The sequence below is a fragment of the Lactuca sativa genome, chromosome 9 (assembly GCF_002870075.4).
Source record: "Lactuca sativa cultivar Salinas chromosome 9, Lsat_Salinas_v11, whole genome shotgun sequence".
NCBI classification, from domain to species: Eukaryota; Viridiplantae; Streptophyta; class Magnoliopsida; order Asterales; family Asteraceae; genus Lactuca; species Lactuca sativa.
This window is the reverse complement of record NC_056631.2, coordinates 166,410,044-166,480,428: the sequence shown is the minus strand read 5'-3', so window position 1 is coordinate 166,480,428 and position 70,385 is coordinate 166,410,044. Positions and strand designations below refer to the sequence as shown.

Sequence of the window (70,385 nt, the reverse complement as noted above, 5' to 3'; positions counted from 1 at the left end):
GTTTAAAATGCTTTTTAAATTTAAAAAGGACCAAAGTTGCAAAAATTTTCCAATTAGGGCCAAAATTGTCAAAATTGCGAAAAGGAGGGTTAAAACCGAGAAAAACTGCATTTTCAGGGACTTAAACTGTTTTCTATGAAAAATATGCTGAAAAATATTAATTTCAATAATTTTTGGTGTTAAAATGTCAAGAAAAATAGTTTAAGGACCAAACCGGGAAGTATTTAATAAAAGGGTTGGAAATGTAAATTTTACAAACAATGAGGGGCTGAAAAACAGAAATATTTCAAGGCTAATTCAATATGTACAATTTGATCAAATAATGGCACCGCGACTATCGACGAAATACAACTCATTACAATACCAAAAGTCGTTGTTAAACGAATTGGCTCGGTCTCGAGCCAATAGAAATCTACAACTACTAACTCTACGACACTACGATTCATACAAGTAACGTTTGGTAATACATATACATACGAGTGTGCACAGACGTCTACGCACCACCTTCGGGCCCCAAAAGTGTAAAATCTTGCTTGTCGGGCCTAGCTAGCCCAATGACCTGATCTTAAGGCCCGAAGACGCATATTTTTCTACGAAGTGTTGAGTTTCACCGACTTGGCACAACGTAGAGTGACTTTCAATGGCTTGTATACCACTGGTCCCCAAGGGTCCTTGGTATTGCTAGAAGAGTCTGCATATTTTACGAGGCGGGTCGGGGACCCCTCGCACGCATATTATCCCCAACCGATTAATGGAGTTATCGAGGCCTTCGTGTCCTCTTACTCTTCGGATGCGGGACGACACCTAGTCAGGGCGATTGGATAACGCGATTAGTACTGACGACGCCTTCGGGAATCGTTAGTATAACTATAAACTGGGCGTTTGTGTAACGCGGGTTTGTAGTAAATAATCCTGCTCGAGAACCTTCCAACGTCGCCTGGGACTGACACTATACGTTATGCAATGGTTTCAATGTAACTTCACGTGATTCAAGGATCTAGGAGAACATCGGGTTTTCCTAGGGTTTTCAATACATACAGATTTGAAATGCATACATCTTCAATGAACATTTTTTTTACAAGTATAGAAACAAACAAGCATACCTATGGATCTTCACAAACTTTTTCAAAAGCTTTTCTTTTCAGAAAATATCGGATTTTCTGGTGGTTTTTCAAACGATACAAACATTCGATTTCAAACACTACTTATGAACTCACCAACATTTCATATGTTGACGATTTTCAAAATACTTGTATTCTCAGGGAACCCGTGAATCAAAGGAAATCATATTCGGTGACGGTTGCAGTTTATTTATGTATGAATCAAACAATTTAATTTTGGGAATGTAATGTTTAAACAATGTATGACATGTAAACGCTACTGGTTGTACTATGTTAATGAATGGTGACGAATGTTGTTATGTTTCATATATATTCAATGTTATGGTATTCAATTGAGTCACGACAGCCCCCGGACGTTTCCGCCGTCTGGTTCGGGGGTGTGACAACCAAGGTCGGCCCTTTATCGGATTGAGATCCGGGTAGTTGTTGTTATGTTATTGCTTTGATATGTTTGCATCTTGGTAGCTAGGATGGTATATGTTAGAGACCTGGGTAAGGTCGGTTCCCTGATAGGTAGGGTGATGCTATGCTAGTGACCGGTTAGGTCGGTATCCTGGTTAGGATGATGATATGTTATGTGATCTGTTTGATCGGCTTGTTGACTATGAATGCTTATATGATTGTATGTTTATGTGCACATGGTTGTTTGGACTGGAGTTGGGTTGAGGCGGGTCCTGCTTTGTGCTGTAGGCCAAGATACCCAGGGCGGACCGGTTGTCCCGAAGGCCCAGCGAGCGGTCCGGATAGGTTGTAGGCCCCAAGAGGGCGGACCAGACGTGCCGAGGCTCGGAGAGTGGACCAGGCCAACTGAAGGCCCGGTGCGGGCGGACCAGTCATACTGTAGACTCAAAGAGTGGACCAGGTGGATTGAAGGCCCGGTGCGGGCGGACCAATCACACTGCAGACTCGATGTATGTGGTTAGATTCGGAGAGTGGACCAGGTGGATTGAAGGCCCGGTGCGGGCGGACCAATCACACTGTAGACTCGAGGTATATGGCTAGACTCGGAGGGTGGACCAGGTGGACTGTTGGCCGGTGCGGCGGACCAGTCACACAGTAGACCCAAAGTGCATGGTTGTTCTGTGATCGGATATGTTGGCATGTTATGCGTGGTTGGTATTTTGGGGATATCTCACTAAGCTTTCGGGCTTACAGTTGTGGTTTAATGTTTTTCAGGTTCTTCGGGAGACCGTGGCAAGGCGAAGGCGTGATCGTACCGGTCCTCGTGTTTATATGGTGATGAGATTCTGGGAATACTTAAAATAAATTGTATTGAAAACCTTTTTGTAATAACTTTAATGGAATCGGGTTGTTTTCGAAAATTTTAAATTGGTTGAAATTTTTGGTCGTTACATATGCAAAATCCCAATGGTGTATGTGATGCAGTCATCCTGAGCTCTTCCCTTTACAGTCGGAAGTACCTAAAACATAAACTAAAAACGGTAAGCACAAAGCTTAGTGAGTTCCTCCAAAATACCACATACCATACATACACATACAGAATGTCATATCCATGCATCCACAAAGCTTAACAATACAAAAATGGTGAAATTGCAATTTGTGAAAATGCAGATGATCACTAAACTAGCAGTAATGAGTGGTTGACACTCGAGATTGATCATACAATTGATCATGCTCATGAAGCTTCTACAACATTGATGCCTAATGAAGGATTGCGGCGAGGGAATGTTGTTGGGATGGAGGTGAGAAAGCTATTGGAGGTTGTTAAACACCAATACCTAGACACATTTCAAAGGATTCAAATTCGTGCAAAAGAAATTTAGATTTCCATTTTGAAAGAATTCCATGCGGTCATCAAAAGTTTTCAGGAAACATCTGTGGATGCACTGGCAAAGGAGCGGTTAGCTAACCTTTGAGAGGATCTCAAAGAATTTGAGAGGTTTGGATTTGATTTGTCGTGGGCCCACAAGAGGATAGAAATGGTTGAGAAGCTTAAGTTTGGAAACAAGCAATGTAAAGCATTGTAAAGTTTGTTGTTATTTCCTATTTTTTTAATAAAAGACTATGAAATACCCTCCAACCCCCGCAACTCCAACACCCGCAACGTGGGATTCTTCCCTAGTTTTAATTGTATTTTTATGTGTTATTTTTTACATATTACGTATTTATATCTATTTTTATGTATTATGTATTTTTTTAAGTTTATATATATATATATATATATATATATATATATATATATATATATATATATATGTGTGTGTGTGTGTGTGTGTGTGTGTGTGTGTTTACATTTTTTTATGTATTTTTTAAAAGTTTTGTATATAAATGTTTTTGTTTTTTATATATTTTAAATGTATTAACGTATTTCTTACGTGTGTGTGTGTGTGTGTGTATATATATATATATATATATATATATATATATATATTATGTATTTTTATATGTTTTTATGTATTACATATTTATATGTATTTCAAATATGTAACTGTATTCTTTTACGTATTTATGCATTTTTTTTACTTTAGGTCATCTAAACCATTTCATCCAATTCGTACAACTTTTTCAAGTATGGCTACATAGTTTTCCCACATACCTATATAGTTTAAGTTTTTCCAATTCACTTATCTTAAAATTAAACATCGAATAAGAAAAACTTAAATCATATAGGTATGTAGGAAAACAATCTAGACATAGTCGAAGAAGTTGTGCGAATTAGATGAAATATTGAAGACGACTTGAAATAAAAAATACAATACTTAAAAATAATACGACTATACATTTAAAATACATAAAAATAAATAAACATTTGTATAAAAAACTTCTAAAAAAATACATAAAGACGTAAAAATACATATAAATACGTAATACATAAAAAACACATAAAAATATGTAAAATACTTAAAAAATACATATAAATATGTAAAAAAAAATATGTTTATACATTTAAAATACATAAAAATATAGTAACATCTATATAAAAAAACTTATATAAATACATAAAAGATATGGTTATACATTTTAAAAAAATAAACATCTATATAAAAAACTTAAAAATATATAAATACGTAAAAATACATATAAATATGTTATACATAAAAAACAACACATAAAAACTCATAAAATATATGTAAAATTGTTAAAAATACATAAATACATAAAAATAGATATAAATACGTTTATACATTATATGGAAGTTTTGACGAAATATGCAAAAATTTGCTCATTATTTTGGAAAAATTAACGATTTACTCCTATGATCTACTGAACAGGTCAAAAAGAACTAAAGTGAATAAATTAACCGATTTATTGGATTTTCTATTCAAAAAGTTAAAAAATTGGGATTGTTTTGTTTAAAAAATCAAATTTAAGACTTTATTAAAAAAATTTCTCAAAATATTAATATTTTTTGAAGATTTTCCATTTCATCTGACACAGATTTATAAAATAAATCGATCATTTAACAAAGTTGTGGATATTAAGTTCTGAAATGAATAATTGAATCCCCAAACGACTCACAGTTACAAGTTTCATTTTCTTTTCTTTTCTTTTTATTTTTTTTATTTTAATAATAATAAAAATCAGGTCAACAAAACATTACAGGTCGCCCCTGCTTGGGATTGCTACTTCCAAGATCCAACCATTCAAATAGGAAACAAATGGTCAGATGTAACTCTATCAACAGCTCATCGAGCACCATATGGGACGGGGCGAGGGGATTGGATTGGGGTTAAGTTTTAGGGATGATTTGTGTTTGGAGTTAATGGTGGTTATGAAGGGGCAAAGTTCAGGCTTATTGGGACCAAATTTAGACCCACCAATCCTAAATTGAACGAATTGGTACAAATGAATTCAAAATGACAAATCGTTCATGCAAAGCATATCTGATGCTTACCTGTTCAACAACAGGTTGAATATTGCTATGGAAAAATGTTACATTGTCTGGTAGAAACAAGTAAGTTGCCCAATTTCCGATTTTATCCCTTATAGCAAATAATCTTATCCTCTTCTTTGACTAAACAAGTGGCTTTTGTTTCTCCTCATAATATTTACATAGATCTTATCCTCTTCTTTGATGACGTTCACATAACCACCAGTGCTAGAATCATATCTTCTATAAACTTACATCTTAGTTTCTTTAGCATTGTTTCATATAAATTTTCCCCATCAAGTAAATTGTCTTACAGCAGAATCCTTCAAGCATACCGTCAATGACGTCTTCTTCAACTTCACCCGTTGCAAAGAGCTTTAAGTATGATGTATTTTTGAGTTTTAGAGGTGAGGACACTCGTAAGAACTTCATCGATCATCTTTATTATGCTCTTCAGCAGAAAAGCATTTCCACTTACAAGGATGACGAGAGGATCAAAAAAGGGAATAGAATCAGTGATGAGCTCATGGAATCCATTGCAGACTCAAAATTCTTCATCATTGTTTTCTCCAAGAACTACGCATCTTCATCTTGGTGCTTGAATGAGCTTCTAAAGATAATGGAGTGTCACAAATCAACCCAGCAGACTGTTTACCCTGTCTTCTATGACGTGGAACCCTCTGAAGTCCGCAGTCAGATTGGGGCAGTTGGAGAAGCCTTTGCCAAACATGAAAATGAAGAGGCTGCTGGGAAATGGAGAAAGGCTTTAAAAGAAGCAGCTGATGTGGCCGGATGGGAGTTGAAGAACACTGCTGATGGGTAATTTCTTCATCATATCAGTACAACATTCTTTCATTTTGTTACTTTCTTATCTATATTTTTCTTGGATGTAAAAGGCTCGGACATGGCCTCTCATGTTGGATTGTCAAATCTTAACATATCTTGTTGAAAGATTAAATGTGAAATATGATTATGAGTATTACGATGTTATTACCTCATAAATTCTTAAGAGTTATAGATCTGAAAGTAATTTATTTATGTGGGAATTTTGAGTAACCTAATTGAATCTTCTCTATATACAGGCATGAAGCTAAATTCATCCGACAAATTGTTGAAAAGCTTTCACTAGAGTTACGTGCCATCAATGTCCGCATTGATAAAAATTTAGTAGGCATGGAGACTCGGATCAACGGTATTATATCATCTTTAGGAACTGCTTCAGATGATGTTCACATGATTGGGATCTGGGGGATAGGTGGTGGTGGGAAGACAACTTTGGCCAGAGCGATTTTTAATAAAATATCCTTTCAGTTCGAAGGCAAAAGCTTTATTGAGAATGTGAGGGAAGTTTCAAAAGCTTCATTGTCCGGATTGAATTCGTTGAAAAGTCAAATCCCTTTAAATGGTGGAAAGGTTCTTCTTGTTCTAGATGATGTGGATCATCTAAACCAGCTTGAGGTATTAACCGGTGACCCTAGTTGGTTTAAACCGGGAAGTATAATTATCATTACAACAAGAGATGAGCAAGTGCTAGTAGCACATGGAGTAAAGTTTATTCATAATGTCAATCTGTTATCAGATAAGGAGGCAATTTGGCTCTTTAGTAGGTATGCATTTGGGAAAGAGATTCCAGTTCAAGGATACGAAGAGCTCTCAAGACAAGTTGTATGTTATGCTGCTGGTCTTCCCCTGACAATCAAAGTTTTGGGTTCATTTCTCTGTGGTAAAAGTAAACCTGAATGGGTAGATGCCCTAGCCAGACTCAAAACAATTCCATTAGAGGAAACTCAGAAGAAGTTGGAACTAAGCTATATCAGTCTTGATGAAGAACATAAGGAAATATTCCTAGATGTTGCAACCATCTTAAAAGGTTGGCTGAAAAACTCGGCTATTGAAGCACTTGAAAGCTGTGGATTTTATGCTAGAATTGGTTTAAGAGTTCTTGAGCAAAAGTCTCTCATAACTATTGATGGTGATGAGTGTTTGGGCATGCATGACCATTTAAAAGAAATGGGCAGGAATATTGTTCGTCGTTCACACCCCAATATGCCCAACAAACATAGCCGGTTGTGGGTTGGCAAGGAAATTGAAGATATATTGGCTAATGACATGGTAAGATGGAGAAACTAACACATTTTCATTTGTTACAAACATGTTTCATGTTGATTGCTTTTTTGTTACAGGGTACTGAAGCAACAAGATGTATAAAATTCTACTATAGGGGACTGGATCCGCAAATCACAATGAAAGGTCTTAGAAAGATGAAAGAACTTCAGTTTCTTGATGTGACTGATAATAAAGTTTACCCAAATCCGAAAATTAATAAACTCATCCCAAACTGTCTAAATGGTTTAGAAGTTGTATGGCGTAATTGGAAATCTAATAAAGTTAGCCTGTACATTCCGGATGCGTTAAGATATTTGCGGTGGTACAATTATCCTTTTAGGTCTTTACCCAAATCATTTCAAGCAAATAATCTTGCTGCACTTGAGATGGCTGAAAGCGGTATCGTACAGCTCTGGAAAGGGGGAGAAAAAAAGGTAGAATTGTTTTGCATGATTCATTATAATATTGTTGTACATCCATTGGTTTGTTATTATACCAATAGTAATTCATTTTGTTATTTTGCTTATGTTAGGTTCTTAACAAGCTCAGATTCCTTCTCCTCAGTGGTCCAAAGTTGAGGTCCCTTGACCTTGGGTTGACTCCAAATCTTGAGACATTGACGCTTGTCAAACATGTACATGGACCTGGAGCTGGTGGTTTGGTAGAACTTCACATGCCCGGTGAATGTCTAAAACTCAGATTCCTTGAACTTGATCATGTAAAGTCGAGGATGTTTGACCTCGGGCTGACTCCAAATCTCGAAAAGTTGTATCTAAGACGTGATTTGGTAGAACTTCACATGCCAGATACATGTCCAAATCTCATATCCCTCCATTTCAGCTTTTCAAACTTGAGAACCCTTGACATTGGACGGACTCCGAATCTCGAGGATTTATATGTGTCCAGTTGTTATGATTTGGAAGAACTTCACATGGCCGATAAATGTTTAAAACTCAGATCCCTCTGCCTTGTTGGTTTAAAGCTGAGGACCCTTGACATTGGGTCGACTCCAAATCTTAAGAGGCTGGATCTTCAGGGATGCAATGATTTGGAAGAATTTCACATTGCCGAATCTCCAATGCTCACATTCATCAAGATTGAGTGTTTAAAGTTGAGGACCCTTGATCTCAGTTTGGTTCCTAATCTCAATAAGCTGTTTCTTTCTGAATGCAAAGATTTGGTAGAACTTCACTTGCCCGGTAGATCTATAAATCTCATCACCCTACAATGCACTAATTCAAAGTTAAGGACCCTTCACATTGGGCTGTCTCCCAATCTCACTGGATTATATCTTACAGATTGTTATGATCTGGAAGAACTTCAACTGGTCGATCAATGTCAAAAGCTTGTATCCCTCAAAATTAGTAATTCAAAGTTGAGGACCCTTGACCTTGGGTTGACTCCAAATCTCGAGAAGTTAAATCTTAGAAAATGTTATGACTTGGTAGAACTTCATGCTCCCATTGGATGTCTAAAAAATCTTGTCCACTTAGACTTAAGCGGATGTTTGGCGTTTAGATCTTTTTTGTTTTGCTTAACAGATAATACTGCTGGTCTAGTGAATGAATCACTTAAAGTTCGTCCTTTAGCTGAGTTATGTTTTACCCTAAAAATATGCCCATTTCACCCCGACAATCATTTGCTGAAGTTTGAGTTTAGATGTTTTCATGAAGAAGATCTACCCTCATTGACTAGAAGTCTTGAGAAGCTTATTTCTGCACGTCCATGTGCTTGCACAAAACTTGAGAAGTTTTCAAGAAGCATTTGTAGGTTACAACGTTAAATAAAGCTTAAACTCAATGGTAGTAATGCATGTGGGAAAATGTAAATTATTTTGTATTTATTGTAGGAAAGATGGTAGCTAATTATAATCTTAATTGTAGGTAATCCCTATAATCAAGGGATTCCATAGAATAGTTTCCTTTTCTTGAGTTGCCTTGTGTATTTATTTTGTACACTTCTCAATCAATAGATACAGAAAAAACCCTAAATCTGTTATGGTATCAGAGCATCCGAAGCTTGGGAAACCTTTTTAGCCTTCGTTCTTTTTTTTTTTTGGGCCTTCATTGCCTCTCCCCTTTGATTATTCAGCCTTTATCGCCAAGAATTTATAACCTAGTACCAAAAGAATGACGGAACCAAGTCAGAATCTGAGGCTCTACAACCCATGTTTCTCAACCAGGAGATTTACAGCACATCCATGCATCATACCGATTGGATGGAAAAAAAACTATCTCAAATGGCCCCAACTGATTCGAACCATCCTGAAAGGGAAGGGAAAAATCAGCCATCTCACTGGGACAGGACCAAAGCGAGAAGACCCCAAGTTTGAAGCATGGGATGAAGAAGATTCCATGATCATGGCGTGGTTATGGAGTTCTATGGTCCCTGAGATAAGTGATACAATGATGTTCATGGCTAACGCCAAGGATATCTAGGATGCAATTCAACAAACTTACTCCAAAGCCAGAGATGCAGCCCAAGTTTATGAAGTGAAAGTCAAAACTATGGCAGCAAAACAAGGAAGTAAAACAGTAACCGAGTATGACAATCAACTAAAATCTCTGTGGCAAGAACTCGATCATTATAGGGTAATCAAGACCAATTGCTCAGAAGATGCTGCAATACTCAAGGACTTCATTGAACAAGACAGAGTTTATGATTTTCTTGTAGGTTTAAACTCTGATTTTGATCAAGTAAGGATTCAAATCCTTGGAAAGCCTGAAGTTCCTTGCTTTAATGAAGTGGTGGCCATTGTTAGAAGTGAGGAGAGCAGGAGAACTTTAATGCTTGAAACCCTTCCAATGAATGGATCGGCAATGACAGCAGAACATGTCAAGATAGGAAGGGAAAATAGAACCAACTATGAGTCTGGATCTGGGAAAAATGATCAATTCAGAACTCAAAATTGAGATGGGCTATGGTGCACTCATTGGAAAAAGGCATGTCACACGAGGGATAAATGTTGGAAGTTACATGGCAAACCTCCAAGTCATGATTGGGGCCAAAAAAGTGCAACAATTAGAGACAAAGGACAAGCTCATATTGTAGTTGATCCAACCCCAGAAGAAGTCAAACAAGAGCAAATAAGCCTTAAACAAGAGGAATTGGAGAAGCTTAGATCATTTTTCAGCTCTCTTGAAAAACCTTCTGGTGGTGAACCTTCATTCCCACGTAAACAACCACTTTCATTTTACAGCTCTCTTGAAAAACCTTCTGGTGGTGAACCTTCATCCCCAGGTAAACAACCACTTTCATTTGGATTTAATGCCTCAGATTCAAACCTAAAATACTCTTGGGTCATTGATTCGGGAGCCACTGACCATATGGCTCACTCTTCCAAACACTACTCCACATACTCACCTTGTCCAAGTAATAAGAAAATTGTCACTGCTGATGGAACTCGAACCACTGTAGCTGGTAAAGGTGATATCCATATCAGTCCATCCATTCCTTTAAACAGTGTCCTTCATGTCCCAAAATTGTCCATTAATCTGATCTTTGTAAACAAACTAGCACGAGATTTACATTGTTATGTGATATTTTTCCGATAAATATTGTGTACTTTAGGAAAAGGATTCAGGGAAGATGATTGGACTTGCTAAGGAAAAGGTTGATTTATATCGTCTTGAGTTGCAAAAAACACCCAGATCATCTCACTCACTCATAACAGATTCTCGCTCACTCATATCAGAACTTGCTATCTCCAATAAAGAAAAAATCATACTTCATCATTGTCGTTTAGGTCATCCCTCATTTAGGATTATTAAAGTTCTTTTTCCTTCTCTGTTTAAAACAATTGATGTTGAAAGCCTTCATTGTGAAGTATGTGAGCTTGCTAAACACAAGCGTATCCCTTTTTCTATCAGTAATAAATAGGGATGAGCAAAAGAACCGAACCGGACCGGGGAACCGGCTTCGGCCAAAATGAAGAACCGAACCGGCCCAGCGGTTCTACCGGTTCCGGTTCCGGGTCCGGTTTTTGCCGGTTTTTCGAGTTTGGAACCGGCTAAATTTTGATGTATCCAACGACTAAATTACTTTGTGTTTTATTGGTTTTTCGGGTCCGATTTTTGCCGGTTTTTCGAGTAATTCCAACGACTAATTTACTTTGCGTTTTATTAGTTTTTTATGAAGAAGTGGATGTTTAAATACTAGTAAATAATCAACATTTTAATAATAAACATTTTAATAAACGATTCAACATTCAAGCAAATTAACCATGGATCTTTTATTTAAATTATTACAAGCAAATTAAACATGGATGTTGTCAAAGTTATGTTATTAAGTATCCAACATTCAAACATTCAACATTCAAAATACACTTTCGACATTCAAAATATACTTCCAAGTTTCACCAACAAAAAAAAAAACAAAGTCTAATATGTGGATTCCAACATTTCTTTGACATTTTGACTAATTTCCCGATCTCTTCCCCGTTAGCTTCAAGTTGTGTATAGCATCCACAATGTCTATATATAATACAAAAGAAAAATGTTATTACTTACTAAAATGTAACAAATACTAATAAGAAGTTAAAAATAAGATGTAACAAGTATTAGTGTATTACCGATAGCGAGGTCATCGTCAGCTAACACATCGTGCACTTCGTTGTAGTCATATATAGGCAAGCTACTCTTTCTTAGCCAATCTTGAGTGCATATCAATGCCTCCACAATCACAACGGACAAATTAGTACGGTAGTCGGTAATTACTCGATGACCATTACTGAATGTGGATTCGGATGCTACGGTGGAAATTTGCATCCCCAAAATATCTATTAATAAACAAATTAGTGTATAATACACGACACAAATTTATAAATTAAAATTTTAAATTAGAGTAAAAGAAGGTCGATACCTCTTGCCATTCGAGCAACGATCGGGAACCGCACCGCATTATTTTTCCACCATGTGAGGATATCATATCCTTTGTCAAATCCGATTGGGTCCTCGTTTAAGTATCATTGCAATTGACTTTCTGACGAAGTCGAGGGGAAACTTCCCGAAGTCATATAGCTTCCAAAGAATTCGTTTTCGTCATCAAAATTAACAACTTCTTCGGGAGTTTCTTGTTGAGACGATGAGGTCATGTTTGACCTTTCCAAGTATGTCTTGAAAAACTTGTCCAATTTGCATTCGATATCAATAACCTTTGCACGTGCTTTGGATTCTATCTCATCAGCGGACATCTTTTTATGTTTGTTCTTGGCTTTAAGCATTTGGTTAAAAACAACTTTCATAAACTTTGACTTGCATTGAGGATCTAACAATGTTGCAAAGAAGACATAATCACTTATAGTATCATAGTCACCCCAATATTTGTCATATTTATCTTTCATATCCGGTACCATAAACATAAAATCCGGGTTGGTTTCATGTTTCCTAAGATGTTGCTCTATATCTAGGATCTCCCGGGTATACGTATGGAAGATAGGCTTTGTTGAACACGAAACTTTTTCAGTTTTCTTCTTAAACTTCTCAAGGAACTCCATCATCTTTTTAATCATCTCAAAATCTGAATGTGATGGTACCCTTCCCACAGTTTTCTGAAACATTGGATCTACTAAAAAAACAACAAAATCAGATTACGTTTTATTGCTGTTAGAAAAAAAATAGATTTGACACCCTTCCTTGCGGGGCTTGTAACTCATTCAATTTTTAACCAAATCAAGCATTTTTATAGTCTAAATTCAACTACAAATCCTAATCTACATGTAGGAAAAAGATTCAGGTCAAAACAAGTTAAATTGAATGAGTTATGCACATTTGAACAACAAAATCACATCACGTTTTATTGCTGTTAGAAAAAAAATTTCAGATTTGACACCCTTCCTTGCGGGGCTTGTAACTCATTCAATTTTTAACCAAATGAAGCGTTTTTATAGTCTAAACTCAACTACAAATCCTAATATACATGTAGGAAAAAGATTCAGGTCAAAACAAGTTAAATTGAACTAGTTATGCACAATTTAATATTTGGACTGATTGCTAAAGAAATAAATATTGCTAATTTTAGTGCTGAAATATATTTGATTAATTGATTTTATTTACCTTGATGGCTATATTCGAGAAATGCGTCTTTCACATCGTACGCTGATCTTAGCAATTCAAAGGTAGAGTTCCACCTTGTTGGAGTTTAACCACACAAAAACTTTTGACTTTCTACAGCCGCATCCTTCATGGCTTGTTTAAACGTCTTGATCCGTTGCGAGGAGGCTCTAATGTATTTCACCGCATCTTGTAGGTTTTTTACATGATAAACTTCGTGTTTTAACCCCATTTTCACAACTAGGTTTATGATATCAGCCATACACCTAATGTGAAAATGTTTGTCATTCTCGTAAATACCCGGTAGTTCTTTCACAATGATGTTGATTGCCGCGTCATTTGTCTTGGCATTATCAACGGTCATCGTCATGACATTCTTCATCCCCCACTCATTTATGCAAATTAGCAACTCCCGGGCCATGTCTTCAGCTTTGTGAGTATCAACCTCTCTAAAGTTGACTACCCTTTTGTGCATGACAAAATCTTCGGTAATGAAGTGGGCCGTGACAACCATATAATTTATCTTTTGACACGAGGATGTCCACGTGTCGGTTGTCAAGTGAATGGCTGTTTTGGGGTTGCTCAAATGTTTGTACAACTTCTGCCTCTCCATTAAATAGAATGACACAACATCACGAGAAATTTTATGCCTTGAAGGCAATTTCACCCTACCATTGAGGGCGTTTACAAATTCTATGAATGTCTCGTTTTCAATGAATTTAAATGGTAGTTCCCCGATGGTGAAAAGTCCTAGCAAGGCAAGTTGGATCCTAGTATCATCATGTTTCCATGTGTATACATGACCCTCACCATTAGGAGCTTTCGTAAATGACAACTTTTGTTGTTTGTCATCAACTTGTTTCGGTATGTTGTCTGGATTTAACTTGCACCCATTAAAATGCTTGTTTATTGAAGTTGTACCATTCCGGTTTGGATCTGTGGCTAGTAAATGTAAACAATAATTACATTCGGCCCACTTTCTTTCAATTCCATCGTCCTCCTTTATCCATTCGATCTCGAAGTATTTCCAAACAGGAGCGGTACAATTATCTCTACCCTCACCTCGTCTGGTTGGGTTAATCCGGTCCCTTAACTCCTTTTGAGTCTTTTTTTTGTTTTTGGTTTTTGCTTTTGTTGGGTATTTTTCTTGTGTTCGTTTTTGTGGTGGTGGTGGTTTTTTTGTTTGTGTTGGTTTTTTTGGTTGTCTTTGTTTTTGTGTGGTTGCAAATTTTCGTTTTTTTGAAGGTTGTTGTTCTTGTGGCTCCTCTTCTTGGTTTGATTCATCACTTGGTATAACATTCCATGCCGGTGTTTCTTCTATATAATCTTCTTCTGAATCTTCTCCATAATCCTATATTCACAAAATAAAACATATAATAAGTCATATTACGTTTAAATGCTGAAAAATAAATATAAAAAAAAAATCAGATTTGACACTCTTCCTTGCGGGGCTTGTAACTCATTCAATTTTTAACCAAATCAAGCGTTTTTATAGTCTAAATTCAACTAAAAATCCTAATCTACAAGTAGGAAAAAGATTCAGGTCAAAACAAGTTAAATTGAATGAGTTATGCATATTTGAACAACAAAATCACATCACGTTTTATTGCTGTTAGAAAAAAAAAATCAGATTTGACACCTTTCCTTGCGGGGCTTGTAACTCATTCAATTTTTAACCAAATCAAGTGTTTTTATAGTCTAAATTCAACTACAAATCCTAATCTACATGTAGGAAAAAGATTCAGGTCAAAACAAGTTAAATTGAATGAGTTATGTATATTTGAACAACAAAATCACATCACGTTTTATTGTTGTTAGAAAAAAAAAATCATATTTGACACCCTTCCTTGCGGGGCTTGTAGCTCATTCAATTTTTAACCAAATCAAATGTTTTTATAGTCTAAACTCAACTACAAATCCTAATCTACATGTAGGAAAAAGATTCAGGTCAAAACAAGTTAAATTGAACTAGTTATGCACAATTTAATATTTGGACAGATTGCTAAAGAAATAAATATTGCTAATGAGCTAAATACTAATGTTACTTGGTCATCAAAGTCTTTTCCAATCCAATTAGCCGGATTACCATCTTCAATATTGGCATCATGAGCATCCGAGTTTCGGTATCTTGATGATGGTACATTTGGTAGCCCATCCAAATCCTACATTGTCAATTTTACACATTAATTATATAACAAAAGTAGTAAACAAATTCGTAGTTTTGACAATCTTACATAATTGCATTCATACTATAAAACAATAAACTAATCTAACAAAAATCTTGCATGTATGTCTACAAAGTACATTGTTAAATGGAGCTTAAAACATGAAACATATATTATATGTACAACCTTTCATCCGTAAAGGAGTACTCCACTATGAGACTATGATCAAGAATCAAGATCTTTTAATTAAGTAGGGATAACAATGCATATATTTGGAATGGAGACAACAAAAGCAAAGAAAAAAAACTTGCATGCATGCCATTATTTGGCGAATCATTGAAGCATTGAAGCAAATATTGAAATATATAATCTTAAAACATGAAATATAAATATATGCTCTTACTTGATCTTCATGAACATCCATAGTTTGAATCATTGAAGCAATTGAAGATGAAAATCAATGAATGATGATAAAGAATTGAAGATCGATTGAAACTTGGAGATGGAAACTTGTAATCGATGGAAACTTGGAGATGAAGAATTGAATGATGATGAAGTGATGCTGATTGCCGATTGTTGAAGAGAGTAGGGTTCGTGACTTGGGGAGTTGGGATCGTGGCCGTGACTCACAAGAACGATTGCTTTTTTTTTTGTTATGAGACTGATTGCGATTTGAGACTAGATGGGAAGAAGAAGTTTTTTTTTCTTGTGTGTATCGCAAGCAGGAGGTGGGATCGATCGTGAACGTCATTACGTGACAACGTTTTCTAGCCGGGCCGGTTCCCGGTTTTGGGCCGGTTCCAATAGCCGGTTCTTTCCGGGTCCCGGTTCCAAATAATCACAAATTTATAGTATAGGTCCCAGCCCGACCGGTTCCATCGGATGCCGGTTCCGAGACCGGTTCTGGTTCCAGGACCGGTTCCGGCCGGTTCCCCGGTCCTTTTGCTCATCCCTAGTAATAAAGAAGCAATTATCCTTTTTATCTTATTCATACTGATATATGGGGTCCATCTAATATTTTGTAATGTGTCGGGTGCACGATGGTTCGTGACATTCATTGATGATTGTACACGGGTTACTTGGGTGTTTCTGTTAAAGCATAAATCATATGTTAGCACTATTCTCCCTAATTTCATTTTAATGATAAAAAACCAATTTGGAGTCAAAATTCAAAGGATAAGATCTGATAATGCTCGAGATTATTTCAATCAAACTCTCACTTCTTATTTTCAAAAAGAGAGAATAATTCAAGAATCTTCATGTGTTAAAACGCCTCAACAGAACGGAGTGTCAAAGAGGAAAATGGGCATTTATTAGATCAAACTAGAGCATTATTATTCCAAAATATTTTTGGGGAGATGTTGTGCTCACAGCAACTTACCTTATAAATAGACTTCCTACCCGAGTTCTTGGATTCAAAAGTCCGATGGATGTAATTTCTTCCTTCTACCCGAATGTGTCCACTTCCAACAATCATGTTCCGCGCATCTTTGGATGTATTTCATTTGTTCACATCCATAGCCAAGAAAGAAACAAACTTGATCCCCGGGCTCTAAAGTGTGTTTTTTTGGGATATTCCTCAACCCAGAAAGCGTAAAAATGCTATCACCCTCCATCTAGAAGGTTCTTTGTTTCAAGGGATGTAGCCTTTAGCGAAAACAATCCCTACTTCACCCAACCTTATCTTCAGGGGGATAATTGTAAGGAAGATAATGGAAGCTTGGAAGATCTTTTCCATGACTTATCTACATCTTTGCCTACATCATCCCATTCTCACTCGAGTCATATCCCTGAACATGATCCAGAAACAGAAACAGTTACATCACATTCTCAATCCACATTTACTCCTTCATCATCCCATTCCACATCTATTCCTACATCATCCCAACCTAATCCCCCAAGTACTCCTACCCATGATTCTGTCTCTAATCCAGAAATAGTCTCAACGGTTCCAGTTAGTGAAACTATTCCAGAACCTGAATCCACACGGTTTAGAAAGAACCTGGTATACTCGAGACAAAAGAAGAACATTCCTAGACCCGAGCAAGTCCAAGTGTCCGATTCTAGTCCTTTTGATCCTTCAAATGGGGTAATAATCTCTGATTCTATACCCTTATAAAGTGAAATTGAATCTCAAACAGGCGATCAAAATCTGCCCATTGCCTTTAGAAAAGGAACAAGAGAATGCACAAAAAAACCATTGTATCCCTTATCACACTACACCTCTTTCAAAAGTTCTCTCCTACATACAAAGCATTTCTTGTCAATCTCAACTCCATTACCATTCCTACTAATTTGTCTGAGGCATTATCTAATGAAAAATGGAAGCAAGTCATGAATGTGGAAACGCCTTGTGGGGAATCTTATATATTTGTCTCATACCAGACCTGACATAGCTTATGCTGTAAGCATGGTCAGCCAATTTATGCATAATCCAAAGGAAACCCATTTGCGAGCAGCACATCGGATTTTACAGTATCTCAAAGGAGCACCAGGGAAAGGGATCATGTTTGAAAGAAATAATTGTGTGACACTTGAGGCATACACCGATTCAAGCTATGCTACGTCATCAGTTGACAGTAGATCTATAACAGGGTATTGCACTCTCTTAGGAGGAAACCTTGTGACATGGAGAAGCAAGAAGCAAAGCGTGGTGGCACGATCTAGTGCTGAAGCAGAATTTCGGGCAATGGCACACGGTATATGTGAGCTATTATGGCTGAAAATTATCCTTGAAGATCTAAGGATCAACTGGGAGGGACCTATGAAGCTCTATTGTGACAATAAGTCTGCAATAAACATAGCTCACAATCCAGTTCAGCATGATCGGACAAAGCATGTTTAAGTTGACAGACATTTTGTCAAGGAGAAGTTAGACAGTGGCTTAATTTGTACCCCATTTGTGCCTACTCATGAACAACTGGCAGATGTCTTCACCAAAGGGCTAAGTACACCAATGTTTGAAAGAATCTTATCCAAGCTGGGAATGGGAAACTCCCACTCACCAGCTTGAGGGGGAGTGTGGGAAAATGTAAATTATTCTGTATTTATTGTAGGAAAGATGGTAGCTAATTATAATCTTAATTGTAGGTAATCCCTATAATCAAGGGATTCCATAGAATAGTTTCCTTTTCTTGAGTTTCCTTGTGTATTTATTCTGTACACTTTTCAATCAATAGATACAGAAAAAACCCTAAATCTGTTAATGCAGAGGTACCCAAGAGGAGTTATGTTTGTTGTCTACATCTTCTACACATAAGTCTTATCGGCTTTTGAGAAGTTACCCAAGGACATATTGTGATTAGAGATGTCAGATTTTTAGAGCAGCAAGATTTGTTCCAGAAATACTTTTTTATATATGTTGGAACATGTAGAGAGGGCTTCTTTCGGTCGTGTGATTTTACATCCACAGCAAGCAGGAACTATTCTACAAGGTACTTTCTCAGTTTTCCATTAATCATGCATCTTACTTTCATCTGAATTTTGAAATGGATAGACAACATTAAAAAATTTCATCTAAAAATCAATAATTATACATACATACATACAGGAAGAACCCATGCCCGTGTTATAGTTTTAAGCTTGGCTTCAGAGAATAGCTTCTTTATCATTTGTGTTAAATTTGGAGCCTTATTCGAGTTTAAAATCAAATCCAAATGGTGAAGTAAGAATCAGATGTTGAAATTCTGACAACTCAGTGTTGATTTCATGTAAATTACCACACAGGTAAAAGTAGTATACTATATTCCATCTTCATTTTGCATCTTTTGCATATGAAAATGTATTCATGTTACTATTTGTCCTACTAACATCTGAACCATTTCCTGCAATTAGGAGTTCTGGGAAGTGGTCTACACTCTACACACAAGATGATTTGCCCAACTACTTTTGGAAACTATTTGGCTTACTTCAGTCTATGTAATCAAGTTTCTTTAACCATCATACTTTCCAATTAATTGTTGTTCTTGGAACAGAACCTGGGGATTTGGTAGAAATTGATGGACTAATTAAGTTGAAGCAGTACAAGGTATTTGATATTGGTATACTTATCCTTGTTATGGATATTTTCAAGCTAGTAACCATGTGTATGTATTGTTTATGTTAGCAGGTACTGAGTTTATGACCTTTGGTAAACTACAGGGACCATTTATGTAATTTCGTCTTATCAAAATAATCCATGCTCTTACTGAATTTAATTAATCACGACTGTGTTGTTTTTTGTTATTTTCTTGTTTCCAGATTTCATTTGACCCCACCTAGGGTTTAAGTTACGTTTGATTTGGTGGTGTGTGTTTAATGCATTGCTTGAAGTTGCTACATGTCTTAAAGATATATTCTGATTTGTTAGCTACATTCAATAAAGTTTTAACTCTCTATACAAGGTTATGTGCATTGATTGGTGTCTGCTAGACTGCTACGAAGACCTTCACTAAACTTGTTGCTAAAGTATATTAAGTAATATTTACGTGTGCTTAAACTGCTGCCGTGAATCTTTAATTAGGGTTGTAAATTTTCTTCTATAAGAAAAATAAAGAAGACTGGGGCAAAATTCATTTTAGTTGAACAAGTCTACAACATATAGGAATGATATTGGATTACAAAAGGATGAAACTACAACAGCTGTCAATGCGTTAAAAACGTATGATTTTCTTGTCTTCCTTTTATGTTTTAACAAATATGAGCATTTTGTGTCCTCACAAACAAATACATCGCTGTCACTGCTAGTTTTCATAGGTTAATTATTCGCTGTCACTGCTAGTTGTCTTTTCTTCTCTACCTAATTCCAAAGTTTCCAAACAAGAGCATCACCTTCACATCACATCACCAATTATCTTCTTAACATGCATTCTCTGGGTTATTCATTAGATCTCATCAAAGTTTCTTTGCAATTGTTTCTTATACATTTCCCACAGCAAAGATTTTAGTTTAATTATACATTACTTCAAGCATATACCTTCTAATCAATGGCCTTTTCCTCCACTTCATCCATTCACAAGAGCTTTAAGTATGATGTGTTTTTGAGCTTTAGGGGTGAAGATACCCGTAAGAACTTCATTGATCATCTTTATTCTGCTCTTCAGCAGAAGGGCATTGACACTTACAAGGACGACGAGAGAATCGATAAAGGGAAAAGGATCAGTGATGAGCTCATGGGATCCATCGAAGACTCAAAGTTCTTTATCATTGTCTTGTCCAAGAATTATGCATCTTCATCTTGGTGTTTGAATGAGCTTCTAAAGATAATGGAGTGTCACAAGACAACCACACATATTGTTTACCCCGTCTTCTATTATGTGGAACCCTCCGAAGTCCGCAATCAAATCGGGGAATTTGGAGAAGCCTTTGCCAAACATGAAAATGAAGAGGCTGCTGGGAAATGGAGAAAGGCTTTGAAAGAAGCAGCTGATGTGGCCGGTTGGGAGTTGAAGAACACTGCTGATGGGTAATTCCTTCATCATCTCTCTACGATATTGTTTCATTTAATTTCTTTCTTTCTAATCTGAGTTTACCTAGGATGTATAAGGCTCGGACATGGCCTATCATGTTGGATATCCAAATCTTAACTTTGTTCATGAGTCTTGCTGAAAGATTAAATATGAAATATTATTAAACATGAAATATAAGTTTGTATTTTAATTTATAGATTTGAAAGTAATTGTTTTGTAGGATTTGAGTAGGCTAACTAAATCTTCTCTAAAATGCAGGCATGAAGCTAAAGTCATTCAACAAATTGTTGAAAAGCTTTCACTAGAGTTGCGTTCCATTAATGTCCGCATTGATGAAAACTTAGTAGGCATGAAGGCCCGGATCAACAATATTGTATCATCATTAGGAACTGCTCCTGATGATGTTAGTATGATTGGGATCTGGGGGATAGGAGGTGGTGGGAAGACAACACTGGCCAGAGCTATTTTTAATACAATATCTTTTCAGTTTGAAGGTAAAAGCTTCATTGAGAATGTCAGGGAAGTTTCCAACGCTTCCTTGTCCGGTTTAAAGTCGTTGCAAAAGCAAATTCTTTCAGATGTCTTGAATGATCAAGGAATCAACGTAAGTAGTGAAAATGAGGGGGAAAACATGATGTGGAGGATGATGCGTGGTAGAAAGGTTCTTCTTGTTCTAGATGATGTGGATTGTATGGAACAATTACAGGCGTTAGCGGGTGACCCTAGTTGGTTTAAGCCGGGAAGTATAATTATCATTACAACAAGAGATGAGCAAGTGCTAGTAGCACATGGAGTAAAGTTTATTCATAATGTTAATCTGTTATCAGATACGGAAGGAATTTGCCTCTTCAATAGGTATGCATTTGGGAGAGAAATTCCCATTCAAGGGTACGAAGAGCTATCAAGACAAGTTCTACGTTATGCTGCTGGTCTTCCCTTGACCATCAAAGTTTTGGGTTCTTTTCTTTGTGGTAAAAGTAAGCTTGAATGGGTAGATGCCTTGACTAGACTTAAAAGAATTCCGTTAGAGGAAACTCAAAAAAAAGTTGGAATTAAGCTATACCGGTTTAAATGAAGATTACAAGGAAATATTTCTAGATGTTGCAACCATACTGAAAGGTTGGCCGAAAGACTTAGTAATCAAAGCACTTGAAAGCTGTGGATTTCATGCTAGAATTTGTTTAAGGGTTCTTGAGCAAAAATCTCTTATTACTTTTAATGATAAATCTGATGTTGGTGAGTGTGTAGGCATGCATGACCATATTGAAGAAATGGGCAGGAATATTGTTCGTCGTTCCCACCCGGATATGCCTTACAAACATAGCCGATTGTGGATTGATGACGAGATTGAAGATATATTGGCTAATGACTTGGTAAGGATCATATTTATTTGTATAAGTTGGAGAAACTAACACATTTTCCTTTGTTATGAAACAAGTTTCATGGAAATTGCTTTTTGGTTACAGGGTACTAAAGCAACAAGATGTATAAAATTTTACAAGGAGAGACTAAATCCGGAAATTGTTATGAAAGGTCTTAGAAAGATGAAAGAACTTCGGTATCTTTATGTGGCTCAGCAAAGTCTTTACTCGAATAGGGCTAAACGGAACCCAAATTGTCTAAATGATTTTGGGTTACTGTGTTGTAATAAAGTTAGTCCATACTTCCCAGATGCTTTACAATATCTGCATTGGAACAATTACCCTTTTGGGTCTTTACCCAAAACATTTCAAGCAAATAATCTTGTTGCACTTGAGATGATCAACAGCAAGATCGTGCAACTTTGGGAAGGGGGAGAAAGAAAGGTAGAATTGTGGTTCATTAATTGCTTTATATAATTCACTATAATGCTATCCATTGCTTTGCTATATCATATACCAATATTCATTTTTTTTTATATAATTTTGCTTATGTTAGGCTCTCAAAAAGCTCAGATTCCTAGGCCTCAGTGGTCCAAAGTTGAGGACCTTTGACCTTGGGCTAACTCCAAATCTCGAGACATTGACTCTTGGAGGACTAGGTGATTTGGTAGAACTTAAAATTCCCCTTGAATGTCAAAAACTCAGATCCCTCAAACTTTATTGTGCAAAGTTAAGGCCGTTTGACCTTTGGCTGACTCCAAATCTCGAGGAGTTGTTTCTTGAAGGTGGTGATATGGTAGAATTTCACATGCCCCCGAGGTGTCTAAATCTCACATCCCTTAATCTCAAATATTTAAAGTTGAGGACACTTGACATTGGGCTGACTCCGAATCTTGAGAATTTATCTGTTATGCATTGCTATGATTTGGAAGAAATTCACATGGCCAATGAATGTGTGAAGCTCAGATCCGTCTACCTTGAAGGTCCAAAGCTGAGGACCGTTGACCTTGGGCCGACTCCAAATCTTAAGAGAATGGATCTTCATGGAAGCAAAGATTTGGAAGAATTTCACATTCCCGAATGCCCAATACTCACACACATCAGCATGAGCTATTCAAAGTTGAGAATCATTGACCTCAGGCTGGTTCCTAATCTCAATATGTTGTTTCTTGTAAGCTGCAAAGATTTGGTAGAACTTCACCTAGCCGATGAATGTCAAGAGCTTGAATCCCTCACCGTTATGCATTCAAAGTTGAGGACCCTTGACCTTGGGCTGACTCCAAATATCAAGATGCTGAATCTTGAAGGGTCATATAACTTGTTAGAACTTCATGCTCCCATTGGATGTCTAAAAAATCTTGTCCGCTTAGACTTAAGTGGCTTTTTGGGGTTTAGATCTTTTTCGTTTCGCTTAAATGATAATACTTCTGGTATAGTGAACAAATCACTTAAGGTTCGTCCTTTAGCTGAGTTACATTTCACCCTAAAAACCTGCCCATTTCACCCAGACAATAATTTGCTGAAGTTTGAGTTTACATGTTTTCATAAAGACGACATACCTCCATTGATTAGAAGTCTCACGAAGCTCATTTCTGGAGGTGCGTGTGCTTGCACAAAACTTCCGAGGTTTTCAAGAAGCATTGGTAGGTTACGACGTTAAAGAAAGCTTAATTAAAGTACTCAAAGGTGGTATTAATTCCATAGGTACCCAAGAGGAGCTAAGTTTATTGTCTACATCTTCCAGATAGGTTTTGCATTTTGAAACATCTAGAATCTCTGAAACCTAATTAAGTCTTGTTGGCTTTTTGAGAAGTTACCTGATTTGAGATGTTTAGAGCAGCAAAGATATATTTTTTATGTTGGAACATGTCAAGAGGGCTTATTCAGTTGTATGATCTTACATCCACAGCAAGCACCCACAACTGGAGCTGTTCTACTAGGTAATTTCTCGGATTTTTGTTAATCATCTTATTTCAGTTTGAATATCGAAATTGATATGGCAATATTTATATTTTCAGTGAATAATCAACAATTATTTTGACAAAATACAAGTAGTATGGATGTTTTTGAGCCATATGCAAGTATGTTACAGGTGACTATTGATACTGCTACTCCATCCAACAAGGCATCTGAAGAAGCTGTTTCTTAGCCACATCCTCCTGATATTGAGAAGGTTAAAGAGAAGCCAATGCCAAAAGTCGATACTACCCCTATCACTGAGAAGCCTAACCCAGCCTATCCACCGCCTCCTACAACCTCTGCTTTAGAACCCCAGCTTGTTATATAAAGAAAAGGATGTACGAATCACAAATTTTATAGTTTCTACTTAAGCTGTTGATATTAATCCAATACAATCAATGTTTAAAGTTTAAACCCTCTAATCCATCTTTAAAGCTGTCAAATATTTGTTTTGTTGCTTTCCTCTGTGGTTATATTATCAAAATAATCCATGCTCTACTATGTTTTTTTTTTTCTTGTTTCCACATTAAACCTCACCTAGGGGTTTAAGTTATGTTTGATTTGGTGGTGTATTTTTAATGTATTGCTTCGAGTTGCTACACGATCTTAATGATTCTCAGAACACATTTGATTTGTTAGCTACACTCAATAAAGTTTATAACTCTCTATTCAAGGTTTCAACATTTAAGAGTGCTCCCTTGACCGGTCTAGGTACAATAATTAAGAAAATAAAGATCTGAAAATTAACAGGTCTCCCTGAATTAATGAAGAACAGACAACGAGCCAGCTTCTAGTAATAGAGTGAGAGTGTTGAGGTTGAATTGTGTTGTGAGGTGTCGAAGAGTCTGTCTTAGAGTCGAAGTCTATATTTCAGCGTATGTTGTATGTATTTCATAAAGGCACATTTGTATGTCGAAGCTTAATAGTTTTAGCCTTTATGTATTTTTTGTTAACTTCTGAATTCCTATAAATAGGGATAGGTTCTAGAGATAGAGTAACCTTTGGACATTTCGTGTTCTTACTCTACACATACTCTTGTAACCTTTAGAAGTATTATTGAGCCATCCAGATTATATTTACTCATTGTGTTCATGTTTCAATTCAAACTCTGATTTCTTTTCATTTATTCGATCAATACAAACTACGGAGAGTATAGGGATGAGAATAATTTTGGATAGAATTTGTTTCTTCATACAATGAATTTATGAATATTCCCCAAGTACATGTCATCGTCATCATGCCATGTCAGTTCCATATCAGTATGTTACGCCACCATAAATAGACAGGGACATCAACATGTCACGTCAGTTGTTAACTTAGTTGACCGGTCAAATAGTCAAATTAAAAAATTAGTGGCTAAATTATAAAAATAATAGTAACAGTCAAAATTGAATTTTTGTGAAAATATGGTGACTTTTTGTGCAATTTACCTATAAAAAAACAAACTATACAAAAAGAAGTAAAATGAACAAATAAGAACAGATTTAAGCTTTCTGTTACCAAATTGAATTCCCGATACTCTATTCACTTGAAGATAAGAACACCGATTCCCGGTCTTATTTTGTTGTACCCTCGGTCTTATCTTTTTTAGCTTATAGCTTATTAACTTATAATGGTGTGAGAAAACAGTTTTTGCAAAAGTGTTTGGATTAGAAATAAGCTATAAGCTTTAAGCAGGGAGGAAGTGTAACATCCCGGAATAGCAAGAGTAGAGTTGAAGGGCAACTCGGCGAGTCCATGGATGGACTCGGCGAGAGGGTCGCGACTTTGGTCACGTGTCAAGTGGCCTACTCGGTGAGTCCAAAGATGGACTCGGCGAGTAGGTGTTGAGTGGAGAAAACCCTAAATCTGGGGAATGAGCCCTATTTAAAGAACATTACACCCTCTCCCCAGCCTCTTTGATTCCCCTTGAAGTCCAGAAACCCTAGAAAGCGTGATTGTGGAAGATTGGAGTGCATTTGGAGCTTGGGGAGGTGTTTGTTGAAGAAATCTTGAAGGAGAAGAGGCTTGGATCAAAGGGCTTTGTTTAGATTCGGATCTCTTGCTGTTGGAGGCTTCATTTTGAGGTAATATCTCGTTCTTGGGTTGTGTTCTTATAGATTCTTCATTTTGGGGTTGTGTGGGAAGCTTAGATTTGTAGCATCTTGAGTTTGAAGGATAGATCTAAGGTTGCTACCTCAGATCTGGATTGGAGAAGGTCTTAAGAGCATTAAAGTCACTGTTCTTGTGTTGTTGATGGAGCTATCTTGTCCCAAACCCCAAACCCTAGAGTAAAAATGCCTAGATCTTCTTGGATTCACGTAAAGATTGCCACTTTACGTGATGGATGGCCTTAGGAGAAGTAGATCTATGGTTTGGATCATCTGCATGGCTTGGAAAGCTTCTGTATGGATTCAGACCCGGTGGTACTCGGCGAGTCACATGGGTGGACTCGACGAGTTGCTTGAAGATGAGCTGGAACTCGACGAGTTGGATGAACAACTCGGCGAGTAGGTTGAAGATAGCCTTAGACTCGGCGAGTCTGTTCTTGGACTCGGCGAGTCTTGTCGAAGAGTCCCAATATTTTTTGGTTGAGTCGAGAATCGGTGAGTCAAGGGATGACTCGGTGAGTTGGGTGCGAGTGGACTCAGAGTTGTTGGACTCGGCGAGTCTCGGGGTGACTCGGCGAGTTAGGTCGCGGATTGAGGGAAGTTCTAAGCTTGGGGACTCGGCGAGTCATCGGGTTGACTCGGCGAGTAGAGTCAGTCAGGGGTTGACTTTGACCTTGTCCAAGGGTTAACCAGTTGTCTTCCAGGGGTATTTTTGTAATTAAGGGTATTTATTGAGTTGAGTGTTTTGGTGTTCAGTGGAGGAGTTCGTGTCGGAGTTTGGAGCAACGGGATCTTATCCTTTCAGCCGGCAGTTTTGAGGTGAGTTATCCTCACTATATTAACAGGGTCTAAGGCACCAAGGTCGGCCCTTTTATCGGATTGAGATCCCGGTATCTGTTGTTATGTTATTGCTTTGATATGTTTGCATCCTGGTAGTTAGGATGGTATTCGTTAGAGACCTGGTTAAGGTCGGTATCCTGGTATGTAGGGTGAGGCTTTGCTAGTGACCGGTTAGGTCGGTATCCTGTTAGAGTATGTTGTGTTATGTGATCTGCTAGATCGGTTTGCTTGAATATGAATTGTTATGTGATTGTATGTTTATGTGCACATGGTTGTTTGGACTAGAGTTAGGTTAAGGCGGGTCCTGCTTCGTGCTGTAGGCCAAGATACCCAGGGCGGACCGGTTATTCCGAAGGCCCAGCGAGCGGTTCGGATAGGCTGTAGGCCCCACGAGGGTGGACCAAACGTGCCGAGGCTCGGAGAGTGGACCAGGCCGACTGAAGGCCCGATGCGGGCGGACCAGTCATACTGTAGACTCAGAGAGTGGACCAGGTGAGTTGAAGGCCCAGTGCGGGCGGACCAACCACACTGCAGACTCGAGGGACATGATTGGACATGGAGGGTGGACCAGGTGGACTGAAGGCCCGACAAGGTGGACCAGTCCCACAGTAGACCTGATATGCATGGCTGTTCTGTGATTCGTTATGAGATAGCATGATATGTGTATGGTATATGTGGTTGGTATTTTGGGGGTATCTCACTAAGCTTTCGGGCTTACAGTTGTGGTTTAATGTTTTTCAGGTTCTTCAGGACACCGTGGCAAGGCAAAGGCGTGATCGTACCGCTCCTCATGATTTTGTAGTAATGTGATTCTGGGAATACTCTAAATGATTTGTATTGAAAACCTTTTTGTAATAATTTAATGGAATCGGGTTGTTTTGAAAATTTTAAATTGGTTGGATTTTTCGGTCGTTACAAGTTGGTATCAGAGCCTTGGTTTGAGTGAATTGGAGGAACACTCGTGTGACTCCAGTCTCAAATCGAGGAGGGTTTTCGAAAGAGAATTTAAAATGGTTTTAAAAAAAATAAGTAAAGGAGGACGTGGGGGTACGATCAGCCGGAGCCAATAAGTAACCCCAAAATACCATACATGATATTTGTTTTATTGAGCTTTGATAGAACAGCATGCTAGAGTTAGGCTAGGGATCTTCACGATTTCATGATGTGTTGCCTGATTTATGATGCCTGCTAGCCTAGGGTTTCCTTGTGAGAGATTTCCAGTGTTCCTCTAGTAGTGAGGATAGAGCGTTGTTATGTGTGTTTTCTCTAGAGTGTTGTGGTAGTACTTCATACAAATATGGGTAGGTGTGGAAGGTAGTATGGGCCCATACTACTGAAAGCACAGGACTCATATGCGTATCAAGGAAACCATGACCTCTAGGATTGGGTTGAGAGTTGGTTCCCGGGATAGTGGTAAGTATCTGAGATTTTGGTGGTTTATTTTCAGTATGGAGATTTCAGGGCATGCTGGGAGTGGATCCGGGTCAGGATCAGGAGCAGGAGAGGGAGTTCCGGGCGGGTCCGTACCGCCCGAGTTTGTCGGTCAGATGAGTACGCGCGAGCTGGATGCGAGGATTCGTGAGATCCTGCATGATGAGGTTGCTGCATTGTTCCGGGCCGAGCTGCCGGAACTGTTTGGGTCGATCAAGACCGCCATGGTGGAGTATTTTGATGAGCGCTATGCGGCTCTCATGGAGACGGCTGCCGCGGCAGCTACAGCGGCTGTAGCAGCGGCAGGGGGAGGAGCTAGTAGAGGTTTTCAGTATCGGGACTTCGATAATACGAAGCCTCCCACCTTTGATGGAGTTCAGGATCCGATTGTTGCTATGAGATGGTTATCAGACGTGGAGGGGTGTTTCTTCACGTGTTCATGCCCTGCTGATCAGAGGGTGAGGTGCGCTCTGAACCTGTTAAGGCTCGGGGCAAAGGATTGGTGGAGATTGACCATGGAGTCATACTCGGATGCGCAGAGGGCTACGATTTCATGGGATCAGTTCAGAGACATGTTCAGCACTCGTTATGTTCCGCAGGTCGAGAGGGAGAGGTTGGCTCAGGAGTTCCTTGAGCTGAAGCAGGATTCGGAGTCGGTGACGAAAATCACCAGGATGTTTACTGAGAGGGCGGTGTTTTGCCCTGAGTTCGCTTCGAAGCAGGCTCAAATGTCCCGATATCTGAGTATGCTAAAGAGAGACATCAGAAAGTTTGTGTCCGCGTAGAGGTGCGAGACCTTGTTGGAGTTGCAGGAGGCCGCCAGGCGGCGTGAGTTAGAGATTGAGTTGCAGTTGCGAGAGCTGAGGCAAGCTCCGGTTCAATCGTAGCTGACGACGAAACGGTCTAAGACCGTTGATTCCAGGATGGGAGATCAGGGCAGCCACGTTTGTGGAAAGTGTGGGAGGGGTCACGCCGGAGTTTGTCGGTCCGGTGGTACATGCCGCAAGTGCGGAAAGGAGGGACACTATGCGAGGGATTGTCGGCAGTCAGTGCCGATTCGGGATTTGAGGATATGTTATCATTGTCATCAGGTTGGACACTTGAGGGTCAACTGTCCACAGCTTGCTGCAGGACTGGTGCAGGCTCCAGCACCGGCCACGTTGAGGATCACAGGTGGAGGCCAGGGTGGAGCAGAGCCCCCAAGGGCTTAGGGTCGTGCTTTTCAAGCTTGCATCAGAGCAGGTTAGAGTAGTGTCGGATGCAGCTGCGGGTATGTTTCTTTCTTTTTGTCTTGTTTATTATGATTATTGTGGAGTATCGTTTATCTGCTAGTCTCGTTGGGTGGTTTTCGTTTTGGTATCCGTTGTTCCTTGAGGGTTTGGCATGGGTATGGGTTAGTATTTCGGGTTTTCGTTGGTTATCTTTTGTGAGGATTATTGGTGGATGCGGCGTTGGTTTGAATGTCGGGTAGCATCTGCAGTCTGAGGAATGGATATTTGAAGATTGGGTTCCTTTCGAGCGAGATGATCGGTGTGGAAATGTGTTTTTGCGAAGGTTGCTAGTGCTAGTGGGAATCAGTCTGAGTGTAAGTGTTGGGTTTTGTGCAAGGTTATCTTGGGAGGTCGGTGATAGCGACTGGTGGTTGGTAGTCAGTGCCCTAAGTGGGGGAGAATTGGAGAATTCTCCGGAGGATCGACGAGTATGAAAGGTTGTTTACCTGCATGGGATTCAATAGTGTCTCGGTCAACCAAGGGCATTGGTTGATATGAGTAAATGGCAGGCGTGCGGGGCGGGATACAGACCAAGAGCTTGATTGTGCAGGGCCTGGGATCAGGCCGGGATCGAGTATGTATGATGGAGATAGAGTTCGGAACCCCTAGGGGGCTAGAAAAATATGCGTGGGAGGGTTTCCCGGAGAGGTAACTCGGAATGTTGATTACTAGTTGAGCGGTCCGGATAGACTGAAGGCCAATGGGCGTACCAGTCAGGCCGAAGGCTCGGTGAACGGTCCAGCTAGACTGAAGGCCCTGGAGGGCGGTCCAGGTCTGCTGAAGGTTATGAGAGTGGTCCAGTTTGACTGGAGGCCTAGTAAGGCGGTCCAGTCATGCTGAAGACTCTGCATGTGTCGTTAAATCGGTGCGAGGTTATGGATTGAGTATGTCGCGATATGTTAGCGTTGCAAGGTCTGGCCGCGGATATTGATCGCAATCAGTGGAGGTAGTGCATGGACTTTAGAGTCTTCTCGGGTGGATTCAGTGTATGTATGGTGCATGAGATAGCAGTTATGCTATAAAGAGGTGGTGTAGCGTTGGGTGAGCATGTGGCTCTTGCCGTGGTGACGAGGCGGTCAAGTGGTTTTCCTTGGTAAGGAAAGAGGGAGGAATGTAATTCCAAAGGGGAGTGCAAATTCACGGAAGTGAAAGCGGCAGTGTAGAGTTATAATCGGAGTGGTCCGACGGTGGTCATTGAGCAGCATGTGCGGCGGCGGTATGGGATGACATCATGAGGGGATGTCTGCTGAGGTCGCAGGAGGAAATTCCGAGGTTGTAAAGTCAAGAGGCTCATAAGGGATGCAGGTATGGAGTTTTATATTCCCAGCTTGTTTTCGGTGAAGGAATTGTGTAGCAGTGGTTCATCCTGAGGGATGTTTTGAGGGCCGTCAGTGTGATAGGTTTCCCTAACCCGAGGGTGCTAGAGCTAGTTCAGCATGTGCATGCGATTGCAAGAAGAGAACTCATGGGAGTTTCTCTGACAAGTGTGTCTTTCTGTCAGCATGGAATGGATAGAGTTGGACTCAGATCGAGAATCGGGTGGTGCATAGTTATTTATAGCTCATATGGGTCGAGTAATGGTTGTGATTTGGAGCAGTTTGCATCATGAGTGGTACTCAGTTGTTGTGTGTGGTTATCAGAGGGTAAAGCCGGTGGCCAGCTTGTGATGGTGGTCAAGACACCGCGAGCAAATAGAAAGTGAGTTCGAGTTTCGATGGGTATGCCTTGAGGGACCTGGTCTGGTTAAGGCCAGGTGGCGTGTTGTGGGAGTATTTTTGGAGATGAGTTGCCGTAGGCTTCGAGGACGAAGCCTAATTTAAGTGGGGGAGAATTGTAACATCCCGAAATAGCAAGAGTAGAGTTGAAGGGCAACTCGGCGAGTCCATGGATGGACTCGGCGAGTAGGGTCGTGACTTTGGTCGCGTGTCAAGTGGCCTACTCGGCGAGTCCAAAGATGGACTCGGCGAGTAGGTGCTGAGTGGAGAAAACCCTAAATCCGGGGAATGAGCCCTATTTAAAGAACATTACATCCTCTCCCCAACGTCTTTGATTCCCCTTGAAGTCCAGAAACCCTAGAAAGCGTGATTGTGGAAGATTGGAGTGCATTTGGAGCTTGGGGAGGTGTTTGTTGAAGAAATCTTGAAGGAGAAGAGGCTTGGATCAAAGGGCTTTGTTTAGATTCGGATCTCTTGCTGTTGGAGGCTTCATTTTGAGGTAATATCTCGTTCTTGGGCTGTATTCTTATAGATTCTTCATTTTGGGGTTGTGTGGGAAGCTTAGATTTGTGGCATCTTGAGTTTGAAGGATAGATCTAAGGTTGCTACCTCAGATCTGGAGTGGAGAAGGTCTTAAGAGCATTAAAGTCCCTGTTCTTGTGTTGTTGATGGAGCTATCTGTTGGATTAGTTTCTAAGTCCATAACTATTTTGGTATGTACTTGACCCGATGGTGCATGGTCCTTTTGGGTTGCCTTCACCAAAGCAACTTGATTGGAGAAATAAATAAAGAGAGAGAGAGAGAGAGAGAGAGGTTATTATGATTTATTAATATGTTATAAGAATAATATATTAAAGGAGATATCATATTTGTTTGATTAATATTGGTCAATAATTAATTAGGAATTAATTTTGTGATCAAGTGTAATTAATTAAACTAGAGGGGCTAATTTGTAATTATGTGATAGTTACAAAATAAGGTAAGGATTATCTTAAATATAGGGTGAATGAATTTAAGGAGATAATGCCTTAGAATTCGACTAGGATAAGGGTTTCTAAGACTTATCTTATGGTTACTTGGTGGGCAAGCAACTAGATAAGGATAAGGACTAAAACCCTAATCTTTACACCTATATAAACCCCCTAAGGCTCATGAATTCGTCTAAGCCTTCCCAAGAAATCCTAAGGACGAATTCCTACCTCTCTCCTCTCTCTTTATACCTTCTCCATTTGCTCTTGGTGTGTGTAAGCCATTAGAGGAGTGACACTTGTGACTCTAAGCCTTCCAAAGTCAATTCAAGGAGGAATTGGGATTGTTATTGCTACATAACAATCAAGGTAATATCTTAAACCTAATTACATGTTAATATGATTACTTGAATGCTAGAATGAGGTTTTATAGTCTTGGATTCAAAGCATGTACAATAGAGAAACCTAGATCCAAGCATTAGGGTTTGTATGAGCACATAGGATGTCTTATGACCAAGACTCATCAGTGGTATCAGAGCCTAGGATGGTTTCAATTGTATTGATGCATTGTATATCTAAAAAAAATTCGTTTTTTGGTGTTCTAGAGGCTGGACTCGCCCAGTCCATAGCTGAACTCGCCGAGTCCAGGGTGACTCGACGAGTCAACTCGTCAGATAGTGCTTATCTCGGGATTTCTTGTTGTTTTTGCATATGGATAGTTACCTTATCATGTTAGATCAATATTAATCCGATTATATGATATATTTGACTATATTTTTGATCTAATTGAAGATATTTATCAATTAATAAGATAATTGTTTCCTTATAAGATAATTGATTAATTATTTTGAGTAAATTGATAAATTGTTTTGCAAGAAATCATTAAACAAATCAAATATGTATAATTAAGTAATTAAATGTTAGTTTAGATTATTTGTTATTTGATCCTTGTTGTTATGAAAAGTTTCATATTTTCCCCTTTAGGTTTTATAGTTTAAATTTGAACCCAAAAGTTTTGAAGTTTTGAAATTTAAATAGTTAAAACCCTAATGTTTTGAAAAAGGTTTCAAAACTTGCCCTTAAGTTTTGGAATTTAAAAGTTGATTAGGAATGTTAAATTCTAAAACCCTAGTAATGTTTTGAAAAGTTCAAATCACTCCCTTATGGTTTTATTAATTGATTAAGGTGTATAATTAAAAGAGATTTAATAAATCCATAAAAGTTTAGGTTTACAATTTAATTGAATTAAAAGTATAATTGTTAAATTTGATCACCTAATATTTTAAAAGTGTAAAATGCACCCTATACTATATATAACATTAAAAGTCTAACATTATATATATGTATGAGTAAAAGTCAGTCTTACCGTTAGTAGGCCTCATTCACGAAGCTGGTCTATAAGGGGTGTTTAAGGAAATTGCCTATAATATGGAAATTGAATGGGTGTCCACTCTTACCCACCGCACTCTTGACTAGTGGAGGGTCGTTAGCTGAACGGGTAGGATAGGACGAAACCTTCCATTATAAGTATAATGAAATACAAAAGTAACTAAATGTTTTTACAAATTCCCAATCTTAGTTACTTAGGCAAAGTGAATTGATGCAATTCCATGAAATTACACTTTGTGCCCTTGCGAAGATGTTAGTGGAGCGTGTGTGGTTTACCGACACACTAAATGGTTCTATGCAAAGGTAGCAAAGGGTGACTCAATGTTTGTCATAGTTCGGTGGAGCGTGTATGGTTTACCGGCACATCGAATAGGTGACTATAGCATGTGAGGGCACCATGTAACTTTGCATGGTTATTCACACCCGCTTTGTGATCCTCGGCATCCCAGTCACAAACAAGAGGGGCATATCGAGATTTAAACATGCCATTGAAATGTTCAATGAATCTCAAAGGATCTAGGAGTTTTCATAGATTTAAAACTTAAATTTCTTTTTCGTTTTTCATGGTGGAAATTAGTGAATCGTCATTCACTTACCTTCAAATATTCTGCAACTAGATTATGACATCCCTTTTCTAGGTTGTAGCGTATTGTGTTGGGTCCTAGCCTTGGTATCTCATTTGGGTGATTTACTAAGGACTCAATCGATCAACTAACTTGAATTTGTTTTCTCCCGTTTTGTAGATGTCAAAGTTCGACAACTATGGTCTTCCCAAATCCCGTGGAACAAGCATTCCACATGAAGATGATATTCCACGATTCGATCGAGGAACAAGAAATCATGCTTCACTTCCTCCTCCTCCTCCAATTATTCTCCCTAACCCACAAGATTGTAAAATTGAAAGGTTCAATATCACTCAAGCCCTTTTGGCAAGTAAACATAAAGAAGGAAAGTCGGTGTGTGCATACGTCTTAGGGATGAAGTCACACATTGATAGGTTAAGAATGATGGGATCCGTTGTTGGTGAAGAGATGGCTGTTGATTGGGTTCTTCAGTCACTTCCTAACTCGTATAGTGAGTTCGTAAGAGAGTACTATATGATGAACCACGACGTGGCCCTTATTGATCTCACCTACATGCTTATTGCTGCTGAATCAACAATGGTTTGGCGCAATAGAAAAGCAAAGTTGATTGGCGAATCTGCCTTCAAGACCTCTATGGATATAGACAATGGAAATGAAAGACATGCAATGATTGAAAAGTTTGATCATAATAAAAAGGCGATGTCTGAAGTATTTCCATGTGTTGTTCCAAAAGAGTCAATTTGCTTTTATTGCCAAGAGAATGGGCATTGGAGACGAAGTTGCCCTATTTACCTAAGAGATCTAAGAGATGGGAGAGTCAAAAGTATGACTACGCTTCAGGTAAAATCCACTATCTAACTACGCTAAGTTCCTATTCATTGATTCTTAATACATGATGTGATAAGATTGCATTTGAATGTTTTGCAGGATCGGTGAAAAGAAAGGAAGCTTGATAAGAGAGCAAGATGAATCTAATCACAAGAGATGGATCTCGATCGCATGGACTTGAAGATTGGATTTTGAGCTTAGATAGTTATGATAGAGTTGTTAGAAATTTTCCTTTTACATAGTTTTCAATAGATTTTGCATTGTAAGGACAAATGTTTTTCCGCTGCTTTTATAAATAAAATAAATTTTGTTTGACTTATTTATTTATTTGTTTACTTCCTTACAATGAAATCGTTATGAAAATTGATGTTTGCATATTTCTACAACGAATGGATATGATTCTTAGTTATGTTATTTATGGAAATGTCGAGAATTTACCAAATAGGGAGAGTTTCTCATCGCCCAAATTTCAATTGGACTGAAATTTGGAATCACGCAACTTGGTTGCATGATGAATGAGAAATTTCATATTTGGAAATTAGACAAATTCGTTGACAAAGTGTCAAGTGAAGGACTAGGAGATCGAGTACACAAAGTTGTGTGTTGATCAAGTTCACCATAAGATTAACAAAGATATTCGTCATGATTTACTAAAGGTTTAGTAAATATGATTATACTTACAGGATTAAGTGTAATTCTGAATTGATTAAAGGGTTTAGATCAATAGTAGAACGAATAAGAAGAATCAAGTAGGCAGAAAAATAAAAGTTTCTCCATTCTAAGAAGAAGGGAGAGTAGCTTTTATGCTTTATGATAGATCTTAATGATTAAGAACCATATCTCAATTGATCCTCTAAGTGAGTCTTAGTACAATTGTATGTTTAAGAAGAGGAATCAAGGATTGAAGAAATGGTTAAATCAAAAGTCAATCATAATTTGTTCCAATAACAAGTCTTAAAGTTAAGATTGTGACAATGAGTGAAAAGTATTAAAGGTTTATAACATTCATCAAATGTGGAAAGTTGTGATGTCTTGGATAAGACAAAGGCCAACTAGGACCAACTTATGAAGTGTTTTGATAAAAGCTACACTAACTCTTGAATAATTGTTTGTCAAGAAATGGTTATTGATAAGAGAATCTTATATGTCAAGGAGTCAGTGGGAGTCTTAATGGTCTTGAAAGGTTTCATGAACAAATCAAATAAACCTTATTGATCATCATTAGCACACGAGTTGAGGTTTTGCAACCTATCGTGTTGACATTATTTTGTTTCTGTGCTCTTCTAATTAAGTTAATTATGCATGTGAGTTCTTTGAGTTCTCATTTTGAAAGCATAAAAGGCAAGGCACCTTGATCAATGAAAGGTACATTGATAGGAAAAAGGTGAGGTGCTTAACTACTTGGAAGACGTGGTGGGCAGCTGTGCTACCATAAGGCAAGAAATCAAGATTAAGAAAGTTCGGTCCATATGATTTTGAATTTGTCGTAAACCTTGGTTTTAACAAATTCACATGGATAGGAACACATACACCGTTTAAATCTAAGTGTCATAAGGTTTCCTCCTTCATGAAAATGATTGTGAGGAAATGATTTCACTAAGAAAGATTTTAAGAAGATAGTGATTGTAAAATTGCATTCTCGAATTCGATTATGGTTACGGTATCCCTTTCCATGATTCGAATTGTGAGATTTGGCAATTAGTCTTAATCGCTTAGACATAGATATGAACTATCTAAGGCAAAGGTGTATAAGTTCAAGAAGTCTTGATAAAAGATTATCAAAGCATTAAGTATTAGAAACATAGACTTAAGAAGTTCAATAGATATTGTTTTTCTGAAAGTTAAGATGTTTATGAATGCATGTCGAAGCTAGTGGGAGCATAAGTGTTATGTTTTATAGTAATCATCATGATAGTGGGAGCATAAATGTTATGATTGTATGATTATTAAGGAAAGTATTGCAAGTTGGCAATATTAATTATAGAAAACAAGAGTCATTCTTTGCAAAGTTGTAAGGATGGAATAGTTGTTTTGCTATAATTAAGGGAGAGAATATTATGCTTCATTTCAAATCTAAAGGCTTAGGTTGAGAAATGTTAATAAATTTAGTCAAAGGTACATAGTGTGTTCTTAAAATTTCGATTATGATTACGGAATTCCTTTTCACAATTCGAATTTTGAGAACATAGCAAATAAAACATTGTGCATCGTGTCCCATACGCTTCGGGTATAGGATCGATTGCAAATGCTTTAATGTTTGACCATTCTAAAATTTTCCAAATGTCTAGCGCATTTAGAGGGAAAAAGGGACTAAAATTGGTTTTGACTAAAATAATTAAACAACTATCAAAGGACAATCCAAAGTTCGACGAGGATTGGTTGCTTGTGAGTAGTTAAAAGCATGGTATTGAATGGACCATATCGACATTATTATGAATAGATAAGATTCTATTAAGAATAAGTTGTCATATGGAAAATATGGAAGCGTGTCCATATTGGGAATTGAATATTGAAAATCTATGTCTAGATTAGAAACTTTTATGCAAAAGGATGTTCAAAGGAATGTACTTTGAGTGAGAGACATCGTATCTAAGGAATTGTCTTGTAACAATCTCCGATAGAGGACTTTGTAATATCATTGATAATAGTCTTTGTGACTTTGGTGCAGTGACATTATGAAAGGATCATTGCATAAAATGTTAGAATCTAGCATATTCTATAAGTAGCAAGAATTTCATATTCTTACACTTATGAAAAAGGATTTGGAGTTGTGAAATGAGAATGATTGGAAATGTGTTCATTTTGATCTATTTCACAAAGTAAGAACCGTAGGTAAACATGGTGTGCATGCTAAGAGCATGGGACAAGTGTAATAATTCAAGTAAGAAGTTGATTACCCGAAACGACAAATAATGAGTAATCGATGTGGTGATAAATAAAAAGAGTTTTATTTATACTCAAAGTGTTGAGGCCATATGGGATTAGTATTATTCTTGTGTTTCACTTTGCATGTTTTGACTTCCAGAATAATTGAGTTTATTAAGAATAATCGAATTATTCAAACGGGCCACAGTCGTTCATATGTTGGAAGTAGATATGAATGAAGACTGTCGTGAATTGGTGTGTGGATTGTCTAAAAGAGTATTAGACATAAGCAAATGTTTGCTGCAACGTTCATGAGTGCTTATGAATATGAATTTGAGCATTGGATTAAACCCACGCTCACTTGGATCACTCCATGAATAGTATCACGAGTGATTGGTGAGACGATAACATCTTATATTCTTGAAACCGAGATGTGTGAGTTGTATCTTGCTAATCGGTTGCATATTGATAATATGAAAATGCACTAGTAACTTGGTGTTCTAAAACATATTATTGTGTGTGATTCGGTGAGTAAGTGCAAGCGAACATTGTATCAAAGTTTATCCATTCCTTTTATCCAAAGAAGGATAAAAGCGATATCTTTGGGCCCCTCGATGGTTTAGTGATGACAAACGTAAATGATCGACCGGGCTAGGGCTAATTTGATTTGTTCAATTAGTCAGTCGTAAAAAATCAGGAATCGAGAAATAGTACAAAGAGAATGATTAGAAATCATATCTCATATGATATCTAGAATGGAGGAATATATGATCCCTTATCTAAGGACACGCGTATCTGATAGGATCAGAGTTGATAGCGGCTTTGGAAAGCTACGATTGCAGATCAGGATCTAAAGTCATACGTAGAATAGTTATTAGACTTATCCAAGTGGGAGACTGTTGGATTAGTGTCTAAGTCCATAACTATTTTGGTATGTACTTGACCCGATGGTGCATGGTCCTTTTGGGTTGCCTTCACCAAAGCAACTTGATTGGAGAAATAAATAAAGAGAGAGAGAGAGAGAGGTTATTATGATTTATTAATATGTTATAAGAATAATATATTAAAGGAGAAATCATATTTCTTTAATTAATATTGGTCAATAATTAATTAGGAATTAATTTTGTGATCAAGTGTAATTAATTAAACTAGAGGGGCTGATTTGTAATTATGTGATAGTTACAAAATAAGGTAAGGATTATCTTAAATATAGGGTGAACGAATTTAAGGAGATAATGCCTTATAATTCGACTAGGATAAGGGTTTCTAAGACATATCTTATGGTTACTTGGTGGGCAAGCAATTAGATAAGGATAAGGACTAAAACCCTAATCTTTACACCTATATAAACCCCCTAAGGCTCGTGAATTCGTCTAAGCCTTCCCAAGAAGTCCTAAGGATGAATTCCTACCTCTCTCCTCTCTCTTTATACCTTCTCCATTTGCTCTTGGTGTTTGCAAGCCATTAGAGGAGTGACACTTGTGACTCTAAGCCTTCCAAAGTCAATTCAAGGAGGAATTAGGATTGTTATTGCTACATAACAATCAAGGTAATATCTTAAACCTAATTACATGTTAATATGATTACTTGAATGCTAGAATTAGGGTTTATAGTCTTGGATTCAAAGCATGTACAAAAGAGAAACCTAGATCCAAGCATTAGGGTTTGTATGAGCACATAGGATGTCTTATGACCAAAACCCATCACTATCTTGTCCCAAACCCCAAACCCTAGAGTAAAAATGCCTAGATCTTCTTGGATTCACGTAAAGATTCCCACTTTACGTGATGGATGGCCTTAGGAGAAGTAGATCTATGGTTTGGATCATCTGCATGTCTTGGAAAGCGTCTGTATGGATTCAGACCCGGTGGTACTCGGAGAGTTACATGGGTGGACTCGAAGAGTTTCTTGACGATGAGCTGGAACTCGACGAGTTGGATGAACAACTCGGCGAGTAGGTTGAAGATGGCCTTAGACTCGGCGAGTCTGTTCTTGGACTCGGCGAGTCTTATCGAAGATTCCCAATATTTTCTGGTTGAGTCCAGAATAGGTGAGTCAAGGGATGACTCGGTGAGTTGGGTGCGAGTGGACTCAGAGTTGTTGGACTCGGCGAGTTAGGTCGCAGATTGAAGGAAGTTCTGAGCTTGGGGACTCGGCGAGTCATCGGGTTGACTCGGCGAGTAGAGTCAGTCAGGGGTTGACTTTGACCTTGTCCAAGGGTTGACCAGTTGTCTTCCAGGGGTATTTTTGTAATTAAGGGTATTTATTGAGTTGAGTGTTTTGGTGTTCAGTGGAGGAGTCCGTGTCGGAGTTTGGAGCAACGGGATCTTATCCTTTCAGCTGGCAGTTTCGAGGTGAGTTATCCTCACTATATCAACAGGGTCTAAGGCACCAAGGTCGGCCCTTTTATCGGATTGAGATTCGGGTATCTGTTGTTATGTTATTGCTTTGATATGTTTGCATCCTGGTAGTTAGGATGGTATTCGTTAGAGACCTGGTTAAGGTCGGTATCCTGGTATGTAGGGTGAGGCTTTGCTAGTAACCAGTTAGGTCGGTATCCTGTTAGAGTATGTTGTGTTATGTGATCTGCTAGATCGGTTTGCCTGAATATGAATTGTTATGTGATTGTATGTTTATGTGCACATGGTTGTTTGGACTAGAGTTGGGTTGAGGCGGGTCCTGCTTCGTACTGTAGGCCAAGATACCCAGGGCGGACCGGTTATTCCGAAGGCCCAACGAGCGGTCCGGATAGGCTGTAGGCCTCACGAGGGCGGACCAGACGTGCCGAGGCTCGGAGAGTGGACTAGGCCGACTGAAGGCCTGATGCGGGCGGACCAGTCATACTGTAGACTCAGGGAGTGGACTAGGTGAGTTGAAGGCCCAGTGCGGGCGGACCAACCACATTGCAGACTCGAGGGACATGATTGGACACGGAGGGGGACCAGGTGGACTGAAGGCCCGACAAGGGGCACCAGTCCCACAGTAGACCCGATATGCATGGTTGTTCTGTGATTCGTTATGAGATAGCATGATATGTGTATGGTATATGTGGTTGGTATTTTGGGGGTATCTCACTAAGCTTTCGGGCTTACAGTTGTGGTTTAATGTTTTTCAGGTTCTTCAGGAGACCGTGGCAAGGCAAAGGCATGATCGTACCGCTCCTCATGATTTTGTAGTAATGTGATTCTGGGAATACTCTAAATGATTTGTATTGAAAACCTTTTTGTAATAATTTAATGGAATCAGGTTGTTTTTGAAAATTTTAAATTGGTTGGATTTTTCGGTCGTTACAGGAAGCTTTTCAAAAGTACCTTATTTAGCTTCTCCCCACCACAGTAAGCTGATTTTTAATATTTCCTATCCAAACACTTAAACTTAGCTTATAGCTGTGAGGATAAGTAATAAACTATAAAGTCTCTTTTTTTTTCCATCCATACACCCTCCTAATTATGATGGTTCTCTGATGAGTTAAAGTAATGGAGCATTAGTGAAAGATCAATTTCGTTTTCCCAAAGGTTTCTTAAATGTTGAGTTTATCGTCCGTGACAATCCAATCACTCTTATGGTCACAATGGTTTTCATTCTTATCGTATTGTTTTCAATTGATCATCACAAAGCATCCATTGTGTTTTCATCGCCCGTAGAGAAGAATCAGAGTGACGATGGTCACGAGAGGGGGAAAGGAGAATCGGTGGGGCTACGACGAGGCAACGATGTGTGTGATCTTGAACCCACCTCTCCTTTCTTCTCCGTTATTAGGAATCTCATTCGAGACATTCGTGATGGCTATAGTGAAGGGAGGGGGAAACAAGGTTTTTGGAGAGAAGCGGCTGTGAAAGGAGTTGAAACAAATTAAATAAGCTATTTGATGCTTATTGCATATTGCCATCAAAAATTATGTTACATTGCCCCGTAGAAACAAGTAAGTTGCCCAATTTCCATTCTTTTTCTTCCTTTTAAGCTAAGAATCTTATCCTCTTCTTTGACCTAGCAAGTGGCTTTTGTTTATACACCTATTCCCATATACTTTTTGTACAAACCGATAACGTTCACATAACCAGTGCTAGAACCAAATCTTCATAAATAACACTATCGAGGTTGTTTAATTCATCTCATCAAATTTTCTTTACAATTTCACTACAAAAAAGGTTTTATATTAATATAGGATCCTTCAAGCATACCTTCAATGACATTTTCTTCAACTTCATCCATTCCTAGGAGCTTTAAGTACGATGTGCTTCTGAGTTTTAGAGATGAAGACACTCGCACCAACTTCATCGATCATCTTTATTCTTCTCTTCAGATGAAAAGCATTTACACTTACAAGGAAGATGAGAGAACTAATAAAGAGAAAAGGATCAATGATGAGCTCATCAGATCCATTGAAGACTCAAGATTCTACATCATTATTTTCTCAAAGAACTATGCATCTTCTTCTTGGTGTTTGGATGAGCTTGTGAAGATAATGGAGTGTGACAAATAGAGTGGACATATTGCTTACCCTGTCTTGTGTGATGTGGTACCCTCTGAAGTCCGCAATCAGAGTGGGGCATTTAGAGAGACCTTTTCCAAACATGAAAAGGAAGAGGCTGTTGGAAAATGGAGAGAAGCTATGTAAGAAGTAGTTGATCTGGCTCGGGTAGGAACTGAAGAAAACCGATGATGGGTAATTCCTTCATCGTATCTCTACAATATTTTTTGATTGTGTGTTTTTTTCCTCTAAACTACATTTTAAACGGTTATCCATGGCATCTCATGTTGCACGGTGAAATTAACTCAAACTCTAGTCTTATCGAAAAAGTAAACATAAAATATGACTATATTACTGTTATTACTTCATATAGGTTATAAATCTAAAAGTTAAGATTCATGTCAGATACTAATTAAGTTAATTGAGTGTTATTTAAAACACCGACATGAATCTAAGTTCATCAAAAGAATCGTGGAAGATGTTTCATTATAGTTACATTCCATCGATTTCCGCATTGATGAAAAGTTACTAGGCATGGAGACCCGGATCAAAGATATTGTATCATATTTAGAAACTGCTTCTGATGATGTTTGCATGATCGGGATCTGGAGGATAGGAGGTGGTGGGAAGATAACTTTGGCCAGAGCCATTTTTGATCAAATTTCCTTTCAATTTGAAGGGAAAAGTTTTATTGAGAATGTCAGAGAAGTTTCAAGTGTGCCTTTGTCCGGTTTAAAGTTGTTGCGAAAGCAAGTCCTTTCACACATCTTATACGATCAAGGCATCAACATAAGCAGTGTTTCCGAAGGGAAAAACATGTTGTGGAGGATGATGCGTGCTAGAAAGGTTCTTCTTGTTCTACATGACATGGATCATATGGACCAACTTTAGGCGTTGTCTGGTGAGCGTAATTGGTTTAAATCAGGTAGTACAATTATCATTACAACAAGAGATAAGCAAGTGTTGGTAGCACACGGAGTGAAGTTGATTCACAATGTCAATTTGTTGTCGGATAAGGAAGCAACTTGTCTCTTCAGTAAGTACGTATATGGGAGAGAAATTCCAATTCAAGGGTATGAAGAGCTATTAACACAAGTTGTACATTATGTTCTTGGTCTTCCCTTAACGATCATAGTTTTGGGTTTGTTTCTCTGTGCTAAAGATGAGGTTGAATGGATAGATGCCTTAGAAAGGCTTAAAACAATTCCGCTAATGGAAACTCAAAAAAATTGGAATTAAGCTATACCGACCTAGAGCAGGATTATTAGGAAATATTCTTAGATGTTGCATGCGTATGGAAAGGTCATACGAAAAACCATGTAATCCTAGCACTTGAAAGTTGTGGATTTCATGCTAGAAATGGTTTTAGAGTAGCAAAAATCTCTCATAACCATTTATACGAGTTATAATTACAAGCGTGTGGGCATGCATGACCATTTAGTAGAAATGGGTAGGAATATTGTTCGTTATTCACACCCCGATATGCCTTACAAACATAGTCGATTGTGGATGGAAGACGAGATTGAAGATATATTCGTTAATGACCTGGTAAGCATCAGGTTTTATTTGTAATTTATAGAAAACTAATTCATTTCCATTTGTTACGACATAAGTTTTATGGTGGATGGTTTTGACTTACAGGGTACTGAAGCAACAATATATATACATTTCAACATATCCAAATTCGATGCGAAAATCGTTTTGAAATGTCTTCAAAAAGATGAAGGAACTTAGATTTCTTCGTGTTTCTCTTAATTGGACTGATTCAACTAAAACTCTTATTGGTTTGAGTAAATGTAATTGTTTTTGTTGGAATCTGAAATTTGATGATTTCAGCCCATACTTTCCAGATTCTCTAAGATATCTATGTTGGTATAGATACCCTTTTAGATCATTACCCAAAACATTTCAAGCAAATCATCTTGTTACACTCATCATCATTGGCAGCAAATTTTATTACCAAATTACCAAAGATTGCTAAACAAAATGATAGCATTTGGGTAACCATCGACCGCCTGACTAAGAGTGCACATTTTCTCGCCATGCGTCAAAAGACTCGAATGGAGAAATACGCACAAGTATACTTGGATGAAATTGTTGCAAGACATGGTGTGCCACTAAAGATCATTACCGATGGTAATACTCGCTTCACTTCTCATTTTTGGGCGAGTATGCAACGTGAATTGGGATCTCAAGTTGCTCTCAGTACAACTTATCATCCCCAGACAGACGATCAGACGGAGAGAACGATCCAAACAGTAGAAGATATCCTTCATGCATGTGAAGCACTATATAATAACAGTTATCACGTTTCTATCAAAATGCCACCATATGAAGCACTATATGGATGTAAATGTCGTATGCCATTAGGTTGGCGAGATATAGGACAGAAAATCCTTGGAGGCCCTGAAATGAATCAAGACACCACCAATAAGATTCAAATCGTACAAGAAAGGATGAAAGCAGCCCAGGATTAACATAAGTCCTATGCAAAAAAGAGAAGACGACCCATAGAATTCCAGGTGGGTGATTTGTAATGCTAAAAGTATCCCCATGGAAAGGCATTATGCGATTTGGGAAGAAAGGAAAACTAAGTCCTAGATTTGTTAGTCCTTTCAAAATCATCCAGAGAATTGGTAAACAAGCATATCGCTTGGAATTGCCAGAAGATTTGATAGGTATTCATGATGTGTTTCATGTGAGTTATCTGCATAAATGATTAAGCATATATGATGAAACGGTCCCGTCATCTGAGGTGAAACTGGATAATAAGTTAACATATGTGGAAGATCCTGAAGAGATCGTAAACGAAAGAACAACTAATCTAGGTAATAAAGAAGTGGAGTTGGTGCTTGTCAAGTGGAAAGACCATCGATGCCCAAATTATACTTGGGAAAATAAGAATGAGATAAGAGCAAAATATCCCTATTTGTTTTAATCGCTGTAATTTCCGGGACGAAATCCTCAAAAGGAGGAGGTATATGTAACATACACGTTCAGTTATCGTGTTTTGTAGTTTAAAAATAAATAATATTATGAAATATTATATGATATTGAACATTGAGTTCTAATAGATGGTTGTTACTAGAAATGAAGTAAAACTATGTTTAGAATCACTCGAAAAATATTGGAAGTCTTATGAGATTCCAATCAAATGTCAAATATTGAAATTTCACGAAAATATAAAATTTGAAAAAAATAAAATTTAATTATTGAAAGTTGTAAAGAATCTCATTAGAAACATTTATGCGAAAATCTCATCGAAATACGAGTTATAACGAAGAAGTTATGACCAATCGAAGATCCGCGACAAAAACCGACAAACACTATTTAGCGTAAAAAGTGAGTTTTCGATGAACTACTTTTTAGCCTTAGTGATCTAAATAAAAGTCGTAGAACTCGTTAAACTGAGAATTTTCATAAAAGAACGTCCAAATCTGACTTCATATGAGGAAGTTATGATTTTTCTATGTTTCGGAATAGCAGTAGACAGCTAAAAACTCGAAATAAAGATCGAGTGATTTTTAGCCGATGCAAACTAAATGAGAATCGAAGGTCTCGTCAATAGTAGTACAATGGTAAAAAGACAAATGAAAACGGACATCGAATGAAGAAGTTATGATTTTTTAACGGACTTTTCCTATCCTGGCCTGTTAAAAATATAATAATAATAATAAATTCAAAATTAGCCGACGAAATTTTTAACGGCCTTTTCCTATCCCGGCCTGTTATGGATTTTTGAAGTTTGGGACACAAAAACCGAGAAAATCACAAAATCCAAGAAGTTTCGTATGGCCAGGGTTCGGCCATGTCACCCTCGCCCGCAAAGTCCCCTTGTCCAATCTGATGATTCATCCGAAGGGGAGGTCCAACCGGAGTCCGACGCGTGTCCTAGCCACGCCATGTCCGAAGCAAGCTGCCTCCGGTTCCGACGCGTGTGCTGCCTTCGTATCCGACGCCTGGCCCTCGCATCTCCTGTCGCGTATCACCCCGTGTCTTGGTCTCGGACTCGCCACCTGCCCCTCGCCTGCGAAGCTACCGCGTCGCTTCTCCTCGTCCCTCCGTATCTGAGCCTTGCCCTATAAATAGTAGGGTGTGAACCCTCCCGGCTAATGTTAGAAAATTTCATACTTTTCACTCCTAAACCCATTTTAAGCCATTCAAACTTCCCCCGAAGCCTCGGGATCATACCCAACACCCGAAGAACGTCCCAAAGTGTCCGAAGACCCTAAGAAATTTATCTTTTTGGTTTGAAGTTCAACCCTCACAAGGCCCGGTTTTCATCGAAGAAAGTTAATAATAGTAACGAAGTGCTGCCCAAATTAATATTTTAACCCCTAGTTAATTCACAGTGGGTTCAATATATAGGAACAATTGTATGTTATGTGTTATATGTGTTGTGTGCTTTTCTGTGTTATTATTTCATGATATTTTGGTAGCGAAAGTTGTACCCTTGACCATGTGATCAGTGAAATGACTAGTATCACAGTGGTATTGGTATGTTGCCTCTGGCCGTGTAGAGCATGTCTCGTAAGAGAATGGCTTCTATCCCTATGGCATTGGCAGAAGGTTAAATAGGGCTGAAAGCCTGAAATCTACCAAAATATTTAATCAGAAAGTGCATGTCTTTTGTGCCATTTAGGCTGAAGCTTTATTGATGTATATCAAGTATGAAAATTATTATGTCTCATTGATTGTATATCTTTGAATCAAATCATTGATTGATATGAAAAGGTTGTCACATGATTCACATATGCCTTTAGTATTCCTTTTTCTCTTTGCTTCTGTCATATATATATATATATATATATATATATATATATATATATATATATATGACATAACGTTATATTTTATCTATTATTGAACTCACTAAGCGTCACCGCTTATCCCTCTCGGTACTTAACCATTGTAGGTAATAAGGATCCAGTATATACATATACTGTCAGAAGATTTTGAATAGATAATACTATTACTTTTGTAATTAGTGTTCATGTATGTATAATAACTAAAATATCCTGGGTAGTTATGTAATATATAACACTTTGTAATAGTCTAAATAGTCCGTTTGTATCTAGTCTTTTGTAATCAAATTGTCAATATAAAATATTATTTATAAATATGCATGTAGCATGTTTTGGAATAATATGATGTAGTTTTAAGTTTTATTGAAAGTGGTTCCTTCAATCATATGAAAGTGTGAGTCTTTCATAAAAATCCGAAACCAGATAACCAAATCGAACCAAATGATGTTTGGTTTATTTGGTTCGGGTTAACCGGTTATTTGGTTAATTCAGTTTGGTTAACCGAATAAGAATACTTTATTTGGTTTGGTTTTGGTTGAATTATTATTGTTTTTGTTCAACCAAAAAACCGAATAAGCTATTTAATTTATATATATTTATAGTTTATATCTATAAATTAACATTTTATATTTAAATCGATGGATTTGTTGTTAAAAAAGATTTTGATAACTCATTATTTAATTATTAACCATTATAAGTTTATATATTGCTTATGTATTGTATTAAAAAAACAACTAATTAGCCAAATGTTAATTAATGTTTGGTCATTTCATTCTTCTTCATATACCAGTAAAGATATATTAATTCGTTTCTACAACTTGTATGACTACGTTGAAACTTCAAGACAAAATATTGTTAAAATATGTGATGTATTAATGTATTTATTTATTTCATTTGGTAAAAGTTTAGTAGGTTCTTTTTTCTTTTAGTTTAATATTTATTTTATGGTAAATAGCACACAAAAGACACTAAGTTCACACCAAAATTCTACTTTGACACTATGTTTTTTTTTGTATCAAATTTGACACTATGTTTTCAAATTGTTACAATTCTGACAACTTGACCGGTCAACTCGGTTACCTGCTGGCATGGCATGATGACGTGTCAGTTTTAATGACGTGGCATGCTGACGTAGGGGTGGGCATTTGGATCGGACCGGATCGGACCGACTCTTAAACCGGACCGGTTATGGAGAATATTGTGGACCATGGAACAGATTGGATGAGTCGTGTCCGTGTCTGTGTCCATGTCTGTGTCCGGGTCCAGGTTCGGGTTTTTCGGTTCTTGGATGGACCGGTAACAATTTAACACAAACATACATATATTGTCATCTAAATCTAACATGTTTACAAACTAACATATATATCAAGTTTACCAATGAATGCCTGTGGAGGTCAATGATGGTTCCATATACCCGATTATTTTTTTTAAATTCATGTAACAAAAAAAGTGATTTGGTGGTACGATTAAGTAAAACCGCAAAGTACATAAAACTGTTCATCTTGTTGAAGGCACTACAATACTTGTCGTATTTCGTCTTCATGTCCTTTACCATTTTGATAAACATTGGTTTGGTTAACCACTTTCTTAGATGTATGTCCACATCAAAGACTTCCCGGATAAAAAGATTTACTAAAGGTTTTGATGTAGCTGAAACAAGCTCTGTTTTTATCTTGAAATTTTCAAAGAAGTTCACTATATCCATTACAATTTTGAAGTCAGAATTTTTTGGTACTCTATCAAGATCCCTATCATATGATTTATCTGTCAAAAGATACATAAAAATTCAGAATTACAGTCTAAAATAATTGTTGAAAATTTGAAATATTTCAGCTTTGATATCCTAACTTTGATTGATTGTAATTCATTGAATATAACACCAAAAACAACAAAAATATAGTTTAAAATCATCTAAAAACTCTAAATTACATGATGGAAGAAACCGCATGTCAATCCGACTTAAAACAAATGAGATATGCTTGTTTAACGAGTTAAACAGAATACAAAAGTTTAAATTTTTTACTGAAAACCTGAAATATTTCAGCTTTGATATCTCATCTTTGAAGGACTGTAACTCATCTAATATAACACCAAAACAATAAAAGTATAGTCTAAAATCATCTACAAACTCTAAATTACACGTGAGAAAAAACCACGTGTCGATCCAACTTAAAACGAATGAGATATGCTTATGTAAAGAATTTCACAGAATACAAAATTTTAAATTTTCTTGCTGAAAAGCTTAAATATTTCAGTTTTGATATCTCATCTTTGAATGATTGTAACTCATTGAATATAACATAAAAAAACAACAAAATTATAGTCTAAAATAATCAATGAACTCTAAATTACACGTTGTAAAAAAATCGCATGTCAATCTAACTTAAAACAAATGAGATATGCTTGTTTAAAAAATTTCACGGAATACAAAAGTTTAAATTTCTTGTTGAAAAGCTAAAATATTTCAACTTTGATATCTCATCTTTAAATGATTATAACTCATCGAATATAACACCAAAAATACAAAATTATAATCAAAAATCATCTACAAACTCTAAGTTATATGTTGAAAAAAATCACATGTCAATTTGACTTAAAACGAATTAGATATGTTTTTTTAAAAAATTTCACAAAATACAATTTAAAAATAAAATAAGTCGGTCCATAACCAGTTTTTACTCGGAACCGGCCGCTCCGGACCGGTAAAAAAATTGGACCAGCTCTATATCCTAGAACTGAGAACCGGCCTAGGGGTCCAAAAAAAACGGTCTGTTCCACGGGTCTAAATGCTAACCCCTATGCCGATGTGTCAAAATTGAATTATTTTTTTTCCATAAAAAACACTAAGTTTAATTTTTTTTTTTTTGATTTTGACACTAAGTTTAATTTTTTCTTTCAGTTTTAACACTTTGTTTTTTTTGTTCTAAATCAAATATTATTTTTTTCAATTTTGTTCAGTTTTAACCATTTTCCATTTGAAGCCGTATAAATATATTTTTTTATTACATTTTAAACATATAAAAACAGTTTTTCGTTTAGAAACCACATTTTTGTATAAATATGATCTTTCATTTTTTTTTTCAAAACATAATATGTAAATATGCATTAGTTATATATATTATTAGAACCAAACTAAACATAAGCTTCAAATAAGATGTAAAAATTTCACGGGTTGCAAACTTGACATCTGGATCTTGATTGATTACACGCCTCCAAGCCTTCAAAGTTCAAACTCATTTTAAAATTAAATATTTAATATAAAATACCATTTTTATATAACTATAAAATTATGGTTTTAATGTAAAAAAAATTGAAAAACCATATTTATACAAAAATATGGGTTTGAAACGAAAAAAATATTTTTATATGATTTAAAATGTAAAAAAAAATATATATTTATACGGTTTCAAATGAAAAATATCAAAATTTAACAAAATTAGAAAAATAATATTTGATTTAGAAAAAAAAAAAAAAAAAAAAAAAAAAAAAAAAAAAACAACGTGTCAAAATTGAAAGAAAAAAAAATTAAACTTAATATCAAACCAAACCGAATTAACCAAAACCAATTAAACATTTGGTTTGAAATGGTTACTTTTAGGGATATCTTCAGAAAAATCCTGATATTTTGGGTAAATTTTTAATAAAGTCCTAAATTTTATTTTTTGAATAAAAAAATCTTGACTTTTTCACCTTTTGAATAGAAAAGGCCAAGAAACCGGTTAATTTATTCACTTTAGTCATTTTTGACATGTTCAGCAGATCATGAGACCAAATTGTTAATTTTTCGAAAATAAAGGGATTTTTTTGTAGATTTCGTCAAAAATTTTATATAATGTATAAACATATTTTTTACATATCTATATCTATTTTTACGTATTTTTGTATTTTTTATATTTTTATAAGTATATATTTACGTATTTCTATGTATTTTAAATGTATAAACGTATTTTTTTACTTATTTATATTTATTTTTAACCATTTTACATATTTTTTTTTATGTATTTTTATGTGTTATTTTCTATATATTATGTATTTTTATATATTTTTATGTATTTATGTATTTTTAAATCTTTTTATATAGATGTTTATGTATTTTAAGTGTATAAACGTATTTTTTACGTATCTATATCTATTTTTAAGTATTTTACATATCTTTTATGTATTATGTATTTATATATTTTTTTTAAAGTTTTTTATATAGATGTTTTTGTATATTTATGTATTTTAAATGTATAAATGTATTGTTTTACGTATTTATATGTATTTTTTTAAGTACTTTACATGTTTTTTTTTTGTGTATTTTTATGTGTTTTTTATGTATTATGTATTTATATATATATATATATATATATATATATATATATATATATATATATTTGCGTATTTATGTATTTTTTTAGTTTTCTTATATAGATGTTTATGTATTTTTATGTACATTAAATGTTAAAGTGTATTATTTTTACATAAAAATATATAAACACGTATAAATAATACATTTAAACATTTAATATACATAAAAATCTATATAAGAAAACTAAAAAAAATACATAAATACGCAAAAATACATATAAATACATAATACATAAAAAAACACAAAAAATATGTAAAATAGTTAAAAAAAAAATACATATAAATACTTAAAACAATACGTCTATACATTTAAATTATATAAATATACCAAAATATCTATATAAAACACTTAAAGGAATACATAAATACGTAATACATAAAAAATATGTAAAATACTTAAAAATAGATGTAAATACATAAAAAATACGTTGATACATTTAAAATACATAGAATCTATATAAAAAGCTTAAAAATATATAAATACGTAAAAATACATAATATATAAAAAATTACACATAAAAATACATAAAAAAAATGTAAAATGGTCTAAAATACATATAAATAAGTAAAAAATACGTTTATATATTTAAAAAACATAAAAATACGTAAATGTATACATATAAAAACATAAAAAATACACAAATACGTAAAAATTGATATAGATATTTAAAAAAAAATATGTTTATGCATCATATAAAATTTTTGACGAAGTCTGCAAAAAAGTCTCGTTATTTTCGAAAAATTAACAATTGGTCTCATGACCTGCTGAACAGGTTAAAAAGGGTTAAAGTGAATAAATTAGTCGGTTTTTTAGGCTTTTCTATTCAAAAAATGAAAAAGTCAGGATTTTTTTATTCAAAAAATAAAATTTAAAACTTTATTAAAATTTTGCCCAAAATATTGACGAATATTTTACAATCAAAATAAGTCAAAATATAATTACGACAATCGGTCAAAATAGAAGTCTACTTCACTTCATCGATTTCTCTCTGCGACACCAGCCCCAAATCGTTAGTCTAACAGCAAAGAGGTAAACAACCCCAATTCTTCCCCAAATTATCAATCATTCTCTCGTAAAAAATAATAAAATAAAATAAAATAAAAAAATCTAACCTACTTTTATATATATAGTCCGTCGATCTCTCAATCTCTTACTTTGTTATTTCTAATACTATGTTTATGTACTATGTCGAAAGTCTGTTTTAATTTTTAAAGGATTAACTTTTCTATGGTTAATTAAGTTTTTATAGTCTGTTGTTTTTGCAATAAAGAAAATGATCTCTTTAATTACGTGAGACTGGATACGCATATGTGAAAGGGCTGCGACAGAAGGGCATGTATTTATTTGATTTTCAAGACTGATCAATTTTTTTTAGTTGTTTGGTGTGGTGAGGTTTTAGGGTCATGCTTATTGGTTGTATTTGTGTAATACTAGTCATATAACCATTGTTTGGTCATAAAACCATTGTCTTCCTATATTCAATTCATCTCATATACTTTCCTTTACAGATATTTGATTATACAGGATCCTTCAGTCACACCAATAGCAATGGCGTCTTCTTCAACTTCATCCGTTCAAAAGAGCTTTAAATATGATGTGTTTTTGAGTTTTAGAGGTGAAGATACTCGTAAGAACTTCATTGATCATCTTTATCATGCTCTTTAGTAGGCATGGAGACTCGGATTGACAATTTTTTATCATCTTTAGAATATGCTTCTAATGATTTTTGCATGATCGGCATCTGGGGGATGTTGGATCAGGTCCCACTCTTCTCACTCACAAACTAAAGAAAATACCCTGTGTTTGATTAATATATATGAGAAATATATAGATAAAAAAAGCAATTGTGACTCAAAAAAAAACTACACTATAATCAGAAAATAAAAGGCTTTAAATAGCCTGCACATACCAATCGGAAGTAAAACAAAACAATCTAGAACCTAGCTACTACTCCTAGATAATAGGACACATTCAATGACCAAGTATAGCACGTCCATTTCCTAAATACTTAGTCAAATATCCCTTATTCAAACTAAAACCCCACACTTGACCCAACAACACAACCCGACTTGAACCATCAAGATTATCTAAACCCAACAGCGGATAGGAGGTGGTGGGAAGACAACATTGGCCAGAGCTGTTTTTAATAAGATATCTTTTCAGTTCGAAGGAAAAAGCTTCATTGAGAATGTCAGAGAAGTTTCAAATGATTCTTTGTCCGATTTGAAGTTGTTGCAGAAGCGGGTCCTTTCAGATGTTTTAAATGATCAATACATTAAAGTAGGCAGTGAAAATGAGGGGAAAAATATGATGTCATGGATGATGTGTGGTAGAAAGGTTATTCTTGTTCTAGATGATGTGGATCATGTAGATCAGCTTGAGGCGTTAGCCGGTAAACATAGTTGGTTTAAGCCAGCAAGCATAATTATCATTACAACAAGAGAACAACAAGTGCTTTTAGCACATGAAGTAAAGATTCACAATCTCAATCTGTTATCGGATAAGGAAGCAATCTGCCTATTTGGTAGATATGCATTTGGGAAAGAGATTCCAATTCAAGGGTATGAGGAGCTATCAGGACAAGTTGTATGTTATGCTGCTGGTCTTCCATTGACAATCAAAGTTTTGGGTTCATTTCTCTGTGGTAAAAGTAAGCCTGAATGGGTAGATACCCTAGCCAGGCTAAAAACAATCCCGTTAGAGGAAACTCAGAAGAAGTTGGAATTAAGCTATTTCGGTTTGGATGACGATCACAAGGAAATATTCCTAGATATTGCAACCATATTAAAAGGTCAGTGGAAAAATCAGGAATCCAAGCACTTGAAAGCTGTGGATTTTATGCTAGAATTGGTTTAAGAGTTCTTGAGCAAAAGTCTCTCATAACTATTGATGGTGAGCATGTGGGCATGCATGACCATTTATAAGAAATGGGCAGGAATATTGTTCGTCGTTCACACCCCGATATGCCTAACAAACATAGCCGATTGTGGAATAGAAAGGAAATTGAAGATATATTGGCTAATTACATGGTAAGGCTCAGATTTATTTGTAAGTTGGAGAAACTAACACATTTTCATTTGTTACAAACAAGTTTCATGGTGATTGCTTTTCTATTACAGGGCACAGAAGCAACAAGATGTATGAAATTCTACTATAGGGGACTGGATCCACAAATCATTATGAAAGGTCTTAGAAAGATGAAGGAACTTCGGGTTCTTAATGTGGCTGATGAAGAAAATTACTTGAATCTGAAAAGTAATAAATTAAATGCTTCCAAAGTTCTATAGTGTAATTGGAAATTTAATAAAGTTAGCCTATACTTTCCGAATGTTTTAAGATACCTACGTTGGCACAAGTACCCCTTTGGATCTTTACCCAAATCATTTCAAGCAAATAACCTTGTTGCACTTGAGATGACGTACAGTGATATCGTACAACTGTGGGAAAGGGGAGAAAAAAAGGTATTGTTTTGCATGAACTATGATTCATTATAATGCTATACATCCATTACTTTGTTAATATACCGATATTCAATTTGTTATTTTGCATATGTTAGGTTCTTAACAAGCTCAGATTCCTTGACCTCAGTGCTCCAAAGTTGAGGTCTCTTGACCTCGAGTTGACTCCAAATCTTGAGACATTGATGATGGAGCCTGGTGATTTGGTAGAACTTTACATGCCCGGTAGATGTTTAAAACTCAGATCCCTTGAACTTAATCGTGTAAAGTTGAGGACGCTTGACTTTGGGTTGACTCCAAATCTCGAGAATTTGATACTTGAAGATTGTGATTTGGTAGAACTTCAAATGCCCGATAGATGTCGAAATCTCACATTCCTATCAATCATTAATTCAAACCTCAGGACCCTTGACCTTGGGCGGATTCCGAATCTCGAGTATTTAAGTGTTTTCCACTGTAATGATTTGGAAGAACTTCACATGGCCTATGAATATTTAAAGCTTAGATCCCTCCACCTTACTGGTTTAAAGCTGAGGACCCTTGACCTTGAGCCGAGTCCAAATCTAGAGAGGTTGTATCTTCTAAAATGCAACAATTTGGAAGAAATTTACATCACCGAATGTCCAATACTGACATTCATCAATATTCAGTGTTCAAAGCTGAGAACCCTTGACCTCAGTCTGGTTCCCAATCTTAGTGAGTTGTGTATTTCTGAATGCAAAGCTTTGGTAAACCTTCACTTGCCCCATAGATGTCTAAATCTCAGGACCCTAAATTTCAATAATTCAAAGCTCAGGATTCTTCACGTTGGGCTCACTCCAAATCTTGAGGAGTTAGATTTTGAAAATTGTTATGATTTGGAAGAACTTTGCTTGATCGATCAATGTAAAAATCTTGTGTCCCTCAACATTTGTCAGTCAAAGTTGAGGACCCGTGACCTTGGGCTGACTCCAAATATCAAGAAGTTAGTTCTTAAAGATTGTCATAACTTGGTAGAACTTCATGCTCCCATGGGATGTCTAAAAAATCTTGTGTACTTAGACTTAAGTGGTTGTTTGAGGTTTAGATCTTTTTCATTTCACATGGAGGATGATACTTCATGTAGTGAGGATGAATCACTCGAGGTTGATTTTTTAGCTGTGATACGTTTTACCTTTGAAAGTTGCCCATTTCACCCTGAAACTCATTTGCCAGAGTATGAGTTTAAATCTTTTCATATAGAAGATTTACCTTCATTGACTAGTAGTATTGAGAAGCTTATTTCTGAAGATGTGTGTGCTTGCACAAAACTTGAGACATTTTGAAGAAGCATTTGTACAACATAAAAAAAAGCTTAAATTCAAAAGGAAGTATTCTGTAGCCACCAATAAAAGTAGATATATATAGAAAACTATTTGGTTTATATCGATCATTTCATGTAATCTGAGTGTTTTATAAATTTAGAGAACTATTTGCATGCATTGCAGGTGATCCAAGATGAACTTGAAAAGGAACTTCTTGTGTTCTCCTAACTTATCAAAATTCCAGTTTGTGTGTTTGATAACCACTCTCACGTTCTCAAGTATGGCTGTTGTCATTTTTTTCTGGATGTGAGTCAGCAATGTCACAACTAGAAATTTTGTGTCTTGTAATCGTTACATTCAAGTAAAGGTTGAATCAAAAGCTTAAAAGCATGTGTGATACTTATTTAATGACATCAAAAACTTCAATCAAATACATCATGCAAGTGCTACAAATAGTCAACAACCAATTGGAAACCTAGAAGTCCTCGTTTAAGTCCATTTTGGACTAGGACTTCCTTATTGGACCCAAATGGACCAATAAGCTTCCAATTTGACTATCATGGGCTCTAATTGGACCCACATTAATTTATTTCAACATTTTGGGCCATATTGGGCCTAGAATGAAATAAATTAAAAGTTTTGAACCATGATTAACTTAAACTAGCCCAACCAAGTGTGAAGATCATATTATATTTCTTTTAGATCAAAACTCATCCAACTTAACTTCTATATGGGCTTGAGGGCTTTAAAGCCCAAATCTTTCCTTTTCCATCCAAATTCTCAGCCCAAGGCCCAAATCCAAGAAGTGAAGAGGAAGGGTTGACTAATGCATGCCACCTCTTTATTATATGGTGGTTATCCATGCATTACCCTCCAAACCTCCATGCCATCTCATTTCTCCATGCAACTCTATCTCTCTCCTTCCCTCTTCTTGTTCGGCCGTGAGTAACACACACATACACACACCTCACAAACTCTCTCTAGATTACTCAAGAAATCCTCCTTCCTCTCCACACAAAAATCTCGAAAATTAGGAGGCTTTCAAGAGGATATTTCCACAAACTCTTCATCTAAGGTAAGGTTATGCTTGGATCTATGACTTAGATTCTTTGTTTTATCAAAACCTCTTCCTAATCCATGCAAAAATCATGATCTTGCATCGTAGAAAACTCCATAAACTCGAAAACTTCATCAAGGGGGCTAGGGTCAAAAAATCACCAAGCTTTCTTCCATCCTTCTTCAAAAACCGAATCAACATCCAAAGGTGAGCTTCATACCCCCTTGTTTTCGGTTTTTATAAGTTTTGTGGGGGAGAATACAAGCAAAGGTGTAGATCTATCATTATGTGTATGCTTTGTATGATTTCTATGCTTATATGTGTGTTTTGTATGATTATGATGTTAGATCTAGTCATGAATCACTAAAAACCGAGATATATTTTATGTTAAATGATACTAGCATAAAATATACTACTACATACAAAGTATACCAAGAAAAATAGCTAAGTGGCTTAACAACACTTACTTTGGGCTAAAAACTCATTTTTTTTGACATAAATGTTAAAAATACAAAGTTGAAGGGCCTAAAATGAAATATTTCGAAATCTGATGGGTGAGATGAGTCAAAACAGTTTCTATAATGTATTTTCTGAAAATATACTCTTTTGAAGGATTAAAAACATAAATTTCAAGCTTAATGGGCTAAAAATGACAATTTCGGCCCAATAGGGCCCATTATGCAAAATTTTCTGTTTTGGAGGGCCAAAACTGTGTTTTCTGTAAAACAGTGGACTACTAATGGTACAAGTACTTTTCAAAGGTTTAAAATGCTTTTCAAATTTAAAAAGGACCAAAGTTGCAAAAAATTTCCAATTGGGGCCAAAATTGTAAAAACTGCGAAAAAGAGGGGTTATAACCGAGAAAATTGCAATTTCAGGGACTTAAACTATTTTCAACGAAAAATATGCTGAAAAATATTAATTTCAATAATTTTTGGTGTTAAAATGTCAAGAAAAATAGTTTAAGGACTAAACCGGAAATTAATTTACCTAAAGGGGTGAAAAAGTAAATTTACAAAATAAAGAGGGGTTGTAAACAGAAAATTTTCAATGATAATTCAATACACTCGTTGTGAACAAAAACTGACACTACGACTCTTGATGAATTACAATATACAATGTCACCAACAATCGTTATCAAACGAATTGACTCGGTCTCGAATCAATAACAAATCCAAAACTACTAACACTACAACGCTCAATACACATATGGAACTCTCGGAGCTCTATACTCTCGTGGAAATTACTCAATACGTCGACGTACACTCCTTAGGCCCAAAAGTTGCAAATCATGCTTGTTGAGCCTAGCTAGCCCAATGACATGATCTTTAGGCCCAAAGGATACTTGCTTACATGTAGTTGGGTCTAATACGACTAAACCGCGTGTAAAAGGACTTTCAATGGCAAACGTGCTGCTGGTCCCCAAGGGTCCTTCGGTGCGGCTAGTAAAGTCGAGAACTCACGATTGCGGGATGGGCTTCGGGCCCTTCGCAATTGCAATGGTCTTGAACGACATAGGGAAATACCGAGGGTTTCGCACCTTCACCTTTTCTCCTCGGTCGTGGGACTACACAAGTCCGGGAGGATTGAGTTGTGTGAATAAGTGCGAGTGACGCCTAAGGGATCGCTAGTACGGTTGACAACTGGACGTTTTCATTAACGTACGTTACAACAATTCACCACCCTCTGTATACTCAATGCCTCCGGAGCTCAACGAACACCTCTAACGTAACGAAATAACAACACATAAACTAAGTAAAGCAAAGTGATAGGAAAACGTCGGGTTTTCCTAGGGTTTTCAACTAGTACACTTACGAACTACATGTCGAATTTCACAACTCGTACGCTTACACATATAGAAAACAAACAAGCATACTCACGGATCTTCACATATTTTTACGCTATACTATTTTCAGAAAATATCGGATTTTCTGGTGGTTTTCAAAGTAATACCAACATTGGATTTTAAACATTACTTATGAACTCACCAACATTTCATATGTTGACGTTTTCCAAAATACTTGTATTCTCAGGTAACAGATAAGTGAAGAAAGGACTGTACTCTATGATTGTTTTGCGGTTGTTTAAGTAACAATGAACAATGTATTTTGGGGAATGTAATATTTTGAAACAATGTAACGGATGTAAACGCTACCAGTTGTATTACTTCAATGCTCGGTGATGTATGATGTTATGTTTCATGTATATTCATTGTGATGGTATTCAATTGAGTCACAACAGCCCCTGGACGTTTCTGCCGTCTGGTTCGGGGGTGTGACAAGCAAGTAGTATGCTTATCGTTCAAAATCTACTAAAAATATCTTAATTAGTGTTTTCCATTCATTAGCTTCTGTTCCTGTAGTTTAATACACACTTTCCCCCGTTTGCATCTTCTACCAAAATGATTTAAGATATCATTTCCCATTCTCACAATGAAAAGGATCTTGTATTTTCTTAAAATAACAAAAAAGTAAATAAGTTTTGAAATTTATATCTTGCGTATAATTGTATACAACTATCAGTCGTTTAAAATCTTTTACAATAAAAAAAAGGATGGCATGTTTATATATAATTTTAAATGTACTTACCAAAAATTGGATCAACTACGTTTAGTGTCTAACTGGTTAATAAGTAAAATGAAAAAAACTAGTTTACAAGTCAAATAAGTAAAAAAGATTCTAAGGTGTATCTATATGAAGATGCATGTGTTTTAAGGTAGTCCATAATAAAAGTAATTTTTAACACATGAAACAAGGCCGTTACTTCATTTCAAACTAATAAAAACCATTATATTAAGAATAACCATTATACAAAGACACAGAAGAAAACTGAAACTTAAAATACTCTCTCTCTCTCTCTCTCTCTCTTGATGATTTCTTTTAACATGCTAAAGTAAAAATACATTTTGACTATTTACCCAATAGTCCCTAGACCATAGGATATTGTCATTTTTAACGCTAGACTTTGGTTTTAACTTTTAAGCAACTTGTGACTTGACCGACAATCTCTACATTGGCTTACAAAGTACAAACTAAGTCCAACCTTTATACTTGAACTAAAAAACGGATGCTATGGATAACTGACCCACATCCAACCAAAACCTTTTGAGTCACCATACTAAACACCTTGATGTTAGCCCAACTTCACCTTGATCTCTATCAAACCTCTTACCAACCTTAGCAAGCCTATCAGGCCTATACAACCTTATGCACTCGTGCTTCGGCTAATGCTCAAAACAGTACCCAGATCCGCAATGTCAATCGATGCAATCCACCATCTACTAAACCAAAAAACACCTATGGTTGAGCCCTGAAAAACTTCTAATGTTACATTACGAGTGAAAATTTTACTTCGTATTCATCGACCCTAAGTGTTTGAGTAAACACGTAGGCCACAAATCAAGCCCTCGAACAGTCTACATTTCTAACATCGTTTTAACCCATAGACACTCACCTTTTGAGACAACTTCCTCCAAACAAGTAGTATCCTCCACTTGAACCATGTAGGCTCTCATATCCTTGAACCCTTACCAAGCAATCTAAAGACCACCCATTCTTCCCTTTTCCTTGAGGCACATCCTCATACAATTCAACCGCCAAAAGCCCACGACTATGTTGAAAATTCAGAGAGAGAGAGAGAGAGAGAGAGAGAGAGAGAGAGAGAGAGAGAGAGAGAGAGAGAGAGAGAGAGAGAGAGAGAGAGAGAGAGAGAGAGAGAGAGAGAGAGAGAGAGAGAGAGAGAGAGATTATTTTATATATATTCATAAAAAGTATAAATTGGTAAAAGAAAATAAAAAAAATAAAAATGATAATTTAGTATTTTTTTTTTTTATATCGGCCAAGGGAGCAAGGACCATGAGACACCAAAAGTGTAACATTCGACCAAACAATAGGAACGGTCTATCTTTTATATAGCGAAAAATTAATTTTAAATTAATTATTGATACCTAGGGGTAAAAAATGATTTTTTTAAACGAGTAATTATTGTTCAAGTTTCTTGAAGAGACATATATTATATATAGGAATACAGTTAGTTGTCGTTTAAAAAAAAATCGATTATTGATATTAAATAAAGAAATCTTTTTACTCTAATAAATGAAGATTTTTTTGTTATATGTCGCACTCTCATTTAATTTGTTAAATGTTATTTTGTGGTCATATTGAATAAATTTTTTCCACATGTCATGAGTTTTTTTATTTTAATAAATAATATTTTTATATAACAATTACAATAAGTATAATAATAAATGAATATAAATTTATTTTAATTTTAAAGATTTCAAATTAAAGCTTATTATTATTATTATTATTATTATTATTATTATTATTATTATTATTTATTTATTTAAATTATTTGTTTAAATTTAAAAGATAAAAAAATATTTCAGTTTCAATAATTTATTATTTTTCTTATTTTTTTTATAAATTAAAAGTTGTTGCCCCTATATTTATTTATTTATTTTTTGTATTAACCTATAATTAATACAAAAGATTAAAGCACTCACTTCAAAGGTAAGAACTCTGATACGCAGGTCTGCTTTAGCTTCTTCAGTGTCGAGTTTCTCGTCTCCGACCATCCAATCACGGTGATGATAGTTTTCATCCGTCTGGTTTTCAATCGATCATCACAAAGCTTCACTGGTCGTTCGATTTCGTCTTCATCGCGGAAAGTTAAAAGGTGGAAAGTTAAAAGGTGGGCGAAACTATGATCTGCTTCGGTTCTTTTTACCATATCCTGTACTCAATTTATTATTAATTATTATAAAAAGCCTGGCAGGTGTGAGCTACGAGTGAATTAAAAATGAGAATATTGGATGCTTACCGTTTCAACAACAGGTTGCATATTCTCATGTATAATATGTTGTTGCATAATTTCCATTGGTTATCTTTTCTTTTAACCAAATAATCGTATCCTCTTCTACCAATCAAGTGGCTTTTGTCTCCACCTACTTCCATAGACTTTCTTTACAAACTGATAACGTTGACATTTTGATTTAGCCATTGCTAGAACCATATTTTTTTAACTTACACCCTTGATCGAGGTCATTCGGTTCATCTCATCCAAGTTTATTTGCAATTGTTTCATATAGATTTTTCCCAACATAGATATTATTGTATAGGATCCTTCAAGTATACCTTCGATGGCATCCTCTTCAACTTCATCTGTTCCTAAGAGCTTTAAGTATGATGTGTTTTTGAGTTTTAGTGGGGAAGACACCCGTAAGAACTTCATTGATCATCTTTATCATGCTCTTCAGCAGAACAACATTTACACTTACAAGGACGACAAGAGAATCAAGAAAGGGAAACGGATCAGCGATGAGCTCATGGGATCCATTGAAGCCTCAAAATACTTCATCATTGTTTTCTCAAAGAACTACGCCTCTTCATCTTGGTGCTTAGATGAGCTTGTGAAAATAATGGATTGTCACAAGACAACCAAGCATACTGCTTACCCAGTCTTCTATGATGTGGAACCCTCTGAAGTCCGCAAACAGAGTGGGGAAGTTGGAGAAGCCTTTGCCAGACACAAAAAGGAAGAGGCTGCTGGGAAATGGAGAGAGGCTCTCAAAGAAGCAGCTGATCTGGCAGGGTGGGAGTTGAAAAACACTGCTAATGGGTAATTCCTTCATCATATCTCTACAATATTCTTTCTAATCTACGTTTACCTTGGATGTCCAAGGCTTGGACATGACCTCATATGCTGGATTGTCTAATCTTAACTAGTCAGTGAGTCGAAAGATTAAACATGAAATATGCATGGTTATATTACGAGGTTATCGCCTCATATGCGTTTGTATGTTTTAGATCGTTTAGGTGGGATTTGAGTAAACTAATTGAATACTCTCTAATATACAGGCATGAAGCCAAATTCATCCGACAAATCATTGAAAAGCTTTCATTAGAGTTACGGTCCATTAAGGTCTGCATTGGTAAAAACTTAGTAGGCATGGAGACCCGGATAAATGATATTATATCATCTTCAGGAATGGCTTCTGATGATGTTTCCATGATCGGGATCATAGGGATAGGAGGTGGTGGGAAGACAACTTTGGCCAAAACTATTTTTAGTAAAATATCCTTTCAGTTTGAAGGCAAAGCTTTTATTGAGAATGTCAGGGAAGTTTCGAATGCTTCTTTGTCCGGTTTGGAGTTGTTGCAAAATAAAGTCCTTTCAAATGTTTTAAATGATAAAGGCATCCACGTAGGCAGTGAATGCGAGGGGAAAAACATGATGTCATGGATGATGCGCGGTAGAAAGGTTCTTCTTGTTCTAGATGATGTGGATCATCTAGACCAACTTGAGGCGTTAGCTGGTGACCCTAATTGGTTTAAGCCGGGAAGTATGATTATTATTACAACAAGAGATTTGCAAGTGCTTGTAGCACATGGAGTAAAGTTAATTCATAATGTCAATCTTTTATCAGATAAGGAAGCAATTTGGCTCTTTAGTAGGTATGCATTTGGGAAAGAGATTCCAAGTAATGGGTATGAAGAGTTATCTAGAGAAGTAGTATGTTATGCTGCTGGTCTTCCCTTGACAATCAAAGTTTTGGGTTCGTCTCTGTGTGGTAAAAGTAAGCTTGAATGGGTAGATGCCTTGGCCAGACTAAAAACAATTCCTTTAGAGGAAACCCAGAAAAAATTGGAATTAAGCTATATTGGTCTAGACGACGATTACAAAGAAATATTCCTAGATGTTGCAACCATAATGAAAGGTTGGCAGAAAGAGACGGCCATAATAGCACTTGAAAGCCGTGGATTTCATGCTAGAATTGGGTTAAGGGTTCTTGAGCAAACATCTCTCATAACTATTAATGATGATTTTGATGAACGTGTGGGCCTGCATGACCATTTAGAAGAAATGGCCAAAAATATTATTTGTCGTTCGCACCCCGATATGCCTAACCAGCACAGCCGATTGTGGAATTACAAAGAAATTGAAAATATATTGGTGAATGACTTGGTAAGGGACTACGGATCACATTTATATTTAAGTTGGCGAACACTAACACATTTTAATTTTGTTAAGATACAAGTTTCATGGTGGCTTCTTTTGAATTACAGGGTACTGAAGCAACAAAAGGCATTCACTTCTTTCCATTGAGATTCAATGCGAAAGTTTTTATGAATGGTCTTAGAAAGATGAAGGAACTGTGGTTTCTTGATGTGGTAGATCTTCACTTGAATTTGGAGAATGATAAACTCGTGCCAAACTTTTTAAATGCTTTAGGATTTCTGTGTTGTAATTGGAAATTTAATAAGGTCAGTCTATACTTTCCAAATTCTTTACGATATTTGCAATGGTACAATTACCCTTTTAGGTCTTTACCCGAAACATTTGAAGCAAATAATCTTGTCGCGCTTCATATGGCTAACAGCGGTATTGTACAACTTTGGGAAGGGGGAGAAAGAAAGGTAGAATTATGGTTGATTAATTGTTTTGGCATAATTCATTATAATGCTATATATCCATTGATTTGCTCTTATAACAATATTCATTTTGTTATTTTGCTGATGTTAGGTTTTTAACAAGCTCAAATTCCTTTTCCTCAGTGGTCCAAATTTGAGGTCCCTTGACCTTGGGTTGGCTCCAAATCTCGAGACGTTGAGGCTTCAACGATATGGTGGTTTGGTAGAACTTTACATGCCCAGGGAATGTCTAAAACTCAGATCTCTTGAACTTTTTGATGTAAAGTTGCGGACCCTTGACCTTGGGCTGACTCCAAATCTTGAGAACTTGTTGCTTGTAAGTGGTGATATGGTAGAACTTTACATGCCTGATAGATGTCTAAATCTAAGATCCCTCAATGTTGATCATTCAAATTTGAGGACCCTTGATATTGGGCTGACTCCGAATCTCGAGTATTTAGTTCTTAGAAGTTGTTATGATCTGGAAGAACTGCACATGGCCAACGAATGTTTAAAGCTCAGGTCCCTCTATCTTAGAGGTTTAAAGTGGAGGACCCTTGACTTTGGGCCAAGTCCAAATCTTGAGAGGTTAGATCTTCATAAATGCACCAGTCTAGAAAAATTTCACATTTACGAATGTCCGATACTCACATGCATCGACATCAGCAATTTAAAGTTGAGGACCCTAGATCTCAGGCGGGTTCCCAATCTCAGTAAGTTGTCTCTTTCTGAATGCAAAGTTTTGGTAAACCTTCACTTGCCCCATAGATGTCTAAATCTCAGGACCATTAAATTCACTAATTCATGGTTGAGGATCTTTCATCTTGGGCAGACTCCAAATCTCGAGGAGTTGGATCTTGTGAAATGTGATTATTTGGTGGAAATTCAAGTGGTTGATGAATGTAATAAGATTGTATCCCTTGGGCTTGACCATTTAAAGTCGTGGACCCTTGACCTTGGGCTAACCCCAAATCTCAAGAAGTTACATCTTAAAGAATGTTATTACTTGGCCCAACTTCATGCTCCCATGGATTGTTTAAAAAATGTTGTGTACTTCAACTTAAATGGTTGTTTGGGGTTTAGATCTTTATTTTTTAACAGAAGGGATGATACTTCTGGTAGAGTGCATGAATCACTTGAGGTTGGTCCTTTAGCTGAGTTACATTTCACCCTAGAAAGATGCCCACTTCACCCTGACAATAATTTTCCAGACTTTGAGTTTACATGTTTTCATAAAGAAGATATACCCTCAATGACTAGAGGTATTGAGAAGCTTATTTCTGAGGGTCAGTGTGCTTGCACAAAATTTGAGACGTTTTCAAGAAGCATTTGTGGGCTACAGCGATAAAGGAAAGCTTAATCTTCTTGAGTAGGCTTATGAACAGTAACCTAGAGCTAGTCGGTTACTGTTCATCGGTCGGTTGATGACGTAACTTTTCAGCCGGCCAATTTTGATCCCTCCACCGCCATTGCCTTCGATTAGATTTGCTCACTTTGCTCACCCCCACTTCAATCGCAATTTCCCTCGCAATCACAGACGTATTTACTCACCACCGCCCACTTCAATCGCCGAATTCCAAGTCTGAGTCGCTTTATCGGATTATCTTACACTCACTGAACCTATGATTTTGAAGGTTTCAAAGATTTTGCCCTATTTTCTATTTGTTTCGTTTGCAGGTTTCAAAGATTTTGTCCACAATGGATTATCAGCTGGCTAATAATACCAATTGTTTTGGAGGTGAGTTTTAATCCTTCTTCTCTATCTTTTATTCCACACTTCTATATCGATTTACCAAAGGTCGATAATCAATTTTCGACTTTCTTTATCTGGTCTGTAATTTCTTTTCTGTTTTTGAGTGATTGAGTTTTGGAAGGAGCCTTTTTAGTGGAATTCTGACATATTGCATCGTGGCTAGGTTTACGGAGTGGGCGGGACATGGTTATGGGCATAAGGACTGCCAGTAGTCTTTATATGTTGGGAAGGATAGATGCATAGTGATTTTGAACATCTTAAACCTCAAATTGTTAATCAGGTTCATAATGTTGCCTTTAAAAATGTTTATTAGCTTATGGCTTTACTGTTTTTTAGGAGTAAAATGGCTTAAAAAGCTACAAAATTTAGGATTTTCCAGTTTTTTGAAAATTTTATTTTTTTTCTATCCAAAAAGTTGTTTTAAAAAACGCTTTTTAAATACAAAAACATTTTTTTAGCTTATTAGTTTTTTAAAAAGCTAAAAAACTATTTTAAAAAGTTATCCCAAACACACTTAGAATTTTAACTGTTATGTGGTGTTTTTAAATTTTTTTTGGTTGTAATGGTCAAACTTTCATATTTGTTACCTGTGTAAGACTGTTAAGTTAGCACACAAGTTTAAAAATCCATTTATGAAGTGTGCATCTTTAACTCGTTTAAAATAGTCATTTTCTTCTTCATGATTTATTTATTATTTAATTGAAAAGAGAGATGAAAAAAGAACCATGCATACAATTTTTTACTATTAACATTGTTATGTTATATTACTATAATCTTTCATTCATAAATTTTGGTACAATGCCAATTGTGCATCTCTCGTTCATGCATATTCATCTCACTATGATTGGTTGCTCACTCCTACTGCAACTGCAGGTTCGTATTGCTCGATTAAGTGTATGATTTCTTCACTTTTTGATTATTCTGTAAAGTTTTATGATAAAAATTTAGGTGTTACATCCTAAAAATATCAACTTGAATTTTCATTTTAAACCATCAAATCCATACAACTATTTGTTCTAAAATCAATCAGAGTAAAATGTATTTTTTTGAATATGTAACATCCCAAAACCATGACAAAATTTTTCATTTATAAAACCATTCCAAAATCCATAACTTACATAAAAACATAGTTTCTTAAAATCATAATCATGAATCAGAGTATTCCAAAATCATAAGTCATATAAAAATCCAGGATTATGTGTACAAGCATGCATTCGCCTTGCCCATGTCCTCTGATGTACATGAAACCATAAAATCAAACTATATGCCAAAGCTTAGTGAGTTCCACCAAAGTACCCCCACACATAAACATATAATAACATGCATATTGGGCCCACAACCGTCGGGCTGGATTACCCTAGGGTCCATAGTCATCGGACTGGATTACCCCCTGAGCCCACAAGATAAGTTTGGATTGCCCTCCTGGCCCTCAGCTTATGTCTGATTTGCTCCCAAGCCCGCATAATTAGTATGTAGTGCTCTCTCCGCCCTCAGCTTATGTAATGTTTGTTTATGGTATGTATTTTAAATAAGAATTACTCATTTTTGCAAAGGGACTCGATGAGTTTGAGGCCCCAAACTCGTTAAGTAGGAACGGAATTCTTGGACGCGGGACTTGAAGTCTACTCGACGAGTTAAGAGCCTCAACTCGACGAGTAGGGCTGCCAGAGTGAAACCCTAATTTTTAGGGTTTACATCCTATTTAAACACCTTAACGTCCAAAGGTTGGCCTCATTTGCAAACTCCATCACTCCAAACCCTAGCCACGAAACCCTAATCAACCTTTGAGTGTTTTGAGCCATTGTTGTGTGTTCTTAATGATTTTGAAGTTTAAGAAGGAAGAAGAAGCTTGAGGATTCAAGAAGGAGCCAGTAGATCTGGAAGTTGAGCTGCATTTCTGACTCATTTGAGGTATAAAGTTGATACCTTGGCTTTCCATTGCTTAGATCTTCATTTAGGGTTGTATTTTGTTGCTTTTAGGCCATACTGGAGTCATTTTCGGGATTTGAGTCTATCATGAAGTTGTGAATTCAGATCTAGGCACCCATGAGCTTATGAGGCTTAAGTTGCCAACTTTATTAAGCCTTAGCCCTTCCCTATGCCCTAGATCTCTTATATAGCTTGGTTTTGGTGTTTCTAGCTTCATGACACCATGCATGGATGTAAAGTTAGCAACTTTACGTGGTAACTTGGTCCTAAAGGACCAGATCTATGCTTTAGAAGCATTGAACTCGACTGGAAGTGACTGAATGGATTTAGACCAAGGGGGACTCGACGAGTTGTTCATCCAACTCGGCGAGTTGGGTCGTGGTCTCCCAACATTTTCTGTTACTGGGAAAACTCGTTGAGTCTAGGAGACGACTCAACGAGTTGGACATGGTTTTGAGAGTTGAAGACTAAAGAACTCGACGAGTTCAAGGAGGAACTCGGCGAGTTGTGAGCGAAATGTCCCGGTTTTGTATGAAGAGGAACTCGACGAGTTGGATCGAGATTTTCAGGGTTTATGGATAATGGAACTCGACGAGTTGAGTCAACCAGTATGTTGAATTTGACCAGGATGTTGACTTTGACTTTGACCATTGACCAGAGTTGACCCTAAAAGGGGTTATGAGTATGAAAGGGTAATTAAAGGAGTTTTTATGTGTAGGAGTTTGAGAGGAGTTGATCCAGAGCCGAGGACAGTTCGGCTACTACACGACATTTGAGGTGAGTTACCTTCTAGTAGAATTAGGTTGAAGGCACCAATGTCGGCCCACTAGTAAGAGTATAGTAGAGATGATTGTCTTTGTGATAATTATCTAGTGTGCCACTATCTGTTATGCTTTATGCGCTAGTATGCTTCGATATTATGTGATAGTGGTAGGATGGGTAGGATAGGCCCTAGTATCGGTCGAAAGCACCGAAGGGGTATGCCAACACCCTGATATGCTAGGCAGTATATGATAGTTATGTGTTTATGTAGCAATATGTTATATGGTAGAAGTAAGGGGTGAAATAGTCCCTGTTACCGGTCGACAGGACCGAAGGGGTAGGCCAGCACTCTGATATGCTAGGCGAGGTACCGGTCGAAAGGACCAAAGGGGTAGGCTAGCACCCTAATATGCTAGGCAAGTTACCGGTTGAAAGGACCGAATGGGTAGACCAGCACCCTGATACGCTAGGCAAGTTAACGGTTGAAAGAGACCGAAGGGGTAACTAGTACCCGAATATGTTAGACAATATATTTTTTGTATGGTATGTGGTATGATGGGGATTCTCACTAAACTTTGTGCTTACAGTTTATAGTTTTTGTTTCAGGTACTTCTTCTTCGAAGGGAAAGGAGCCAGCACAATAGCATCGCATCACACACATGATATTCCGCACATGAGATTCTTGGGATTTGTATTCTGACATTATTTTTTCTATGATATGTTTTTGAGATGATCGATTTATGGTTTTCATGATATGAGATAACATTGATGATGTTTTTAGTAATCTGTTTTATGAATCTTTAAACTAAAAATGAAATTTTTGGTCTTGAAATTTGGGATGTTACAAGTTGGTATCAGAGCCTTGGTTTGAGGGATTCGGACACACCTTCGGGGGTGTCTAGACTCAAATCGAGGGTTTGAAAGATTTTTACAAGGAAATAGTTTTTCTAAAAATTAAAACTGATGGTTTTGGAAAAAGAACAAGAAGTGTGTTGCGTGTAATCGGTCGAGCTCAAGTAAGTTTTCCCTAAGATACTCATACATGTTTGTTATGATATATGATATGATTATGAGAACTGCAT

The 70,385-nt window shown here is 36.6% G+C and overlaps 7 protein-coding genes across 12 annotated transcripts; all 7 read left to right on the top strand.

Moving 5' to 3' along the window:
- Positions 1 to 4,759: 4,759 nt before the first annotated feature.
- On the top strand, positions 4,760 to 19,808 carry LOC111889667 (disease resistance protein RPV1). Of its 3 annotated transcripts, XR_006187072.2 has the most exons (6): positions 4,760 to 5,772; positions 6,036 to 7,065; positions 7,137 to 7,493; positions 7,592 to 8,873; positions 18,486 to 18,708; positions 18,825 to 19,808. XR_006187072.2 is itself a non-coding variant. In XM_052767488.1 (5 exons), the coding sequence occupies exons 1-4, from the start codon at positions 5,294 to 5,296 to the stop codon at positions 8,840 to 8,842; spliced, it is 3,117 nt and encodes a 1,038-aa protein (XP_052623448.1). In that variant the 5' UTR covers positions 4,760 to 5,293; the 3' UTR covers positions 8,843 to 8,873; positions 18,486 to 18,793. The 3 variants fall into 3 exon arrangements, 2 of the variants coding, with proteins under 2 accessions (XP_052623448.1, XP_023741577.1); XM_052767488.1 differs by lacking the exon at positions 18,825 to 19,808 and having other exon boundaries at positions 18,486 to 18,793; XM_023885809.3 differs by lacking the exons at positions 18,486 to 18,708; positions 18,825 to 19,808 and having other exon boundaries at positions 7,592 to 9,065.
- Positions 19,809 to 20,238: 430 nt separating this feature from the next.
- On the top strand, positions 20,239 to 24,027 carry LOC111889669 (disease resistance protein RPV1). The gene is made up of 6 exons (XM_023885810.3): positions 20,239 to 20,717; positions 20,980 to 21,464; positions 21,549 to 21,698; positions 21,799 to 22,094; positions 22,188 to 22,526; positions 22,639 to 24,027. The coding sequence occupies exons 1-6, from the start codon at positions 20,239 to 20,241 to the stop codon at positions 23,740 to 23,742; spliced, it is 2,853 nt and encodes a 950-aa protein (XP_023741578.2). The 3' UTR covers positions 23,743 to 24,027.
- A 17,708-nt stretch (positions 24,028 to 41,735) lies between these two features.
- On the top strand, positions 41,736 to 42,505 carry LOC128129168 (toll/interleukin-1 receptor-like protein). The gene is made up of 2 exons (XM_052767832.1): positions 41,736 to 41,834; positions 42,188 to 42,505. Exons 1-2 carry the CDS (start codon positions 41,736 to 41,738, stop codon positions 42,503 to 42,505), a joined length of 417 nt encoding a protein of 138 aa, XP_052623792.1.
- A 522-nt stretch (positions 42,506 to 43,027) lies between these two features.
- On the top strand, positions 43,028 to 43,732 carry LOC111889684 (TMV resistance protein N-like). Its single transcript, XM_023885825.1, has 2 exons — positions 43,028 to 43,339; positions 43,385 to 43,732. Exons 1-2 carry the CDS (start codon positions 43,028 to 43,030, stop codon positions 43,730 to 43,732), a joined length of 660 nt encoding a protein of 219 aa, XP_023741593.1.
- Positions 43,733 to 53,197: 9,465 nt separating this feature from the next.
- On the top strand, positions 53,198 to 54,767 carry LOC111889683 (TMV resistance protein N). Its single transcript, XM_042898465.2, has 3 exons — positions 53,198 to 53,276; positions 53,318 to 53,409; positions 53,750 to 54,767. The coding sequence occupies exons 1-3, from the start codon at positions 53,198 to 53,200 to the stop codon at positions 54,503 to 54,505; spliced, it is 927 nt and encodes a 308-aa protein (XP_042754399.1). The 3' UTR covers positions 54,506 to 54,767.
- LOC111889682 (disease resistance protein RUN1) lies at positions 54,577 to 56,411 on the top strand. The gene is made up of 4 exons (XM_023885823.1): positions 54,577 to 54,678; positions 54,769 to 54,904; positions 54,959 to 55,110; positions 55,206 to 56,411. The coding sequence occupies exons 1-4, from the start codon at positions 54,577 to 54,579 to the stop codon at positions 56,409 to 56,411; spliced, it is 1,596 nt and encodes a 531-aa protein (XP_023741591.1).
- Positions 56,412 to 61,880: 5,469 nt separating this feature from the next.
- Positions 61,881 to 70,155, top strand: LOC111889681 (disease resistance protein RPV1). Of its 4 annotated transcripts, none has more exons than XM_042898209.2 (6): positions 61,881 to 62,139; positions 62,708 to 63,066; positions 63,306 to 64,413; positions 64,515 to 64,865; positions 64,972 to 66,597; positions 66,776 to 66,924. In XM_042898209.2, exons 2-5 carry the CDS (start codon positions 62,774 to 62,776, stop codon positions 66,205 to 66,207), a joined length of 2,988 nt encoding a protein of 995 aa, XP_042754143.1. In that variant the 5' UTR covers positions 61,881 to 62,139; positions 62,708 to 62,773; the 3' UTR covers positions 66,208 to 66,597; positions 66,776 to 66,924. The 4 variants fall into 4 exon arrangements, with proteins under 4 accessions (XP_042754143.1, XP_042754141.1, XP_042754142.1 ...); XM_042898207.2 differs by lacking the exon at positions 61,881 to 62,139 and adding an exon at positions 69,910 to 70,154 and having other exon boundaries at positions 62,183 to 63,066; positions 66,776 to 66,892; XM_042898208.2 differs by lacking the exons at positions 61,881 to 62,139; positions 66,776 to 66,924 and adding an exon at positions 69,910 to 70,155 and having other exon boundaries at positions 62,183 to 63,066.
- Positions 70,156 to 70,385: the final 230 nt, after the last annotated feature.

Excerpts from the sequence above, each read along its gene's own strand:
- LOC128129168 (XM_052767832.1), top strand. The coding sequence starts at position 41,736 with ATGTGTGTGATCTTGAACCCACCTCTCCTTTCTTCTCCGTTATTAGGA. Across the intron at positions 41,835-42,187 it reads TGAAGGGAGGGGGAAACAAG|GATCCTTCAAGCATACCTTC; the intron begins GTTTTTGGAGAG and ends ATATTAATATAG.
- LOC111889669 (XM_023885810.3), top strand. The coding sequence starts at position 20,239 with ATGGCCTTTTCCTCCACTTCATCCATTCACAAGAGCTTTAAGTATGAT. Across the intron at positions 21,465-21,548 it reads TAGTTGGTTTAAGCCGGGAA|ATACGGAAGGAATTTGCCTC; the intron begins GTATAATTATCA and ends ATCTGTTATCAG. Across the intron at positions 21,699-21,798 it reads TTCTTTTCTTTGTGGTAAAA|ATTACAAGGAAATATTTCTA; the intron begins GTAAGCTTGAAT and ends GTTTAAATGAAG.
- LOC111889682 (XM_023885823.1), top strand. The coding sequence starts at position 54,577 with ATGGGCAGGAATATTGTTCGTCGTTCACACCCCGATATGCCTAACAAA. Across the intron at positions 54,679-54,768 it reads ATATATTGGCTAATTACATG|GGCACAGAAGCAACAAGATG; the intron begins GTAAGGCTCAGA and ends TTTCTATTACAG. Across the intron at positions 55,111-55,205 it reads GGGAAAGGGGAGAAAAAAAG|GTTCTTAACAAGCTCAGATT; the intron begins GTATTGTTTTGC and ends TGCATATGTTAG.
- LOC111889683 (XM_042898465.2), top strand. The coding sequence starts at position 53,198 with ATGGCGTCTTCTTCAACTTCATCCGTTCAAAAGAGCTTTAAATATGAT. Across the intron at positions 53,277-53,317 it reads TTTTAGAGGTGAAGATACTC|GCATGGAGACTCGGATTGAC; the intron begins GTAAGAACTTCA and ends GCTCTTTAGTAG. Across the intron at positions 53,410-53,749 it reads TCTGGGGGATGTTGGATCAG|CGGATAGGAGGTGGTGGGAA; the intron begins GTCCCACTCTTC and ends TAAACCCAACAG.
- LOC111889684 (XM_023885825.1), top strand. The coding sequence starts at position 43,028 with ATGGAGACCCGGATCAAAGATATTGTATCATATTTAGAAACTGCTTCT. Across the intron at positions 43,340-43,384 it reads GGATGATGCGTGCTAGAAAG|GCGTTGTCTGGTGAGCGTAA; the intron begins GTTCTTCTTGTT and ends GACCAACTTTAG.
- LOC111889681 (XM_042898208.2), top strand. The coding sequence starts at position 62,588 with ATGGCATCCTCTTCAACTTCATCTGTTCCTAAGAGCTTTAAGTATGAT. Across the intron at positions 64,414-64,514 it reads ATATATTGGTGAATGACTTG|GGTACTGAAGCAACAAAAGG; the intron begins GTAAGGGACTAC and ends TTTGAATTACAG. Across the intron at positions 64,866-64,971 it reads GGGAAGGGGGAGAAAGAAAG|GTTTTTAACAAGCTCAAATT; the intron begins GTAGAATTATGG and ends TGCTGATGTTAG.
- LOC111889667 (XM_052767488.1), top strand. The coding sequence starts at position 5,294 with ATGACGTCTTCTTCAACTTCACCCGTTGCAAAGAGCTTTAAGTATGAT. Across the intron at positions 5,773-6,035 it reads TTGAAGAACACTGCTGATGG|GCATGAAGCTAAATTCATCC; the intron begins GTAATTTCTTCA and ends CTCTATATACAG. Across the intron at positions 7,066-7,136 it reads ATATATTGGCTAATGACATG|GGTACTGAAGCAACAAGATG; the intron begins GTAAGATGGAGA and ends TTTTTGTTACAG.